The sequence below is a fragment of the Microtus oregoni genome, unplaced genomic scaffold, assembly GCF_018167655.1.
Source record: "Microtus oregoni isolate MIOR12 unplaced genomic scaffold, Mior012 000040F_ref0000088, whole genome shotgun sequence".
Taxonomy (NCBI): domain Eukaryota; kingdom Metazoa; phylum Chordata; class Mammalia; order Rodentia; family Cricetidae; genus Microtus; species Microtus oregoni.
Genome location: NW_024543207.1, coordinates 17,529,304 through 17,589,179, shown reverse-complemented (window position 1 = coordinate 17,589,179; position 59,876 = coordinate 17,529,304). Strand labels below are relative to the sequence as shown.

At 40.2% G+C, this 59,876-nt stretch overlaps 2 protein-coding genes across 3 annotated transcripts; both read right to left on the bottom strand.

Moving 5' to 3' along the window:
• Window positions 1-4,263: 4,263 nt before the first annotated feature.
• Window positions 4,264-18,816, bottom strand: LOC121433583 (zinc finger protein 58-like). The gene is made up of 4 exons (XM_041632060.1): window positions 18,692-18,816; window positions 13,419-13,545; window positions 11,989-12,084; window positions 4,264-6,265 (listed from the first exon to the last, which is right to left on the bottom strand). Exons 2-4 carry the CDS (start codon window positions 13,540-13,542, stop codon window positions 4,572-4,574), a joined length of 1,914 nt encoding a protein of 637 aa, XP_041487994.1. The 5' UTR covers window positions 13,543-13,545; window positions 18,692-18,816; the 3' UTR covers window positions 4,264-4,571.
• A 6,548-nt stretch (window positions 18,817-25,364) lies between these two features.
• Window positions 25,365-59,189, bottom strand: LOC121433598 (zinc finger protein 58-like). 2 transcript variants are annotated; one of them, XM_041632086.1, is made up of 5 exons: window positions 59,108-59,189; window positions 51,563-51,689; window positions 50,958-51,053; window positions 47,998-49,373; window positions 25,365-27,344 (listed from the first exon to the last, which is right to left on the bottom strand). In XM_041632086.1, exons 1-5 carry the CDS (start codon window positions 59,120-59,122, stop codon window positions 26,214-26,216), a joined length of 2,745 nt encoding a protein of 914 aa, XP_041488020.1. In that variant the 5' UTR covers window positions 59,123-59,189; the 3' UTR covers window positions 25,365-26,213. The 2 variants fall into 2 exon arrangements, with proteins under 2 accessions (XP_041488020.1, XP_041488019.1); XM_041632085.1 differs by lacking the exons at window positions 47,998-49,373; window positions 50,958-51,053; window positions 51,563-51,689; window positions 59,108-59,189 and adding exons at window positions 29,090-29,185; window positions 29,678-29,804; window positions 34,495-34,605 and having other exon boundaries at window positions 25,365-27,379.
• Window positions 59,190-59,876: the final 687 nt, after the last annotated feature.

The following is a 59,876-nucleotide window of genomic DNA, read 5'->3' as shown; positions in this document are numbered from 1 at the left end:
GTAGAAGCCCCCTTTTCAGCATCTAATGGGATGATCATGTGGCATTTTTTTTTCAGTTTATTTATATTGTAGGTTACATTGACAAATTCTCCTATGTTGAACCATCCCTGCATCTCTGGGATAAAGCCTGTTTGATCATGCTGGATGATATTTTTATGTCTGTTCTTAGATTCTGTTTGCCAGTGGTTAATTAAGTATTTCTGCATCAGTGTTCATGAGGGAAATTGGGCTGTAATTCTCTTTGTTAGTAGAGTCTTTGTGTGGCTCAGGTATTAGGGTAACTGTATACCCGTAAAAAGAATTTGGCAATGTTCCTTCTGATTCTATTATTTAGAATAATGTGTGTGATATAAGTATTAGCTTTTCTTTAAAATTTTCATAGAATTCTGTGGTTAAACTATCTGGCTCTGGGCTTGTTTTATAATTGGAAAACTTTTGATGAAAGTTTCTCTTTCCTTATGAGTTACAGATCTATTTAAATTGTTTATCTGGTATTGATTTAATTTTGGCATGTTGTACCTGTTTGGCTGGGGACTTCAGCCCGGGCCCCCTGGCATCCATTTTGAAATGTTAGGTGGAAAGTTCCTTTTCAAAGCTCCCTCCCCTGGGAGTTGCCTCAGTCCAAACTCCACCTCTGAGAAAGACCAACAACAGTGATCTCTTCCCAGGGAGAAACTAGACCACTCCCACAGGCTATTTAAATTGCCCCTCAGAGAATGAAAACGTGGCCATTCCCTCCCCAGTGGTCATTTTGGTTCTCTTTCCCCCTCTCTGTGTTTTCTCAGGGGCCACCTGGGAGTGCTAGCATCCATTAAACCTGGGTTTCTTTTAATTTGGTTTGATTTGGTCTGATTGGCTCATTGCATCGTCAACGAAGCTTTTCAGTCAGTCAAAGAAAAGACTTAACAGCACACACACACACACACACACACACACACACACATATATATATATATATATATATATATATATATATATATATTACTATTACGTATGAGGGTGTAACTTGACCTATATTCTTATAAGGTCATGTCATTGTCTGATTTGTTTAAAGACAAATTATTTCCTTAGTCATATATAAGAGACTAGTATATCAAAAATGGTCACATGACAATCATTCCTCTTCAATTTGTAATATAACTTATTATTTCTGAGGGAAGTCCATGTGTTTGTTAACTTGTTCTGACTGCCAGGTTCTCAGAGTGGCACTCGAGGACTCTCTCAGTTTTCCTGGTCACTGTTCTCTTTTTCTGTATGTACTTCTTTCCTGCTGTCTCCATGACTGCATGCTGCTCAGCTTCTGGTCCCTGCATGCCCCCCTCTTTCTCCCTTATCCTCTTCTTTTCTTCTACTCTAGCCTAAATTTCTCCTCCTATTTATTCTCTGTGCTTGTCAGCCCTGCCCATTCCTCTCCTGCCTAGCTATTGGCCATTCAGCTTTTATAAAACCAATCCCGTGCCTTAAACAGGCAGGTAAAACAAATGCAACACATCTTTACATTGTAAACAAAGGCAGCAGCCGCAAATGTAACACTTTATTTGTTTTACACAGTTAAAATAATCTTACACAGCATAAACAAATGTAACACACCTTTGCCTAGTTAAAACAATATTCAACAACACTGTACTTTTCAGGTATTGTAGTTTTCACATGTGAATGTTTTTGCCTTCAAAATAATAGGGTTTTAAATTAAAGAGAGACAAATAAGAAATGCCACCTGAGATTATGAACCTCTGCTATACTATTTACTCCTGAGTGTGTCTGTCTCTGGTATACAATCTACTCCTGAGCGTGTGAGTCTCTGCTATACTATCTACTCCTGAGAGTGTGTCTCTGTTATACTTCACACTTAAGTTGACTACTTGAGAAGCTTCCACTTAGACCACAGCTCTGAAATATCCATTCTCTTGCAGAACAAATGTATATCCATTAAGGCCATTTCCATTCATAAGGAAACCTCCCTCTGTGTTGTGAGGAAATCGATACATAGGTCTGCAGAGACTCCAAGCAGGAAGAAAACACTGTTTCACACACACACTGAGCAAACCTGATGTTTTTATAGGGGCATTGCTGACCACATCTTAGACATTTTTGTAAAAACTGAACCTTTTCACATAGCAGCCTTCTTCTGTTATTAACTGTGATGGAAGTTTAAGCTGGAAGCACATCCCTCTGTGTTTTCTCTAATGTGCAGAGGACATTTACATGTTAATAAACAGTTTTTAACAAAACTCAATGATAGAAAATATGTGATGTGTTGTAACTTTCTACCCACCAAGTTCATTTGACTGCTACACTCCTTTCCTTGTATAATAATGATGGATAGCCGGGCAGTGGTGGCGCACGCCTTTAATCCCAGCACTTGGGAGGCAGAGGCAGGCGGATCTCTGTGAGTTCGAGACCAGCCTGGTCTACAAGAGCTAGCTCCAGGACAGGCTCCAAAACCACAGAGAAACCCTGTCTCGAAAAACCAAAAAATAAAATAAAATAAAATAATGATGGATAACCAGGAGCTAAAGCAGCTGTGATCACTGTGGATGTAGGAGGGAGGGAAGGGTGGAGAAGCTGCTGTTCCGCTTTCCTCTGTTGTGCTCATGACAAAGCCTAGGGGAAGATACAAGGTGTGTCTGGCCGCATCTCATCTCTGCAAAGCCATCCCTGTCTCTTCCCTGAGGTTACACTGATGCAGGGCTCCTTAGTCCTCAGCACCTCAGTCCTTCTGGGAGTCCACTCACTTTCTCCCTCAGGATGCCTTCCCAGTAGGATGCTGACCCTCTGGAAATGACAGCCAGATTCAGGCACTGTAATCACTGCTAATACAGGTCAAGTTTGGACATGTCCCAAAACAGCAATCTTTAAAATGATATATATTTTGGGGAAATTTAACACATGGATATTACGTTTGACTCAAATCTCCACATTCCTTCACCAATTACTTCTTACCCTTGCAAACACTTTACGCTCACTACTCGGTGGGCTTTTTCTTTGTTATTTATTTATTTATTATTATTAGTGTTTCCTTAGTGTTTAGGGGTGTAGGAGAGTTGACTGGAACCTGGAAGGTAACTGGATTAACTGTCTTCCTCAACAGCCATCAATTGCCAGTAGGTCCTCGATACAGGTGAGACAGTGAGGGTCTTATGCACACATGCTTGTCGTATGCTGTGGTTCAGCTTATATTAGTGTTATCCACGTAGTCATAGTCATAGGGTGTTCATGCATTAATTGGTATTAACATTTCTATCAATGTTTCACTGTTCTAGAAATGTCTCAACATTTCTACTGCTTCAGGGCACACATCTTCTGTACCTGGCTCTGACATTCTTTCCAACGCTTCTCCATAACTTTTGGCTTTAGATGTGCAAGGGAACTCACTTACGATGTGTGATGCAGGTGTCATCTTTGGATTAGGCCCTCCACAGAGGAATATTCTTCACACTTTGATCATTTTGCATCTGTGTAGTCTTCTCCATCTACCACACAATTAATACATTCTGGTGAAGGCTGAGAGGTGCCTGACTGTGGGTATAAAGTTGAGAACTTGGGTTCATTTAGTTCCAATACACTTATTAAAACACCAATATTAAATTCTCCCTCGGGTTTATCACTGATCCAAGCACAAGTATATCACAAATTTAACATCCCCTCAGTTACCTCCTGTGCAAAGGGCTCTGAATCCAATCAGAAAATGATGGGTCACTCCACACCTTTCCTACATTATTGCTCTATGGGCACTAATTTTGGGTAAACAATGGACAAAGCTATGACATGGTAAAAGTTTCACTAATCTTTTATAGTTACAGAAGAGAGGGACTCATTAATAAAGACAAGTTTCAAATACACTGATTAAACAAACTGTTGGGGGTTACAGCAACGAGAAGTCTCTACTGTTCTCTGATGACATTAATAGCATTTGTGCTGTTGTAAGTCACATGTTGATATTGACATCCAAAATAACTACATTACTATTCTCCATTAGGTATTTATTTCAGGTGAATAATATCTGATTTCTTGGCAAAGATTTTGTGATGCTTCACCCACTCATGTGTAATTGGAGACTGTTCTTATGTTTCCTGGCTGTTGAGACCTGAATAATCACACAGAAACTACATTAATTACAACACTGTTTGGCTAATTAGCTCAGGCTTCTTATTAAGTAACTCTTACATCTTAAATTAACCCATTTCTATTCATCTGTAGATTGCCATGAGGCTGTGGCTTACCAGTAGGTTCTGGCATCTGTCTCCTTCAGCAGCTACATGACATCTCTCTGAACCTTCCTACTCTCTTTCTATATCTGTTTGAATTACCTGCATGGCTTTACTCTGCTAAGTCATTGGTTGACACAGCTTCTTTATTAACCAACGGTATTAAACATATTCACAAAATGCAGAGGGGAATCATACATCATTCATGATGTTTGCAGTCAGAATGAATCATCTGATTCATTTGAAGGTTTGAAGAAGTAAACTTTTAAAGACATTTGTTGGATTTCTCTCTTGCATTAACTATATCATGTGTTGAATAAGTATATTAAGATTCATAAAGTTTTTGCCACATTCCCCACAACTTTAGGAATTCTTTTCAGAATGAATTTTTGCTTTTTTATGTCGTCTAAAGGATGAAGATGAAGAAAAGCACCTGCCACAGTCTTCACACTTGTAGGGTTTCTCTCCAGTATGAACTCTCTCGTGTGTCCTAAAAGATGAGTAACAATTAAAAGCTTTGTGACATACTTCACAATTGAAGGGTTTCTCTCCAGTATGAACTCTCTTGTGTGTCTTAAGGGATGAGTGATAATGAAAGCCTTTGTGACACTCTTCACACTTGAAGGGTTTCTCTCCAGTGTGAACTCTCTTGTGTCTACTAAAGGATGAGTGACAACGAAAGGCTTTGTGACATTCTTCACACTTGTATGGTTTCTCTCCAGTATGAACTCTCTTGTGTCTACTAAGGGATGAAGGACAACGAAAGCCTTTGTGACATTCTTCACACTTGTAGGGTTTCTCTCCAGTGTGAACTCTCTTGTGTCTACTAAGGGATGAGAGACAACGAAAGCCTTTGTGACATTCTTCACACTTGTAGGGTTTCTCTCCAGTGTGAACTGTTTGATGACCCTGAAGAATAGAATAGGAAGACCATTTGCCACAATGCACATTGGTATAAGGACTCTTTGCTGAATGGCTTGTTTGATGTTGTTTAAGAGATAAAGAAGAGCTAAACCTTCTACCACAGTCCTCACACTTGTAAGGATTGTCTTCACGGTGAATTGTTTGATGTCGCCGAAGGGATGAAGATAAGTGGAAACATCTGCCACACTCTTCACACTTGTATGCTTTCTCTCCAGTATGAATTGTCTGATGATCTTGAAGGTATGTTAAATAGGAGAATGTTTTGCCACACTCTGCACACTTAAAGGGACTATCTTCAGAATGAATTGCTTTATGTCGCCGAAGGGATAAGGAGAAGTAAAAACATTTGCCACACTCTTCACACTTGTATGATTTCTTTCCAGAATGAATTGTCTGATGTTCTTGAAGGAATTTAAAACTGGAAAGAGTTTTGCCACACTCTGCACACTTGTAGGGATTATCTTCAGAATGAATTGCTTTATGTCGACGAAGGGATGATGGGAAGTAAAAACATTTGCCACACTTCTCACACTTGTATGATTTCTTTCCAGAATGAATTGTCTGATGTTCTTGAAGGAATGTAAAACGGGAAAGAGTTTTGCTACTCTTCGCACATTTATAGGGACTGTCTTCAGAATGAATTGCTTGATGTCGCCGAAAGGATGAAGGGAAGGAAAAGCATTTGCCACACGTCTCACACTTGTATGCTTTCTTTCCAGTATGTCTTGCTTGATGTTGTCTAAGGCATAAAAATGAGAAAAAACACTTGCCACATTCTTTGCACTTGTATGGGCTCTCTTTAACATGAATTATTTTATGTTGTTTCAGCATTGAAAGATAGTAAAATGATCTGCCACAGTCTTCACACTTGTAGGTTTTTTCATCAGTATGATCTTTCTGGTGTATAAAAAGTGATGAGCGAGTATTGAAGGCCTTGTGACATTCTTTACAGGTGAAGGGTTTTTCTCCAGTGTGAAGTCTCTGGTGTATGGAAAGTGCTTTAGAAGAACTAAGGCCCTTACCACATTCTTCACACTTGTAGGGTTTCTCCTTTGTATGAATTCTCTGACATTGAATCTGTAGTGAGTTATAATCAATGTCCTTGTAACTGCTGTGATTTTTGGATTTTGTTCCTGTTCAGCAAAGATTGAGATAGGAACAAAGGTTAGGAAATATTCTTCATACTTATGATACTTATCTTTTTAAAAGAAAAAATTTATTCATATATATTGAAGCATCAGTGAAAAAATACAGTCATTTCAAAACCTATAGAATAGAATGATAAATAAGAATAAATGGTAAAATATTGTAGGTAGAAATGATTGATATTTCTACTTGAATAAGGAAATATATAAATAGAACATAGACATTATGACATATAATTCAAAGTTAATTAGCTAAGTAAGTTGCAAAGACATTTTACTAACAGAAATAAACCCATTAAATGAGTAGAGATTTTATATTGCAGGATGCCCACGAAATAAGAAAGTAGCTGAGTCTGAGAAAGACAAAGTTAATTTTGACTTTGTGAATTTGAGACAGAGTCTAATATAAATGTTTTATCCTGCACATATAGTTTTACTTTGGGAGTACAAAGGATGGGCTGTACGAGTAGACAGTCTACAAAAAGATGAAATTTATAGTTCGAATTCAGGACATTATTTTACGTATTTGAATGACATGAAAATATATACCTGAAACATTGTGTCATGACAAAACAAAACAAAAGAAGAAGAAAATACTTCAGGTTCTCCTGTCTATCATGCAAATTTTGCTTAGAGAATATATGTCAATAAAGAGATGACAAAATTACTTATTTCCTTTTTTTGTTTGTTTGCTTTGAAGACAAGGTTTTTCTTTGTAGACTTTGCTTTCTGAGAACTCACGTTCAAGACCAGGCTGGCCTCAAACATAATATTGGATGGAGCAAAAACTTTCTACCCTCCATTATCCAGTCCTCTGTACCTGTCATCAGAGTGAAGCCTCAAATAAGAAACTGAAAGAAATTCAGTTTTAACTTTTTTTTCTTAAAATGGAATATTAAAACTATATGTACTCAAAGTAACTGGTTATGGGGCCAGGAGTGGTGACACACACCTTTAATCCCAGCACTCAGCAGGAGAGGCAGAAAGATCTTTTTGAGTTTGGTGCCAGCCTGGTCTACAAAGCCAGCTCCAGGACTGCTGGGGCTACAGAGAAACTCTGTCTTGAAAAGTAAAAAAAAAAAAAAAAAAAAAAAAAAAACATCAAAACAAAACAAAAACATAGAAATCTGGTTATTGAAATTGGATTCTTCAGTGCTTGAGGAGAAAGTAAAGCTAAATTCCACCTGCACGGCAGTACACACCCAGGGTAGATGAGGACACTTACACTAGAATGGGACACAGACTTAATGGATTAATGGTGTTCCAGTTTCAACAGATGATAAGGATACATAGAGAATAGGAGTGTTCATTGTTTGCTGCTCCTTTCTCCCCCAAGTCTGTAATCCAGACCAGTAAATCCCATTCCTTATCTGCTGGAAAGATGGGGATAGGGATGGATTCTCTCACACTGAGGAGGATCTTAGGTTCTAAACCACATTCTAAGAATTGTCAAGAAATGGAGACACTCTTTGCAATTTCTCTGTACTCCATGTCTCCCAATCTGATAGTTGAGGATACCAAGGGGAACCTTACATCTATTCCTACCACCCCCTGGTATGGGAATTCCATGCTAGTTCAAATGGCCACGCCCTGTCCTCTGGCTTTGCAATTCTTCCTCTTAACAAAGCTTGCCCCAGAGTTGTGATGTTAGTACATGATTCTGTAAGGAGTCCTCAGCAAAGTGGTAGACATATATGACAAAGAATCCGTCACAGGGTCAGTCAGCACAGCAGGCTGAACTCTGGGCACTCATTTAAACGAAGTTGTGTCTGCCACCTGTGGACCCACCACATCAGGTGATACAACACAGCCTGAGGAGAGGTGAGGTGGACTGTGAAAGCTCCCCCAGAGCAGCCGTCCTGAGTCACCTGCCAGAGACATCTGGACCAGCTCCTCTGCTGTGCACTACCTTTCTTACTCTCATTGTTAATAAAAGTTGATTGACTGATGGTTAGACAAGATTTTCTGGGCAGAGAAAATACTGGGAAGAAGAAGGGGAGAGTGAGAGGAGTCACCAGCTGTCAGAGACCAGCTTGGACAAGTATACCACTTACTAGGGTAGGGGCATAGGAATTTAGAAAATAAGTGAAGGGAATGAAGATATGAGTGAAAATAATAAAGCAGAAACAGGATCGTACTGGTAAGGAGTTCCAGTAAATACTGAAATCACCCTGCGCTTAATCTTCCATACACTTTTATTCCCCAATACCACAGGGGGAAGGAGACAAAAGACCGCTTTAACATGATACACAGGGCAAACAGAATAGTCATTTATTTCATTGCTTTGAGACATCAAGACTTTAGCATTCTTTTGTTTAGGCAGTAAAATCACCCAAGACCAAGAATCCTGAAGGTAGTCACTCACAGGTCAAACCTCTTATTTCAAAAAAAGAATGCTTCAATATCCTGAACATTGATTGGAGTATGTCTACCTATATGGACCACCTTAATGTCAAAAACACCGAGTAACCACACCCTAGGTCAGGATGTGTAGCCACACTTTTCTCAACAACTTTGAACAAGTTAAAACTCTCTGACCTTCAGACAAGGTAGAAATAGGCTCACATTTTTGGGCCTCCACAGCTAGCAGACACAGAGAGAGAAAAAAGATGAACATACTGTGTTGAAAGAAGAAACTGCCATGTGACAGAGGGACGATGAGAAATATGGGTTCATTTAAAAGAAACACCTACCTAAAAATGAATCTAAGCTATTGGCTGAGCATTTACAATTAACGAAAAGGCTTCATTTTGCTTATTTGGGAAAGGCTGTTGGGACAGAAAATTCTACAAATGCATTCAAACTTGGTGCACCATGACCGCAAAAGACACGAGGAAGCTCAAAAGTTTCTCAATTAACAAAAGTGGAGCCAAATGCATCTCCCTTGTCTTGTGTCTCTCTCATGTGGGCTGCAGTACAGAGACACATCTCCAGGTGGCTCTCTCTCATGGGGGCTGCAGTAGAGACACATCTCCTGGTGGCTCTCTCTCATGGGGGCTGCAGTAGAGACACATCTCCTGGTGGCTCTCTCTCATGTGGGCTGCAGTAGAGACACATCTGGTGGCTCTCTCTCATGGGGGCTGCAGTACAGAGACACATCTCCTGGTGGCTCTCTCTCATGTGGGCTGCAGTAGAGACACATCTCCTGGTGGCTCTCTCTCATGTGGGCTGCAGTAGAGACACATCTCCTGGTGGCTCTCTCTCATGTGGGCTGCAGTAGAGACACATCTCCTGGTGGCTCTCTCTCATGTGGGCTGCAGTAGAGACACATCTCCTGGTGGCTCTCTCTTATGGGGGCTGCAGTACAGAGACACATCTCCTGGTGGCTCTCTCTCATGTGGGCTGCAGTAGAGACACATCTCCAGGTGGCTCTCTCTCATGGGGGCTGCAGTAGAGACACATCTCCTGGTGGCTCTCTCTCATGGGGGCTGCAGTACAGAGACACATCTCCTGGTGGCTCTCTCTCATGGGGGCTGCAGTAGAGACACATCTCCTGGTGGCTCTCTCTCATGGGGGCTGCAGTAGAGACACATCTCCTGGTGGCTCTCTCTCATGGGGGCTGCAGTAGAGACACATCTCCTGGAGGCTGACTACAGAGTTGAACCACCAGCTTGGGCTCCACCACTGCAGTGGGTTGCAGGTTTGGGGTTTTGCTCATGTGAGCAGAAAAGGGTACAGATCCCCAGGAAAGACAGATCCAGATGGCAAAAAAAAAAAATCTGTAAATGGGTACAGTATGTTTAAAAATGTATAAAGCCTTATGAGAGAAAGGAAAATTGGTATAGACAGTCAGAAAAATATATACATACTTATAAAGTATAATGTAAAAGTTCTTTAAAAGGGAGTAAAGTAATATGAAAGAAAAAAGGCACATATAGAAGGGATACACACAGTGTGTCTGGATTCTATATGTTATTTGCTGTCTGTAGATTTTCTGACTGCTAATGAAGGAATGAGAGATGCTGAGACTTATTGGATTATGGAAACTACTGAATTAAACCAACCTATATATTTTTAGCATGTCTTGACTTTAAAAGGAAAAAAGAAGCATGTTACTTTGGGAGATAAATTATGCTTTTATTTACACAGGAAATTAGAGGCTGTTTTTATTACATATACTTTTACTATGTTAAAGTTAAAACCATCCTTTTTAACTAGATAGATAAAAAGGAGGAAATGCTGTGGAATGATCTTTCTGTACACTGTGAAGATGTGTTGCTTTTATTGTTAATAAAAAGCGGATTGCTTTATGGCTAGGTAGGATGTTCAGGGCAGTCCAAATTATGGCACAAGAAAGTCAGATTTAGACGAGTGGCCAGGATTCTAACATACCGTATGAAGAAAAGGTACTGCCATGTGGCGGAGTGTAAATAAGACATGTGGGTGTATCTAAAGTGTAAGACCTCATTCGTAATGAGCCTGAGCTGTTGGTCGAATATTTATAATTAATGTTGTCTCTGTGTGCTTATTTGGGAATGGCTGGCAGCACAGAGCTGATCACTTGCTGATGAAAAACACTGCCTAAACTCATAAGCCCTGATCCTATTAAAAACCTGGAAGTTAATGAAAATATACACTAAGGACATTAGAGAATCAACAGGAGACCTCCAGAAGAAGAGATCACAGATCTTTTCATCCAATCGGACTCATGATAACATTAGCCGTGATGCTTCCTATACTTCTAGCCACAGTGGATACCCTGACTGCGTCTGAAATAAAACATTTTACTAGTACTGATGTATGTGGAAACAAGAGATTGACATATATAAATTTGTAATTTCTTTAACAAGTTGTTACTACACACACACACACACACACACACACACATATATATATATATATATCCAAATACCACTCCATGTTCATGATAAATAGATTAACTTGAAAAAGAAAACCGAAAAACATATGGAGCCTTACAACTCACTAATAGGCCTAAATCTACTGTCATGAAAGAAAGCACACAAACACCGAATCCATAACTCATTTGATGGGCGTCCTTGAATAAACAGGGTAAGGCCTTACAGGTTATCCTGTCCTACTCTTTCTATGTCTAATGGTCAGGACCCGCTGAAGCAGCTGAGGGTAAAAGTGTTGAAAAAAACAAACAGCTTTTGTTAAACTAGTGTACTTAGTGGCCTAGTAAATCCCCTGTATACGATATGCTAATGCTTTGACTCTTCCCTAAGATCAATGGGGAATGCACTGCCCAAAGTGCATCTGGTTCGTCTGAGTTTTATCCAATGCTTCCAACCCCCAAATTCTCCTGACCAACAGAACTGACACCATTGAGCCTCTGTCCCTGCCTGCCTCTCTGTGATGGAATTGTGGGTTTGCCTTTATTAACCCACTGTGGTTGCTTTTGTGTAGAGATCTTTCTGTCATGAGTCTGCTCTCAGCATCTCTAAATAAATGACTCTCGGTCATAGCAGGACTAAGTTCTATTTCCATGAGTCTTACATTACAATGGAGACTCAACAAAAAGGAAAACCTTGGAGATCACTGTAAACAGAAGCACAGCTTGTTACTGGGAAATCCAAAGAGACTTAAACCCTCATAAACCTCTGAGACATGTGCTCTGACAACAAAGGCCTGAAGGAGAGACCTGAAGAATGATTCCCATGGTATCATGTTTCAAGGCACACGGGAAAGCCTCACTTTCTGTTAGATAGTTGGATCTCAACTCTGCCCCTGAACCCCTCATTCCTACACACCTGGGTGCACGGTGGCTGCTGCTTGTCTCTTCCCATCTGAAGGCTCTGGTCTTTGCTCCAGAAATGTCACCAAGTGTGGCTTAGGGACAGCAAGCCCTGTGTATAGAATAAGACAAGAAGTTTGTTTATGTGTTCTTTTACTAGGAATTGACATGTCCCTGTCTGTACATGGTTTGTAAGGACAGAGATGAGGTGACAAATGATTGCAGACAATCAGTTCCTTAAGTGTTTTCAGACACGATCACTACAACACATGAAGGAGCCGGATGATGGTGGCTCAAGCCTTTAATTCCAACACTCAAGAGATAGAGGCAGGCAAATCTCTATGAGTTCAAGGCCAGCCTGGTCTACAAGAGCTAGTTCCAGGACAGACTCCAAAACCACAGAGAAACCCTGTCTCAAAAAACCAAAACAAACAAACAAACAAACAAAAAAAAAAACAAAACCAGAGAGAAACTCTGTCTCTAAAAATTAAAAAAAAAAAAATACAAAAGAAAAGGAAAAAAAAAACCCAACTTCATAAAGGAATTTACATCAGATTCTGAGTTTCATTTCAATGGAAAAAAACAGTACAACTGAATTGTAAAACATTTCAAGTAAAAAGTGTGCTCTATGTCTCCTGCCACCAAATTTTTAAAAGTCCCTCTATAGTGAAAAAAATATACATCCAACAGATGCAAACACATTAGGAAGCAAACAGTAAAATGATTCATTTTTTAAATCATTATTTATTTTTAACTTTTCATATACATTGGTGTTTTTCCTTCATGTATGTCTGTGTGAGGTTGATTTGTTAATTTAATTAATCTTTATCAATAAAAAATCAGGAGTCAGATATCGGCTAAGGAAATGAAAGATCAGAGAAGCACCAGTGAGGTCTTACCTCTTCCATCCCACCATCCAAAAGGGCAGAGATCCTGTCTCAGCCCAGCTTTCCACATCCTGTTCCCCTCTCCATATCTTTATGGTCAGCTGGTGGCTAGTTCTACCCTCTGACTCCAACCAAGCTTTATTTGTCAGAACACAACACAGTCAAAACATCACACAGCAGGAGGTTGTCAGACCTTGGGTTTACAAACAATTGTGAGCTGCCATAGGAGTGCCAGTGATGTGGGATTTCTTGCCTGGGTTAACAGGCCAAACAGTGCTGTAATTAACATAGCTTCTTTCTGATTATTCACATCTGAGCGGCAGGAAGGAAAGTGTAGTTTCCTTTTACTTAATGATCTTTTAGAAGAGCAGTCAATGTTCTTAACAACTGAGCCATCGCTCCAGCCCAGAAATGACTTTTAATATAGTGATCTCCTCAATTTTTTTGAAAACAAAGGATATGAAACTGACTGTGGAAATGTTCCCATGAGAAACCACACAAAGTGAGGAAGCTACATGTTGATGGTGAACTAAGAAGTCACTATAGAGGAGATGCTCACCCAGGAACTCAAGGTGGCTGTAATTCTCCAACATCACATCCCTGTACAGATTCCACTGAGCAGGCTGCAAACATTCCCTCTCTTCCGGAGAAAACTCAATGGCCACATCTGAGAAGGACAGCATTTCCTGAAATAAAGATCAGCAAATGATACCACACATTAATTTATTTAAAACCATAAGAAATTTAAATACCAAGATGCATTGGACTTAATAGTTATCCTAACAACTTGAAACTAGCTAGGGCCAATTTGAAAAGAGAGAAATAATTGAAAAAATTCCTACCAAGACTGCCCTGTAGCCAAGTCTAGGGGCATTTTCTGAACTAGTGACTCCTATGAGACAACACTGCCCACCATGGTGATGCCTGCACTGGGCACGCAGTTCTACATGGTACAGGAAAGCAGTCTCGGGGAGTCAGTAAGCAGTGTTCTTCTGTGGCCTGTTCTCCACCTCACGCCTCAGGTTCCTGCCTTGAATTCTCTCAGAGATGGACTGTCACCTGGAGTTGGAGTCTAAAATAAACCCTTTCTGTTCCAAGCTGTCTTTTGTCATGGTCTTTGACCCATGACAACAATAGAAACCCTAACATAAGCATCATGTGCCTGTTAACACAAATCTAGATTGTCCAGGATGAAAGAGAGCGATAAATATTTCTTACATGGGTAAATAATATTCCTCCGGCCTGTCTGAAGTGGTCCCATGATCTCACACTGGATCCATTGAAAGACAAGGTAAGCAATCCTATAAGCCCAGTTGGACATGATCCACTTAAGACAGATTAAATGTAAAATGAATGCATCCACAGAACATGCATGTAATGCCATATGCTATTACACAACACGCACATAGCATTCTTTACAGGAGAAAGTCACAGTGATGGAGAAGGAATTTCTCACAATTGATGTGCGCAATCATGAAAGTGAAGTGTAATGAAAATACAGAGTCTGGTGCAGCAGCTCTGGCTGTCATCTGGGATTCAGTATTTCTTTGGAGTTCAGTAGGTTTTCACCTAGCCTTTCCAGACAAAGTGATGCCATCCTAAACAAAGGGTCAGGCTATGCTAATGTCGCTCTGCTCCTTCTTTGTAATTTGGGAGGTCGCCTGGGAAAGAGGTGTTGATTCAGTCTGTGTGAAAGAGCGGGCATACAGAGCAGGAAGATAGATAGGAAGATATGACAAAATAGACATAGAAAGTGTGAACATGACCACAGTCATTCTCCCGGTTACCTAGGAAACAGAATGCTAATGAATTGTCCCCTCATTTTACGTTTTGATACAAAAGCCATTTGGAGAATAATCACAGGTGATTTTTCTGGATGTGAACTCAGAATTTCCTGAGGGATCCCTGAAAACTCCCTCCGGATAAAGTCATGAGAGTTGTGTCTTTATTCTCACACCTCCCTCTGGTCTGAGAAATAATTTAGGTCCGGGTTACCAACTTTGAACAAGGGAAACCTCCTAAAATTTAACAGGTGTTGCCTAAAAACCAAAGGTTACCACTGGTACTCCAAGGACTTGGTCACTATCTCAAATTTATCAGGGACTCTAAAGTTACTTCATTTTCAGACAGCAGACAGAAGTTTGGAGAAACTGACATCCACATTCACAAGACTTCAGCGTGTTTAGTTATTTGGATGATCTTTGGTTATTTGGTAGGTTATGAATGCTTCTTATATTTAAGAAGATATAGAAATATAAGAAAAAAAGATGTTGTAGGAGGCTTCATGTTTGTTCCTTACTGCCCAGACTCTAAATAACCACACATACACTGTATTAACTAAATCACTGCTTGGCCTATTAGCTCTAGCTTCTTATTGGCTAGGTCTTACATCTTAATTTAACCCATTTCTATTAATCTGAGTATCATCACATGGCTGTGGCTTACCAGCAAGGTTCCAGATTGTCTGTTCCTGGTAGCAGCTACACGATGTCTCCCTGACTCTGTCTTCTTTCTCCCAGCATTCAGTTTAGTTCTCCCCTTCCCCAGCTAGCTCTTTTCTACCCTATCAGAGGCCAAGGCAGTTTCTTTACTCATTAACCAATAAAAGCAGCACATATACAGAAGCACTTCCCACACCAAAAAGACAACTAATTATCTTAGATATTTTGCATTGGTATGAATTTAGGTAGAGTGATACACATTTAAAGTCAATTGTGTTATACTGCATACATGTTTCTGTTCTTGTTTAAAGCATTTCTGTATAGTAATACTAATTTAAGGTCAATTTTTAGGATTATTAAATATTTCTACTCTTGTTTAATGTATTATACTCATGCAGTTCATTCAAATGCAATGTATCATTAAAATATACAAATTAATAGTCATCTTTAATAGTCAAACTTAGTTATGTTAATTAGGTTTTCTAGATATGCAGAGATCTATTTCAGATGGGCAGGTAAATCTCAAACACTTCAAAGACCAACAAAATATGGTATTAAAATCTTTTAAGAACTTAAGACTTTCCCTGACAGTGAGATCTGTCTGTTCCTGGCAGCACCAATCACTTCAAGAAAATGATGGGCACCAGAGAAGCTCCTTATGGAGTTTGCTTTCAAGTGGTAAGGCTGCCATTTGGAGAGAAACCACTCTTGTCTGCGTGCTGTATAAAGTGGACATGCAGGACCCACAGCTTAGTGACTTCCAAACCTGCTGAAACAATATGGGACAGTTCTTCTGGGTGTCTGCTTCACTGAGAAATCTGTCTGATAATCTACTCTCTAGGCAGAAGATAGCTGCCCCAATGTTACAGAAGAACTTTGGGTGACCATTCAGGCAGCCAGATGTCCCTGTCATTTCTAGAGTTTTGCAAGTTGCTTACAATGCGCTTCCTGTTTCTTCAGGTATTATTAAATCCTTCTGGGGCCTTTGATGGAGGACTAGATATTTATAATTATAGTTTTCCGTAGTCATGATAAAAGATAAATTATATATGAAAGTTTAGATTTAGGAAGATAGGATATTGATAGAATATTTTCTTTAATTTTGCATAATACAAATAGACTAGATATTTTAACTGTAATTCTTGCTATATGTAATTTTACTATATTAAATTAAAAACCTTCCTTTTAGATAAGAGAGAAAATGGAAAATATTGTGGAATGTCTTTTTGTATGCTGTGAATATGTTTTATTACCACTGGTTAATAAAGAATCTGATTTGGCCAGCAGCCAGGCAGAATAAAGCCAGGTGGAATTTCTAAGCAAAGATACAGGGAGAAGAAGGACAGAGTCAGGAAGACACCAGCAGCCACTGGGGAGGTGAGATGTGAGGTAACAAGTCACAAGCCTTGTGGTAATACATAGACTAATAGAAATGGGTTAATTTAAATATAAGAAATAGCCGATTTTAAGTCTGAGCCATTGATTTTGTAATTAACAGTAACCTTTGGGGTAGTTCCTTGGGAACTAGTGGGCAGGAGAAAAGTATCTGGTTACAGAAGTCCAAGTGTTGGATTACTGATGTCTTTGGTCACTGGACAAAACAATTGCATCTCCACCATCTCTCTCCCATGATTCTTAATGGTAAACACATATCTATCTTTTATGAGTTTTATTTCATAAATTTAACATGTTGATGAGATCATGTGTTATTTACCTTTGCCTGACATAACTTCCAGTTTCACCAATACTGTCACAATCGGCAAGAGTGCAATTTTTCCGTGAAAAGTTATTATTATAATGTCATTTTCCCATCTATCTCCTCATTGCAACTTCTCTCACGTCTCCCGATAATCTGTCTCAGATCCATGGTTTATTTGTATCTGATTATTAGGGTTACACATACAGCACATAAATGTATATGTGTGCACATAACGATATAAATATGAATGATCTACCCTGAAAAGGAATGAATATTTAATGCATACAGTGGGGAATGTTCAAAGAAGGCAAAGAGAATTCTTCCTCATAAAGTAAATGCAAGCAAACATGCGATCACCAAATGTAAAGTCTTCAACAAAAACATTTTAGGGACAAAGTTTAAGTTACATGTGGGATGAATCAACAGAAATCAAGCACACATAGTTTGTAAATCAACAAAGTGTTGACTGCAGCGATTTGCCATGGTGCTCACTGTTAGTACATGAAAGGAACCACAGGAAGTATTTATCACATTCATAAAGTATGTTTAAATGTTCTGTCACAGACTAGGTAGCCTAGGGTGGCGCTGAATTCGCTATGAAGCAGGGGAGGACCAGAGGGCCCTGCCTCCCCCTCACAAACGCAGAGATGACAGGGATGTGCCTCAGAGGAGACTGACGTTTCTTTTCTATCACAGGTCTGGTTACTAAAATCCCAGGAATACACACAGGTCTGGGAGTTCTCCTCACCCGCTGACCTGACACAAAAGCCTGGCACTGTAACACAAGGCCATGAGGGCTTTTCACCTGTTCCTAGGGACCCTGCTTCTGGACCAGCTCAACAAGCTCAAGGCCTCATCAAGACGTTGACAGAACCATTGTGGGCCAAGCAGACATCTTGTCGTTTTTACAGTTAGTCCGCCTTACATTAGGGATGGGGGACCTTTCAAGGCTTTAAGGAAACGCAGTTCTCAAGGTGAGGCCTGGAGTCAGCGTCTCCAGTTCCTTCTTCCTGCAGAGGGCCCTCTGTGTGTGGGCTGTACGTGTGTTCTCACCACCCTAGTCACAGCTTTCTATAGCAGCTGATCCTGGCAAGATCTGTCTGCTGTGTTCCAGAATTTCCTACGAGAAATGTTGAGCCTCAGATTTTTCCTTTCCTAATTATTTCACTGGAAGAGAAAAGGAACACAGTGTAAACCTCACGACCACTAAACTAGGCCGGCTACAACGCACAGGAAAAACCAGAAACGCTGTTTGGTCTAAAGATGCTGAGAAATCCCACAGCATCCACCTGAGAATGGGTCAGATGTGAAGCAGGCTTCCCCACCAAAGCTGCTCAGTGAGCTCCCAGTTCCCCCTCAGGAGCAGGCAGTCAGCTGACCATCCTTAGCTTGCAACTCTGGACCTTGCACTATCATCTATTCTGTGCTACCAGGCAGCTCTCCTGTCCCAGAAGCCCAATGCGGACTCTGGTAACAGGCGTCGCCCTAAGAAAATCATCACACAGGGCACAGTCCCTATCGCCCTCGTCCCAGCCCTGACCTGCAACCTCAGGCATCCTAACCAGTTGAGCACAGCACCTCCAAGGCAGCTTCTCCCCCCCCCCCCCCCTTTCTCTAAGCCAAGGTCCGCCCCCTCCAAGATGGACCTGCACCCCGCACAGAGCCTCAGGCTGCACAGCACCCTGGACCAACCTCCGTGTCAGAGACGCAACAGGAATACACAGCAGGCAGGCAGGACTCTCGCCCAATTCTGGGGAAGACACAATTTTACAGACCAAAAGCCGGATCGGGATTTCCTGGACTACATGGTGTCACAGCCGCGGCGACTACATATCCCAGCAGTCTGCGCGAAGGAAATGAGGGGAACATGTTCGGTGATTTCTTGGGTACCGCAGTAGATTATGGGAGGAAGCAGCCTAGCTTGCTGGATGTTAGGGTTCAGGATAATTCCCATAAAATACCACTAGAGATATATGCAATCAACAAGAGTGTTGAATTCAGTGTGCGGGGGTCAAAGCATCTGACAAATTGGCTAAGAGGCAACTGCTGTGCCTAAGTCCTGAGACCCCCAAAGAACACCATGGATCCACAGTATTCTGAATGCAAAAGCAGGGTTCTCCTGTCTCACAGTCTAACACAGCAGACGCAGGGAGGAGGACCCCGTCTAATATTAGTAGGGGTTTTATAGACAAAAACCACAAAGGAGTCCCAAGATTACAGTTTCAAAGTACAAAATTGCTTATCCTATATCACAATTGGCTAAAGGTTATGGAAAGCTTAGCTGTTATCTTCTGATAGGCTGTCATTGCCTGGGTGGGTTTGTTTTCCCATAGTAATTGATCCCTGGTCACATCCTCGGGACATCTGTTGACCCTTTGTTAACCACATGGGTTGTTTGGAAACTTCTCTGATTGGTCCGTTGTTACTCAATGATAGGGGAGCTTAGGTGGTCAACATCTGTGTAACCACAGGTGGGGATATGGGTAGCAGTCAGGAGTTTTTTGTATCTTGGATTTTTTCATTAACTAATACTTCCCCTAGAAGGAGCCTCAAGGCTCCTGGCTTTTCTCCGGGATTGGAGTGAAATTCGAAGTCCCAAAGGGTCCCAGCACTAAAATTGATTTTATTTCTTTCCAGTCTCAGTTTTTCTGGTCTTGCAGAAACGCGGAGAACCCTGAAGACCCCTTTAAAGCAATATTAGGACAATTTTATGGAGGGGAGGTTAGTCTGGGGGTAGATTGGTGGTTTTAAACAGAAAGGTTATGGGTTGTTGTAGGACTGATAGGCACCTCTCATGCTTAGGGACTTCCAGCCACCGTGGATAAAGCTGTTTTTAGGTAGCAGAAGCTGCGGGGAGCTTGCTGATTGGTTGCTCCTGAGTTGTAGTCTTTTCAAGAAATGCTTGTTCATTTTCAGTAAAGCCCACACTGGGGAGGCTTTCTGACAGGGCTAGTAAGGGCCTTGTATGATTTTTGTTTGGTTCTCTCACAGGACTTACATGAAGAGTCAGGATCGTTTTAACCTCCAGATCCAAAGCACAAGATGGGTGAGTGTGAGTGGAGCCTTTAACAGAAATATTGGGCTTATGGGTCGTTTCTGGTCCAGAGGGAGGAATGTGAGGGTTGTAAAGAGTAGGGGGCATCTTGAAGGTAAAGGTCACTATTACTTCATTTAAGTGGAATTTACGGCCACTTGAGGAATCCCGGCTATTTAGCAAGAAGCTAGTTTACAGAACTCAGAACAAGTCATCTCTCACCAGTTTTACACTCTGGGGAGGGGTAAGTCAGAATTGCCAAGCTTATTTTTTAGGAATTTAGAGTGGTTGCCTAGCACCAGGTGGAATTTTCCTTAGCCATCACAGAGGATGGAGCGCAAAAGCTGAGTCAGCTCATGGACTAGCAACAGGGTGTCAAGGTGCTTTTAAAATTCCACATTCACAGGTTGTGGTGGTGGTCCAGGGGATGCACGGATGCAGTAAGAACGTTCAAATTCCACAGCATCACATGCATGACATCTGAGGTCAATAAAATGTCTAGACTACAAAGAACTGGGCAGACTCAAATCCCCATCCGTACGGCATGAAGCAAAATAGCCCTTGTCTTAGGTTAGCTGCTCCCCTTTCAAACAGGGTTTGCTCTTTGGATTCTGACATGGGAGCATCGTTGGGTTCCAAGGCAGCTTACCTGTCTGTTACCTGCACTGTGACCACATAGGGACTGTGAGGACACTGAATATTTCACAAATGGCCTAGCAAAGCAGTTCTCTGTAACAGTGTTCCAAAGCTCCGTGAAGACGTGTTGTATCACAAAGGCCTACAAAACCGATACCATGTGGGCCCTGCTGTCAAGTTCTGCTTCCAACTTGGGATGGTGCCAGGCCCACGAGCATTTTTCTCTGAGGACTGGTCCTAGAAGAGTAGTTTTGAGCGTGGAACTCATTCAAACCAATTTTCAATTTTGTTTTCGCAAATGGATTTACACTTCCATAAAATAGAGACTTTCAAGCATGTGGTCTTGGCCCACAACACCTTTCCTGCTCTCAGCACAGAGCACCAGGATTCTCTGATTGGAACTGACCTTTCTACAGCTACAGCGGATTTCATATTTGTCTAGTCTTAAACCTTAAACCCAGGGCTGGAGAGATGGCTCAGTGATTAAGAGCACTGCCTGCTCTTCCAAAAGTTCCCGAGTTCAGTTCCCAGAAACTACATGGTGGCTCACAACCTTCTGTAATGAGATCTGGTGCCCTCTCCTGGCCTGCGGACACACACACAGGCAGAATACTGTATACACAATAAATAAATGAATAAACCTTTAAAGTCATTGTTGCATCAAATGAGAATGTCCCCAGTTGGTGAAAACTGTTTGGCAAGGGTTAGGAAGTGTGACCTTGTTGCCAGGGATGTCACTTAGGGGTGGGTTTTGAAGATATTCCAAGATCCCATTTTATTTCTAGCTACCTCTGTCTCCTACTTGTGGATCAATGTGTAAGCTCTCTGCTGTTATTCCAGTACCAGATATAGCTTAGCAGCTGACCTCAAACTTTACTGCAGAGCTGTAATGAAGACAATGAGATTCACAAATAAAACAAACGTATAGACTAATGCAATGTGAAATAAGATCCAGGATAAATGCTAATACACCATAAAGATTTGTCACTAGAACTGGTGTAATAAAAAATGATTGGCCAGTAGCTAGGCAGGAAATACAAGCAGGGTGATCAAATTAAGGATGATAGGAAGAAGGGTAGAGTCTGAGTGGTCACCAGCCAGATGCAGAGGTAGCAGGAGATGAAGGTGCTATGCTAATAAAGGTACTGTCACATGGCAGAGCATAAGTAAGTAATATGGGTTAACTTAAAATGTAAGAGCTGGTAAGTAATAAGCCTGAACTGTCAGCCAACCATTTGCAATTAATAGAAACCTCTGAGTGTTTATTTGAGAGCGGCTGCTGGACAAACAAACTTCTGCCAACATATGGCTTCCAAATGTTTGGCACCAACTGCCACATAAAACATGTGAAAATTAAAAAGAGGATTCTAAAGACACAAAAGAACAGTGTTAAGCACAGCTTCTTGATGATGGTCTTTCCGTGGGTGGGCCCTGTTTGGTGGCAGCAAGCAGAGGCATGGCTCCTTGAAGATGCAGCTTCCTAGTTTATGCTGGAGGCACAGTTAGCTCTCTTGTGAGTTCTGCTACCAAACACTTAAGTAGAGTTTATGAATAGCAGGTGACAGGCTACTCTGTGATGGCATGAACCCAGAAACTCCCCTGAGTTGGGGCAGTAAATGTGGCTCCCGCCGGTAACTCTACCATGAAGCTAAGCTCTCACGGGCCAAGGAACGGGTCAGAGCCAGCTGCCAAGGCTACTGCTTTCGTCTTAGCTACACCACTTGACAATTTAAACATTTGGGTGTTGAAAAAAGATAGACATAGGCAGTAAAGATGGATTCAGACAAAAAAAAACTAAATGGTTTACAGTGTGTTTAAAAATATACATAGGCTTGGGATTGAAAAGAGACGGTAGGGACAGTCATAAAAATACATATATAGTTTTACAACAATAAAATCCTAAAAAGGTAGTAAAGTAATATAAAAAACCACATAAAAATGGAAAATACACAGAGAATCTGGATACTGTATGTTATTGTGTTGTATTTGAATTGTTTGATGGCCGAGGATACAATAGCTGCAAAGAAATATTTGATCAAAAATGTTGCTGCATTAATCCAACCTATATATTTAAAATTTTATTGACTTCAAAATTTAACTCAAGCAGGGCAGTGGTGGTACACACCTTTAATCCCAGCACTTGGGAGGCAGAGGCAGGCGGACCTCTGTGAGTTCAAGGCCAGCCTGGTCTACAGAACTAGTTCCAGGACACAGCTGTAACAGCCTTAGTTGTTACACCGAGAAACCCCGTCTCAAAAAAGAAAAAATAAATAAACAAAAAGATATGTTTCTTTGGGAAAGAGGTTCTGCTTTTATTTCCACAACAAAATGGGAGGCTGTGGATTCATTTCAGGTTAAAGAAAACCAGGTTTGATCAAGGAAGACGCTTTGAAATCCTGACTGCAATCATAAAGAAATAAATCTGGAAGATCTACAAGGCATATGATGTACATTTTATCTGCTCAAACACATAACAGAAAATCCTCTTTGGCTGACTTGTGTACAATGCAGTCTATTCAGATGCAAATATGTATGTTACCTTTAAATTTTTATGTATTTTCAGAATAACCAGACTAAATACTAATAAAAATGGATGGTCCAGGTGATTCAGCATTTCAAAATGCCTCTGTTACAGTCTTCTCATAATTCTATATCCAGAGCAGCTTCAAGGTTGCTGGCTGAGATGATATAGCTTCACAGATTACACCAGTCAGGACTTGACTATAATTCTAAATTTTCTCATGTTGCCCAAATATGATTAGTGCCCCCAATCAACAGGAAGTAGGCTAGAGAATTGCATCCACATTCTTCCCCAAAAGAATTAGATGTTTGTCTTTGTTTAGGGTGTTGGTTACAAAATGTTATATTGCTCATATTAGAAAAAAAGCTAAAATTAAATTTTAAATTTAAATTCAAATATCTCTTTCTAAAAGAAGGGGGATATAAAAATGACTGGAAAAAGGATAGACTACTGAAACTACTTTAGTCCAAAAAACTATTAACCTTACATATTGGTATGGATTTTGGCTTACTGATACAAATTTAAAGTTAATTTTGAGCTAAAGGCCTAGCATTTATAATTAGAATAAGCCTCTGAAGGATTATTTTAGAGAGGTTGTGGGAGAGAAAACCCTGCTTACAATTATATCCATTTCTATGTATAAGTTATAAAAAAAGACATTGCTACACTATTGATATTAGAGTAGTTCTTTTGCTATTATGAGGTATGTATAATAAAAATGGAGGCTCCTAGGTGATGAAAGGAGACGGAGACAGAGACCCACATGGGAGCACCGGACAGAAATCTCAAGGTCCAAATCAGGAGCAGGAGAGGGAGCACGAGCAAGGAACTCAGGACCGTGAGGGGTGCACCCACACACTGAGACAATGGGGATGTTCTATCGGGAATCCACCAAGGCCAGCTGGCCTGGGTCTGAAAAAGCATGGGACAAATCCGGACTCGCTGAACATAGCGGACAATGAGGAATACTGAGAACTCAAGAACAATGGCAGTGGGTTTTTGATTCTACTGCACGTACTGGCTTTGGGGGAGCCTAGGCAGTTTGGATGCTCACCTTACGAGACCTGGATAGAGGTGGGCAGTCCTTGGGCTTCCCACAGGTCAGGGAACCCTGATTGCTCTTTGAGCAGATGAGGGAGGGGGACTTGATCGGGGGAGGGGGAGGGAAATGGGAAGCGGTGGCGGGGAGGAGGCAGAAATCCTTAATAAATAAATAAATTTAAAAAATAAAATAAAATTGAGACTATAAAAAAAATGGAGGCTCCTAGTGTCATTTTATGTAGAAGGCTTCTCTACAATATGAATTCACTCATGGGCCCTAAGGGTTTAAGGCTCTGTCACTACTTAATTTGTACGGTTTCCTATACAAAATATATTTTTTGATGTTAAGGTATGAAGAGTAGAATAAATTGCTTCTCTTATCAATTATGTTAGTTCCATTCACAATTAAATTTCTCATGTTGAGTTTTCAACAATTGTTCAACATGTAGTAGCTACTGTCTTTGTTCTTACAAAGTTCATCTACAGCATGACATTTTGGGTGTTAAATAAGGGGAACATAAAGTTCTTTGTCATATTCTTTGTATCAATAGGACTCTTCTGTAGTGTGAAAGCTCTGCTGTCCAGCAGGGGCAGAATACATCTAAAGGCTTTATGACACTGTATCTAATACAGAGAATTGTGGGAAGAGAGCTATGAAGAAGAGTGAAATGCCTCCTCGTGTCCTTTGCTATCAAACATTAACTTGTTGGAGTCATGAAAGGTAGGGCCAAAAACAACTTTGGGGAGCAAAATTTTTATTTCAACCTAAGGGTCTAGTGTTCCTCTTCCAGGGACAGGAAGGGAAATAGAAACCATGCTTCCTAATGTTTCTTAGCCTCCTGCCCACACACAATTCTTATGTGACCCATAACACTTCCCCAGAGTGGTGCTGCGTGTCCTGGGTAGATTCTCCTACACTACTTACCTGTAGGGCCCAGGTCTATCCTTGTTCCTGGAGTTCATCTTGAGGACAGTTTCTGGTCAGCCCGCTAAAGCATTTTGTTTGTTCCTGTGCTCCCCCTGCCCTGCTTGGTGATTAGCTGTAGGGCATGACTTCATCTTTGGTATGGTAATTTCCCACCTGCCTGGGCTGAAATCCTTGTGCAGCAGCTAGGTATATAAGGATTTCCCCAACGTTGAATAAACAGCATATGATCTCCTTTCGAATGACCCAGGTCTCTTGTGTGTTCTTTCAATCTCCAGGCCCTTGCCCAACTCGCGTACGGTACAGTGGCACGTGAACTGTACTGAAGGGGTAACACAGAATCGGGTGTTACACTTACCAATCAACAAAATGACCCCCAGACATGCCCATAAGGCACTCTGATCCAGAAAAGCACCCACTCAGATAATGCTGGGCTAGATGAAGTTGACAGCTGAAGCTAAGGAGGACATTTGTATTTGTAGGGATTCTCACTTATATCAATGCTTAGGTGTTGCTGAAGGTTGAAGTACTGTTCAAGCCTTAGGGACAGTGTTTGTACGTGTAGAGTGTCTCTGCAGTATGAAGTATCTGCAGATATTTAGAGTGTGAAGAACACGTAGAGAACTCGCCACACTTATTGCTTTTGTAGACTTTCTCATCAGAATGAAATCTCCAAACTTATATAGCCATGAAGAATAGCTAAGCCCTGGTCCTCTTCTGCACAAGGAGGGTTTTTCTCAGGTGAGAATTACTGAGGTTGAACCAGGACTGAAAGATAACTCAAACCTTCACCACATCCCTCACACTATAGCTTTGATGGAAATTCTTGTGCTACTTAAGATATAAAGAAACACTAAAGGCTTGGCACTCCCTTCAGAATTGGGCTTTCTCTCCCCGGAACGAACTTTGTTGTTGGTAGGAGGTACTGACTGAGTGGTGAAGCACTCAGCATTCTTCACCCGTGCCTGACTTCTCTACTCAACAGATTCATTTGTCTTGGCTAAGGTATAACATTTAGCGAGATTTGACCCCACTGCACACACTTGTCAAATTTCTATTAAGAATGCGTCCCTTGATGTCTTTTAAGCGAGGAAGATCGGAAAAAACTCTTGTCACACTTTCCACATTTATAGGGCTTCTCTCCAGTATGAACAATCTGGTGCTGATTGAGGCTATCAAGTCTAGAAAAGATTTTCCCACATTGTTCACATATGTGTGGTTTCTCTCCAGTATGAACTCTCTGGTGTTCAGTAAGGGCTGAGTAATTCGGAAAGGCATAGTGACATTCCCCACACTTATAAATATGAATTTTTTTGTGTTTTTTAAGGTCTAATGTAGAGTAAAACATTTTGCCACATATTTCACATTTGTAAGACTTCTCCCCTGAATGACGCAATTTGTGCCAGGGAAGGTATGAGAGAGTAGAAAATGTTTTCCCACACTCTTCACATTTGTATGGTTTCTCTCCAGAATGAAACCGTTGGTGATCCTGAAGGTGCGCAAAAGAGTAAAACCGTCGGCCACAATCTTCACACTTGTAGGAATTCTCTTCAGAGTGAATTCTTTGATGCCGCTTCAGGAATGCAGAAGAGTAAAATGCCTTGTCACAGTCTGTACACTTATAGGGCTTCTTCCCCGTGTGAATTCTCTGATGCCGCTTAAGCAACGAAGGATAGTGAAAGGCTTTGCCGCATTCTGTACACTTGTAGGGCTTTTCTGCAGAATGAATTATTTGATGCTTCTTAAGCAATGAAGGACAGTAAAATAATTTCCCACATTCTTCACACTTGTAGGATTTCTCTGCAGAATGAATTCTTTGGTGTACCTTAAGCAATGAAGGGTAGGAAAATACTTTGTCACATTCTTTACACTTGTAGGGTTTTTCTCCAGTATGATTTTTCCGGTGTCTATAACGTGTTGAGTGAGAACTAAAGGCCTTGCCACATTCTTCACACTTGTAAGGTTTTTCTCCAGTGTGAATTCTCTGGTGTACAGAGAGTTTTGTATGGGTATTAAAGGCCTTGCCACATTCTTCACATTTGTAGGGTTTTTCTCCAGTGTGAATTTTCTGGTGGACAGAAAGTCTTGAGCGAACACGAAACGCTTTACCACAGTCTTCACATTTGTAGGGGTTCTCCCCTGCATCAACTGTCTGGTGTCGAATAAGCAGTGAATTACAATAAAAGGCCTTGCTGTAATCTTTACATTTATTGACTGTTTTTCCTGTTGGTCAAAAGATGAGACATGAACAAAAGTTTTGTACATTCTTTATATTCATAATGTTTATCTTTAAAATGGAGACAATTACCCATTCTTACACTCTTATGGATAAATCAGAAATAACACTATATTTTTACATTTATGTTCACTGAGAATAACTCAGAATATATAGTAGGTGGGAAAAATCTAAACTTCTACTCATGTAAAGCCTGATCAGATTGAATATAGAAATAATGGCATGCCACGCAGTGGTAGAGCACACCTTTAATTCCAGCACTGGGGAGGCAGAGACAGGTGGGAAGCTATGAGATTAAAGTCAGCCCAGTCTGTATAATGAGATCCAGGACAGCCAGAATTTCACAGAGAAACCCTGTCTCAAAAAACGAGAAAGAGGAGGAAGAGGAGGAGGAAGAGGAAGAAGAGGAGGAGGAGGAGGACAAGGAGGAAGAGGAGAATGGCACATTATTCAAAGTTAAGTAGTTAATTAAGTAGTAATAATCTATGATAAAGGAATCTCTTAAAGGCATTACACAAGGAAAAATAAATACCTTAAACATAGGTATTTTTTTATATGTAGACATACAAGACATTATCTACTGGGAAAGCGGGAGATTAATGGTAACTCTCTGAGATTGGAGACTTATAGAAATACCATCTTTATCCTAAATATGAAGTTAAAAATTTTTATGCATGAATGGAAGTGTGCATAACAAGTATTTCTACAAAATCTTAAGTAATACACCTCACAAATTTCAGACAGCAGCAGTTTATGTTCTATTTGAATGACAAAATTATGAAAAAATAGGTTCACCTATGAATAACAACTTCTGTCAAAGACAATATTTTGTCAATGAAAAGGTGTTAAAATTATCCAAGTTTCTAAGATTATTAATTTACAAGATAACTTAGCACTGAAAAGAGACAATGTAATGTTCAATTTGTGAAAACATGAGACTTGTGTTTACAGATGAAGCGGAAATACACAGTTCTCATGGTCACAAAACTAGAGCCCAAAGATACTGTTATCTTACACTGTTCTGAAGTGTTTATAATTGGACAATCCACCCACAAATTATATAGATTACATATAGACAGTTGACTATAGGTTATCCATTGCCAAGAAACAGCACACAATCAAACTGCAAAGTTATGAAAAAGAAATCTTGAATTCTCAATAATTTGAAAACTGATTAGCTATTAAAATTCTTCTAATTTTAGACAGTTTTTAATCTATGACTATATGTCCACAAAGAGTATGCATTCTAAATCCTTAATGAGCATGTGATAAAAATTAGAATACCTTTTGGTCATTCACAAAGAACTCTGATGAGGTGATTTTGATCAGTATGATTATAAGTGATATGAGATATATTTATGTCTGAAGTTACTGTCCTACAATGGCTTCACACATAGGTCTTAGAAATGTTTGCGAATTTTCAGAGCTTAGAAAATAGTGCAAAGTTATAATGTAAACTAAAAAAAAAAATGAGCTTTGGAAGTTAAAATAAATAAACAAAGACAGCTCACCATTAGGGAATTACCAAGTTTAAGAGACATCATAAACATCTGGGAGATGTCCTTTGACAACAAAACCAATGAGAGACCTAAAGAATTATGTCTATAATATCATGATTTAAGGCTGTTGGGAAAGCCCGCCTTTCTGTTGACTATTTGAACCTCACCTCTGTTCTTGAACCCCTCATTCCTACACACCTGTATGCACTGTAGCTTCCTCTTGTTTCTTCACACCTGTAGGCCCTTGTCTTTGCTCCAGAAATGTCACCAGGTGTGGCTTAGAGAGAACAAGACCTGTTTGTAGGAAAGGGAACAAGATTAAGTGTCCTTCTACTGGGAATTGATATGTCTCTTCCAGTACAAGACTTATAAGGAAAGAAATGATATAACAAATTATTGTAGACAATGGTTCCTTAAGTGACTTCTCACAGGACCACTACAATACATAAAGGAATTTACAATGTCCAGATTAGAGTCTCATTTAAGGGAAAAATATTAAAACTGAATTGTGAAACATTTTCATTAAGATATAAGGTACATGCCTATTGCAACTGAAGTTTCTAACATTCCCACTAGTATGAAAGACGTATTCTTCCAACACAAACAGGTTAAACGCACAGAAAAGAAAGCAATGTTTCTTAGCTAAACATATTCCCTAATTTTTATTTAAAAGCAAGACTATGGAACTCTTTGTTGGAAAGCACAAGCTCCCATGAGATAAGGTGTAGAGTGAGGACATTGCGTACTGACACTGAACTAAGAAGTCACTATAGAGGAGATGCTCACCCAGGAAATCCAGGTGGCTGTAATTCTCCAGCATCACATCCCTGTACAGATTCCACTGAGCAGGCTCCAGACATTCCCTCTCTTCTGGAGAGAAATCAATGGCCACATCCCAGAAGGACAGCATTTCCTGAAATAAAGATCAATGAATGATACCTCACTTTTAATTAATTAAAGTCATTAATAATAGGCATTGTGGGGCTAGTTCTCTGTCCATGTGACACAAGCTAGGGTTATTAACTGACAATGTGTATTCCATAAGAATGTCCTGTATGTGACCCTATAGGAGGCTGTTCTTAATTATTCACTGATATATGACAACCTAGATCACTGTGGGTCATGCAACCCATGGTCAGATGTTCTTCATATAAGAAAACAGGATGACACTTCTGATATGATCACATGATTTCACACTGGACCCATCAAGGAACGAGAAGGCAGAAGAACCTAGAAGTCCCATGTGGAAACCCTTAAGGCAGATGAAATGTAAAGTGAATGTTTCCATAGAAAAACATGCATTTAGTGCCACATGCTTGTTTTATATACCACACATATATACATTTCCCACAGGAGAAAGTAATGGTCAGAGAGAAGGAACTTCTCAACCCTTACTATGCACAATCGTGAATATCAAATGCCACGAAAATGTAGTTACTGATGTAGCAGCTCTGGGCTGAGATGTGGATTTCTTAATTTTTAGAGTTCAGTCGTGATGCTAATGACAATGCATTGAGAGGCGTGAGATGGAGCACCCAAGGGGCAGAATGAAAAAGAAAGAACTCACAGAAACGTATGTTAGATATCAGAACCAATAAGAACCAGCAGGTATGGGAATAACAATACCTTTCTAAGTATCTCAAATACACTAGACATCACTCTGACCTTGTTATTTCTTTTCTGGGAAGAGGAAGGCAGAGATGCAGTCACCCGCCAGATGAAGAGGAAGCAAGATGAGAATGCCTCACTGATAAAAGTTACCTAGTCACAGAGCTAACCATAAACAAAAATTAAAGAATTATGAATTATTTTAAGTTGTAAGAGCTGGTTAATAATAAGCCTGAGCTAATAGATCAAAAAATTTAAAATTAATATGAAAGCCTTTGTGTGTTTCTTTGGGACTGAACGGCTGCAGGACCGAGTGGGACAGAAACTTCCATTTACAGTTCTGTGAGCTTCATCCTCCTATGGCACTGTTTCAGAGCATCCAAGTTCAGAATGTCCTCAAGCCTCAGCTTTCTGATGTCACTGGCCAATGAGAAAAATCATCATATTTCCAACTTCAGTGAGTTACAAATATGTAATTTTAACGTATGGATGAGATCATGTGATACACGTCCTTCTGTGCCTTAAATAACTTCCAGTTTCATTCATACTGTCACAACTTCCATGACTTTACCCTTTCCTCTGAAACACTAGTTAAAATAAATAAAACATTCCCCATTCTCTCCTAACACCAGTCATGTTCTCTTCTAAGTTCCACGACCTTATGCTCCAGACACATGTTCTCTTCTCAGATCCATGAACTGACTAGCCATAGATATTTGCCTAGGTCCAATTAGACAGCTGCTGTTTATGGGAAGATGTGCATGGCGCTGAAGCATCTTTTGGAAGACCTGGTCATACTGGGCATTGTTGTGCTTCATAGGCTTAAGCGCCAAATAAAACTGGTTCTTCCTTCTCTCCCTTGAGGCTCACAAAGCAATTTCCCAGAGTAGTGGACTTTCAGCTCAGATCCAGATCAAATCGAGTCCTGGGTCTGAAGTTCCTGGTGCTTTCAGCAATGGGAGAAAGGATTAGCTACAGTCAAAAGACTTTGGTACAAAAGAAAGAATTAGCTACAGTCAAAAGACTTTGGTACAGGAGAAAGATACTTTGTAGATAAAAATTATACTGTGAAAAATGTCTTTACTCATAAAGGTGGAGTGAGATAGGGAAGAGGAGGCCAAGATACTCCCAAGTTATAAATAGACTGAAAGAAGCTGATGAATAGAAAACCCTGTCATTTCTCAAGAAAAAAGCACTTAGACTCTGTTGAAAGCTTCCTTGTAGCTAGTACATTTTCCCACTTTGACAAGGAAATGAAAAACACAGATTGACAAGGAAATAAAACTACAGATTCCACTCTTCCATACTGATCAAAAGGGAACATGGTCAGCTTGGAGAACTGCAGGAGCTCAGGGCAAAGTGAAGAGGGAAAAATTGTTCTTTCAGAGAGGAAGAGGTCCCCAATGGTGAACTGACTGCAAGGACCACTCCCTAATGTTGCCCAGCACCCGTTACCACTGTTCTGGATGAACAAGTGTCTGTTATTCTCTGGCCCCTCTCCTCACTGTGGGCTTCCTGGGGCTAGGAGGCAGAAGAAAGCCTGCAACGATGGTCTCATTTAATTGGAACTTTAACTAACATAATTAAAGCAAACATTTCAGGGAAAGTTGAGACTGGCAACGCTCACTTCCTATGGAGAGGGAATACAAATAAATTTTAGCCTGAGGGGGACAAACTGGGTTCATTAAAAACTGCTGCAAATTCATTGTAGCCCCTGAATCAGGAGGTGGAGTCCAACTGTCCTCCCCTTGAATGGGGGCTGGTCATAGAAGCAAGCCTACAACAACACAGTAGACAGAGTCCAACTCATAAGAACTCTCGAATCCATGTCAATGTCCCTCAGAGATTTTTTTTTTTTAAAGAGGCCAGAGAAACTTGAGTCCTAAGAGATCATGTGGAAGTCAAAACTAGATGCCAAGTGAGGGCTGAATTCAAACTCTCCATTTAGTTCAGGCTTATCCCTTGATTAAAGAACATGGCGCTTTAAAAATACACTCAGCACATCATGAAGTGAGAATGCACTGACCTGTCCCGACCTCTGACACACATAAGTGTGGCAGATAGCAATCGTTAGCTTTTAAGTTAACAAATTTTTGCAATGTGATGATTCAGATAGTATAATTGGAACCCTAAAAAGAACATGATAGATTATATACAATGTACTTATTGAGAAAATGGAATAAATAATTAGAATTTTAGCTTACACTTAAGTATCACGTGCTTTGCACTGTAGGACAGAAGGTCTAGATGTATCCAGATTTATAGAATTAGTATATTCTTACTAAATCTAAATGCGATAGTGAAATGGTGTGCATCCAACGAACAGTTGGGACTCACGTTCTTATCCACTGTTTTATTTTATGTAGCTACCACAAAGAAAAGGAAAATGGACTGCAGAATTTAAACAGTTGGCTAGCCAATTTGACACAACTTTTCAACTCAAAATATGTCACTGCCTTTGAAAATAATTTTGGATGGGCTCAATGACAGACTTTTATAACCACAAATGACAAAGTAATGCAAATCTGTTTCTCAAGTTTGTTCCACGCATATGTGTTTGGTTTCTACTTAATCCTGTCCAAATGACTTCTGTAATGTCTCTCAGTGGTCTCTGACATAATCACGCGGATGACCAAGAACTCAACGGCGTTATCCAATACACCGTCCCGTCGGGGTTTTCCAGGAATGACCCGTCTAGCATAGCAAGATTAGTTCACAAGTCTGTAAAAACCAGTAACTCCTTCCCTCATAGCATCACTTACACAAACATTAGCATATAATAAAAAGATCCCGGAACAGGCAGGACTGGACAATGCAGGGTCCATGCGGGTCCCCATGGAAGAGTAATAAATAGAACATTGCTTTGCTGGGTGGAGGACACAAAACCCCATGTGAGTGACAGTGGAGGAGGTAGCTGTCATTACCCACATGCAGAGTAGGCTTCTGTTTTGGATAACTGTAGAGAAGCATTGCGCACGCACTGAACCTCTGGTGTAAGGAAGGAGAAGGCATCGGAGGGGGCAGAGAGGCAGGGAAGAATGAATACCACTGTGGGCTGGCTGCACCAGTCACGGAGAGGTCCAGAGACGGAATGAGGTCTGCTTACTTTCAAGTACATGAATATATAGAGGTCTATGAGTTCTTCCTCACCCTCCTAGCCTGGCACCCTAAAACAAGGTGAGCTTTTTCACCTTCTCCTAGGGCCCCTGCTGACGGACTGGCCCGTCAAGTTCAAGGCCAGATCAACGCATATCTACACAGCAGTCGTCGGCAAGCAGACATCCTGCCTTTTTTGAAAGTAATGAACTATAACTTAGGGATGGAAGACCCTCCAAAGGCTTAAACACCCCAGCCCTCAGAGCAAAGCTGGGCATCAGCTTCCGCAGTCCCTGCTCTTATTGCAGTGGGTCTTTCCGTATGTCCGTAGCATGTCTGTTCCCTCACCCCTACTCAAGGCTTTTGTTTACGAGCTGATTTTGGCAGATTTTTCTGCAGCATTCCAGAATTCCTCAGCTGCGAACTGTTATGTCTCAGATTTTCTTTTTCCTTTTTAGTTCAGCAACTGGTCAAAAAAAAAAATCTGAAGACCATCAATACCCTAAGACTGTAACTAGGCTTGCTATGGAGCACAGGAAAGAGAAAATCCACCCGAGAATGGGTCAGCTCGTAAGAGAATGGATCCCCATCCCATCTCCAGCACCACCTGAGACGCGGTTTGTCAGTTGACCCACCATCCTCCACTCCAGCGCTACCATCCTGCTGTCCTGTCCCAGAAGCCCATGGTAGACTCGGGTTGTGGGCAGTTTTCTAACAAAACCATCAATTGGCACCATCAGACACGCCCTCACCCCAGCCCTGACCTGCAACCTCAGGCGTCCCAGCCAGTTGAGCACACACCTCCAAGGCAGCTTCTCCCGCCCTCCCACCCAGCCCGGGTCCGCTCCCTCCAAGACGGCCCCGCACCCCGCACAGGCAGCGCTGCACCCTGGACCAACCTCCATGTCAGAGACGCAACGGGAATGGACAGCAGGCGGGACTCTCGCACAACTTTGGGGAAATACCACACTTTCAGACAGAATGAACAAGTACTGTTTCCGGAGCGGGCCCCTGTGTCGTCACAAAGGACCAGACTGCATTTCCCACAAGTCTGCGCGAAGGAATTCCGGAAACTCAAGTGTGGCTATTTCTTTGGTCACCGGTTTTGGCAACCCGCAGTAGAGAAAGGGAGGAAGAAGCCGGGTTTGCAAGGGTGACTCGGGAGTGAGGCTGGCGTTTACTTCCAGACCCACAACACGAGCTGTGTGAATGTGAGTGGAGCCTTTGACAGAAATATTAGGTTTATAGGTCATTTCTGTTCCATGTGTTCTGATTTAATCTTCATACATCCTGGAAAAAAAATCACACCGACTCAGTTTTACTTTTAAACAATGAAACGAGACATTAATGCTGAAATGCGAATTTCTTCTTCCTTCTCTTTTGATTTTGGTTATTTTTTCTAGACAAGGTTTCTCTGTGTAGTCCTTGCTGTCCTGGAATTCGCTCTGTAAACCAGACTGGTCTCCAGTTCTATATCTAAACGAAAAGGAGAAAAACAGATGAGCTATCTTGGGGTAAAGCCCTTGTGTATAATGGAGGCTTCCTTGAATGTAAAGCTATCAGAAATATCTTCATAAGAATATTATTTCTTAGCATGGCGAGCCTCCCAGTTGTGTGTGTGTGTGTGTGTGTGTGTGTGTGTGTGTGTGTTTAGAACCATCACCGAGAAGGTACTCACTCATATGGGAAGTGGTGGTTGGTGAAACTGCAGCATTCAATCAGAACTCCTCTGTTGTCTCCATTTCTCGATAGTGGGGGTTCATTTTTTAGGAAGAGAAGATAATATCCTGCAGGTCTGGTCATGTAGAGTACTACCTGGGTCCCCGCTCATCTCAATATTAGGGGCCTAAGCATGCCTGTGGAGAATTCTACCTGAAGCTGAATTCTCAGGCATTATTTATGCTTATTTAGACCACACTCGCAATTTTATCTTTGACACCTCTAAAATATTTTTTTTTCTGATTTCTAGCTCGTTAGTTTCCTCCATTGCAGCTTTCTGAAAAACATGATTTTGGGCAAGAATCAGTTTAATCTCTGAGATTTGGGGCTGGAGAGATGGCTCAGTGGAGTAGTTAAGAGCAGCAACTGTTCTTGTAGATTAGGGTTCCTTTGTCAACAGACAGACCTGTCAGCTCACTTCCAGAAGATCTAACTCCCTCTCCTGGCATCGCTGTAGGCAGATGTTTGTTTGTTTGTTTTTGCCTACAATTGGACTCATGTGCATATGCGAAATACATACACACATACACATAAAACACAACGTAGTTTTGTAATGTCAAGTTTGGCTAACAGAAAAGGAATCAGTGCTCAAGTATACGGTGTGAACACTCCAGTATATCAAGCATTTACCTGTTCATTGCTATATAAAAAGCTATTTCCAGTTATCAGGACTCTGCACAATCCAGGGAGATAGACTCCATATTAGTGCAGTTCTCAAGGCCTCCGATGCCCACCACACGGAACCTGAACCATGTCCCTAGGTAGATTTCAGGAAGCTTTGTTACTGCATCCCTCACGGGGAGGCACACGACCTAACTGTGTAAGTAGATTCGTGCCTTCTTTAAGACATACTGAACAAGCTTGGGATAAGGCAAATGGTGGCTCCTCTCTAAGGCTGATTCGTGGACTGCATTCTGTCATGTAATACCATCCAAATATTTCTCCAGTTCTGTTTGAAAAAACACGAGTTTACTATCCATTTCTGCACATGCAGAAGGCCTCAGGAACACGTGCCTTTGGCTGTCCACCTTCTGGCCTATTTCTGTGGTTATACTTTTCTTGGTTCCAGACCATCTGTCTACGCTTCCCATGCTGATAATGCTGGGCCTCTGTCTCAGATTGGATTACGTGGGTTTTGTATTAGCATGTGCAGTGTGTGAGCGTTCTAATTCAAAGAAGGCTTCATATTCAGAAGAGCCACCTCACTCTGCTGTTCTGCAGAGGACATTAGCTGGTAATTAGCCAATATATGTAGTCACTCACCATTTGTTGTTACCTTTTTATCCTGGAAATTATCAGAGCGTGAATATACTGGCTCAGATACATCCATGCAAAGGAAGGCATGTTCCTTCCTGTTCATTTCCTTAGTCTTTGGATTTGTTTCCCTCTTTATTGCTTTCGAAAGAAAACACCCTGGCAAAAAGTACCTTGGTGGCAGAAAACAATTATTTTGACTTAGAGGTTATGGACCACATCCAGCTTGGGTTTTGTAGTTGATGCACGTAATTATTTGGAAAGAGGTAACTTAAATGAGAAACTGACTCCATCTGGATCTCCTTAGGGCATTCCCTTTATTAATGATCGATGTGGGCGGGCCCCTCTCTTGGTGTGTTTAAGGGGCGTGGAACTTCACTCCTGTGCTGGTGGACCTGAGCAACTTAAGAGCGCAGGCTGGATAAGCGGGAGAGCAACACTCCCCCCATGGCTTCTGCCTCCCGTTTCCTGCGCTAATGTTCCTGAGTGACAGGCTGCCCTCTGGAAGTGTAAGCTTAAGTAAGCCTTTTCCTCCCCAACGCAAGGCTTTTGTTATCATGTTTTATAACAGCAATACAAGCCCAATAAATACGCACCATCACTGATGAAAGTCAGGGCAGGAGGTCATGGGAGAAGCCTGGAATCAAGGACAGAAAGCGAAACCATGGAAATACACTGTTTACAGGCTTGCCCCATTAACTTGCCCAGTTTGCTTTTACTATACAACCCAGGACCAGCTGCCTAGGGGTGGCACCACCCACAGTGGTCTGAGTCTGCACACATCAAATATCCATCAAAAAATTATTCCACAAACTATAAGTCAGTCTGACAAAATCTACCCATCAGACTATTTGGAAATTCATGTTACTCATTTTAAATAGCTCTTAGGAGTTTTTTAGATGCTGGAGAAGGGAGGATATACCTGTACAGGGGAAGAACCTTTGCCAAGCATGCACGGACAAAGTTACAAATCAGTTACACATGCTAGTGGTGAGGCTCTATTACTTTATCCCCCAAGCAACCATGCAACCATGACATGAAAGATTTATTACCACTTTACTTTGGCAAGTTGCAAAATGCCATATAGTGTTCGATACAGTAATAAAAATATGTGCCTGTTAATTTTATAACTGTTAATCCAGTACAGGGAATGTGATGGACAGAAGATGCTTCTAGACTCTTACGGGTGTAACTATTCAATGAGATAGGTTCTGGACTAAGACAAAGAAGGGGCGTGTGGTAGTTTGAATGAGAGTGTCTCCCATGTGAATTCTTGGTCCTCAGTTGACAGAAGGATCAGGAGATAAAGCCTTGTTAAAGTCATTAAGGGTCTGAAACTGATCTCTCCTAATTTGTGCCTTTTGGGTTCTAAGATTTTGTAGACCGATTTTATATCCTAAATAATTAATAGATTTTTTTCAGGTGCAATTGGTAATCCCCAACAAGGTAAAATTTTCTTTACTTCTTCAAACATTCTAAAGTATATACAATTGAATCAGCTAGGAAAATGTCATCCATGTAATAGTAAACTATAGATTTAGGAAATTGCTTATGTTTCATTTCCAATGGCTGACTTACATTACCTGTGGTAGAAGCTTCAATTGGTATCTCTTAATAGGCTGAGAATTAGTATAAGTAGGCTTGTGAAGGCAAGTTTTTCTGTCTTTTTCTTGTGAAGGTATAGTAAAGAAACAATCTTTTAAATTAATAACTATAAGAGACCATCCTTTATGCAATAGAGAAGGCAAAGGAATTCCAAACTGTAGAGAGCCCATTGGTTGAATCACCTTATTAACAGCTCTTAGATCTGTAACCATTCCCCATTTTCCAGATTTCTTTTTAACAACAAATAAATGATAATTCCAAGAGCTGGTTGATTCTTCAATATGTTGAGCATTTAACTGCTCCTGTACCAGGTGTTCTAAAGCCTGTAGTTTCTCTATTGTTAAAGACATTGCACAGCCCACATAGATTTGTCTGAAACCATTTATAGGTAGGGATGCTGGTACCTTTGAAAGATCAGCAGCTGTTGTGCCCTATTCTTGTAAAACCTGAATGGTCAGTGACTATTTTTTATAACACCTTCTAATATTTTCCCCCAGAAACATAATTTACGATTTGTTTCTAAGATTGGGGAAATGTTAATCTGAGTATTCCATTGCTGTAATAAATCACATCCCCACAAATTCGTTACTATTTTATCACATATGGCTTTAGTTTTCTTCTCTGTCCCTCTGTCCCTATACATTTGACCCATTTCATGTTGTTTTACCTGAGATAACGTTCCAGTCTTTAAAAGGTGAACACTTACCTCTTGAAGAGGCTAATTTGGATGCTAAGGTTCTGGTGCAATTATTGTTACATCCACACCTGTGTCTACCAGATCCTCAATGACATTGTCATTTATTTGTATTTTTAATTTTGGTCTTTGTTCATTTACAGAAGTTTGCCATAATATATTCTTCGCAGTTTCTCCTGAATTTTTTGTTCTCTCTTCTCTAGCTGTTCTACTATGCAGAGCAGTATTTTTTTTTTTTTTAACAAAAGGCATTAGGTTCTTTAATTGCTCTGGAAAAAAGTTTCCTCCAGGATGACAGGAAATTACTGAACCAAATTTGGCATGGTGACTTGCAGAATCCCCTTAAGGCGTTTCCTGATGGCAAAGGGTCACCATGACTGTCCCTTGTTGATCTACATACATTAGTCCAATGCCTGCCCTTGGCATGTCTTCTGTGTAATCCAGAAGGGAGGGGCATTCTGTTCTAATTATGCTTGGAAAAAACATTGCTTCTAAGAATGCACTGTTTACAATCCCTTTTTAGGTGGCCATGTTTACCCAATTGAAACAATTGACATTTTGATTTTTCTTCAAACCTCTGAAAATCACCCTTTTTATCTAAGCATCATCATGGTCATGAGATTCAATATTGATTGTATCTCTGATCCATTCCTCCAAGAGTGCTGATCTTGCCTTTAATGGCCTAACTACCCTTTTGCATTGTGCATTAGCATTTTCAAAAGCCAGAGTTGCAATTATTATTTCTCTAGCTTCTGAATAGTACTATTCTATTTTTTGTTGAAGTCAATCTTTTTAAGAAATCCATGAAGGTTTCCTTTGGGCCCTCTATAACTTTAGTAAACAGTTCAATTTTCTTTTCTACTTCTCCAATTCTTTCCCAAGCATTCAAAGCTGCTGCATAGCATAAACTCAGGTCATAAATCAGTACATCAGCATAATCTCCCTCTCCAATAAGTTGACGTTGGGAGGTTTCCAAACCTTTAGCCCTACTTCATTGTTCAATGGTTTTAGCCTCAGTTTTCCACCATGCCCTCTACTATAATTGAGGCGCAGTCTCTAAAACTGCTGTAACCAATTCTCTCCATTCTTGGGGGATAATTCTATTGCAAATTGGCCATGAGTTTGCTATTTGTTTCACAGAAGGTGAATACATGCCATATGAGACTATAGCTTCCTTGAATCTCCTTAAAGCTAATATTTCCAAAGGAGCCCATTTAAGTCTTGCACACCCTTGGGGATATCTATCACTTTCCAGTTTTTCTCTAAGGTGACTGGATAAATTAAAATTGTTTATTTGAAAATCCTAGGCTGTTCCTCTTTCAACTTATAATGCAATACTGAAATTGGTTCTCCATTAAATTCCTCTGTATGGATCTTAATATCTCTATAATCTGTTTTAATACGTTTTTCTAAGGACTCTACCTTGGCACTTATATCAACAAACATTTTTAGAGAGGAAGCAAGAATTATCAAACCAACAATAAACATTAACAAAATGATAATTAATAATATGTCAATCACAGTGAAATTGATTATTCCTTCATTTAATTATCCCAATTTTAAAGCATCCATAATAATACAGAGACCTAATGCCCTCCAAGGCAATAGTGTTTCCCATTTTCTAACGTGGGAAAAAAAACTCTATTAACTAATTCTTCCCTTTAAAAATTCCCAATTGTCTCACCAAATCTGTCAACAATGACAGTGAACTGTGAGCTGTAACACACCTGAGTGGAGAACAGAGGTACTGAACAGTCTGGCTGAGGACAGCTGCAGCTGACAGTGGTAGCCATGTGCTGAGAGTGGCAGCCCAAAGAGAGGATTCAGGGGAAACCCACGACTCATGGGGAAGAGGGAGCTGTCTGTCTGAAGTAAGAACACAGAATTGTGCAGAAGATGCACGTGTGGTGTGAGCTCCCTGAATGCATAGCCAGCCAGTCTAGAGTGGGTAAGTCCTATGGCATTTGGAGCCCAGGTGCTTCTGGAGTTGGGGTGGCAGCTGGAGAATGTTGTAAAGGGGCAACAGGAAAATCCCAAACTCGCTCAGAGGCTTGGAAATAAAAGAAAACCTAGCTGGGAAGGTGTAGTAATAGGAGCGGCGGGGCTGCGTCCCCAGCACCCCGGCTGCCTGGCTAGCTTATGCCCGAAATAACAACACACAAACTGTATTCATTTAATCACTGCTTGGCCCATTTCTATCTAGCCTCTTCTAGGCTAATTCTCACATATTAATTTAGCCCATTTCTAATCATCTGTGTAGTGCCCCTAGGTGCGCTTACCGGGAAGATTCTAGAAATAAGTGTTTATGCACAGAAGAGAGATGCTGGTTTCTAAGCAGAGATAGAAAGACGGCACTCAGCTTTGTCGGCAGAAGCCACTCACATCCTCAGTCTTTTTAAAAACTTCAATAACTGATCATTATATGAGTTAGTATTAGGTGACAAGAATGAAGTCTTTATATTGTAACAGACACGGGGAAATTTTGAATAATACAGACTGTTGAAGTGGAAGCAGTAATAACAGGAGTGCAAGTTTGAATAATGCAAGTATAAGGCTTGTTAGTATTTTACCAAGAACTTAGTGAAAATACAGACATAGGAAATGTCAGTCTAACTTCATAGTATTTTAATGGGTTCCATCTTTTCAAAAGGCAGATTAGCCTGTCACCCTTTTCACCATCACAGGATACGCTTCCTACTATAATCAACATCATTAGGACCACACATTGGGAACTACACAATCTCTTACGTTAATGCTCAGGCTGTTGGCTTTTTAAAAATACTGTTCTTAGTCCTTTAGAATTTCATACAATATACTTTCCCATTTTTTATTTTTTGCAGTTAAAAATTAAAAATGTCACTACATCATTTCCATCATTCTTCCAAGCTTTCAATATTCCTCCTCCCTCTCAAATTCATTGTCTCTTTATTATTGTCACACACACATATATATGTACACAAATATGTAAATACAACATGCTGAATTCATTGTTATTAGCATATTCATGATTTCATAACTGACCACTTGGTATTGGAGAACCAATTAGAAGGCAGCTCCCTGAGGAAGATTAATTCTTCCTCTCTTAGCAGTCATTAGTTGCTCCTAGTTCTTTGTCAGTGAGATTTCCCCTTCCATTTTAGCACGTCTTTTGGTATTGACATTATTTATGTTTTTTTAGCCAGCCATATTGTTACGGTACCATGGATATTGCTTCCTGTCATTTCTAAGAGACACAAACTATCAGCATACTTCCTGGTTTTCCAATCCTTACAGTTCCCCACTCACCCATATTCACTAAGTCTCAAGCAAGAAGGTTGTGTTGTAGATGTGTGCTTCTGCGTTTGTGTATGTGTGTGTTTGTACATGTGTGCACCTGTTGCATCTCTCCAGGAAATGTCTGTCACACACATAATTGGTGTCCAAAAAAAGACACAACAGATACAATAATTTGGGGAGAAAACAGTGCACAGTGCTGGCTATCGGAGCAAGGCATGAAATTGAGGATGATCAGGTTGAGGGGGAGCATCCAAGAACAGAATTAAAATACAGCCACCCCATCTCATGTTGACAACAGCTGCATAGTTCTTCTACGGGTAGTGAGACATGCAACTAGGGTTGAGCAATCAGGATTAGATGTGCCTACGGGAAGAATCCTGGAATGGCAATCATTGCCTATGTGATATGGGGTGGTATGCCTGCTTGATGAATGGGGTCCACCACTTGAATATGGAGTTGTGGTGAAAACAGTTAAAAGGTTTAGAGGCAATGTTGCAGCTGCTGACTGTAAAACATAAGAGTTGAGATTGTTGGCAGGCAGCTGCAGAGGTTGCCTGGCCCACGTCGTGTGTAATAAGAAATATATCTAAGGCTGCAATGGGAGCCAAGCAAGAAGTTCTCTGCTTAAAGGAGGAATTACAAGAAAGAATTTGGAACAGCATCCTTTGCATTGGCCTCTGATCTGGCAAGTAAATTAGACAAAAGAAAGGATGAGAGAAGCCTCTTGGCTTGCCCTTTCTTATAGCTTAGAGGCCAAAAGGAGAAGATGGTAAAAGTAACAGTCAATATCCCTCAGGTTCCACCTTTGGTTTTAAACAAAGGTGAGAGCTGTGATCCAATATGTACATGGAGGTGAAGTCATGGCCAATAATTAAAGCAATACAATCAGGAAATACTCAGCACTTGAACTGGAATCAGGAAAGACTTTTAAGAGAGAAATGAAAGAACCTGTGAAGACCTGGCTAGTGAGGCTGTGGGGCATCTGAGTAGACAGGATCAGCCTGGCTGCTGTGGAAACAGACAACCACAGCAATACAACTACTCATCTTTCCTTAGGCAAAGGCGTCATAAGCTCATACAATAGAGGGAAATCATCCCTCATGGACTGGCTTAGTAGAGCCATTAGAATCACCTGGTCACTTAATCTGAGGCGCTCATAAATACCAGGGCTTGAGGACTGAAGAGACTGACAGGCACTACCGAGGAACCCAGAAACAACAAAAGCTGTGTTTGAACCCTAATTTATTTGGAACATAAATAGAACTATGTTGATTCTTCACAGGCCTGGAGACTCTATGCAGCTCTAGTGATTTTGCTGAGTCCTTTGTTTGGGCAAGATCATAATAAGGTACAAAGGCTTAGACACAGTTAATTGACTTAGGCCGACATGTAAATGTTCATAAAGTGAGACAGCCACCGAAGACTAAGTGTGTCTAGTTATTCAAACACAGATGTAACAAGCTTTGTTTTGAGTCAAATTTCTGGACCTTCACATCCACGTTGTGTAAGAAACTCCAAAGATTAATGCCCAAAATGTCAGCTGGTCTTAAAAAACGAAAAGGAATAATCCTTCATATCCTGTCAGAAAACATGTACTAAAAGTAAAATAGAAAGATTAGCCTCAGAAAGTGGACAACTAATTGGTGACTAAATATATATTTTTCCATAAATAGTGATCAGTGAATAAATCCCAGAGGAAGGCAGTCCTGAGAAGAAAGGTTACACCAAGATTCTTAATTGAATATGAGAGAAGTCTCAAATAAATAACTTAATGATGCACCTCAAAGCTAGAGAAAAAAGCCAAACTAAAATACAGATGTTAACATGAAGTATAAACAATATATACTACAAATAATAAAAATGAAGCCCAAAATTCATGAACTGGAGATGTGAAGAACAGTATATTAAACAAATAGCAGAAAACATCTCATAAGATAGACAAGATTTTCCAATTCCTAGTAAAGCAACCAGAGAAAGGCAGGGGATGATAGTGGAGGAGGGGGAAGAATGGAGGGAAAAAGAAAGGAAGGAAAGATAGAAGGAAAAAGGAAAACTGAGACCTAAATTAATGGAAGAAAAAAGGGGAGTTGTTACAACATATTTCAATAGAATACAGAAAACCATCATAGAAGCCTTTGTAAACTTATTTTCCAAAAACTTTAGAAATGTTAGAAGAAATAAATACATTTCTAAATATATACAACTGAATGAACATAAAGCCAGAAGATATAAACATCCCAACTAGTCCTATAACAGTAAGGAATCTGAAACAGAAACTAAAAGTCTGACCACAAAGTAAAATCCAGGGTTGGATAGATGTACTACAAAATTCTACCAAGCTTTAAAAATCAAATGACACTATTTAAAGTCTTTCATAAAATAGAAACAGAAAAAACTAACAAGAAGAACAGAAAGGAAATTACCAAGAAACAGAAGGAACTACCAAGCTAATTCTAAGGAACTGGTACAACCCATAATAACAAAATCAGAAACACACACACACACACACACACACACACAATGTAGGCAGAGTTTTCCTGTCTGGACCTCCTGCTCCCAAATAGCTGACACAGAGGCTTAATATTACTTCTCCCTTGACTCTGCCTTTAATCTCCCCATCGTTCTCAGTTTGGCTTTCCCATCTAACTTTATCCTGTTCAGCTATTGGTCAGTCAGCTTGTTTACTAAACCAAAAACAGCAACATATATTCATACAGTATAAAAGAATATTCCACAGTGCGTGCACACTCACACTCAAATACCATAGCACACCACTACCCATAATGAATATTTGAACACTCCTCCACAAAAAAACAAAAACAAAAAAACAAAACCCAAAACACTAAAAACTTCTCAAAGAATTTCACACTTAGATTAGAAATTACAACTAATAGGGTTTTATCTCCTAAGGTGGGTTTTGTCATATGTAAATCACCATATAATAGACAGAAAGACAGAAATCACATGAGCATTTCAAAAGATGCAGAAAACGTACCTGATGAACTGCAAAGCACACTGAGGAAGAAACAAGGAAAAGACGGAACATCTTTCAACAAAATAAAGGCAACGGATGATATTTGGATGACCAACCTTTAGTAAGTAGAGGAAAAGTGATGAAAACAGTCCCTGGAAAATGTGATAGGAGACAAGGGTTACCTATCTGGATTCTTACTGAATACTGTGCTCTAACTGTTAACTAGAGAATTAAGACAATATAGAGAGGACAAAAGGACAAAAATTTGGTCTGAAGTTAAACTATCCCTATATTTAGATGACATTATTTTTTATTTTAAAAACCACATATACACCACCAAAAACATATGAATCTGATACTTTCAGTAAAACAGGAGCTTACAAAGTCAACATATAAAAATCATTAGCCTTTATATACACCAATAGCAGAATTTCTGAGGAAGAAACCAGGGGAAAAAATGCCCATTTATAATGGGAGATGAAGAAAGAAGGAAGAAGAGTAAGAGGAGGAAAAGGAGACTGAGGAAATGAGGAGGAAGCAGAAAGTTCTTACAGGAGTAACATCAACCAAGGTAATGCAAGATTTCTTTCTGTTTTTGTTTTAGAGTCATGCTTTCACTATGTAGCCTTGGCAGGCCTGGAACTACTATTAGCAAAAATTTAAAATACTGAGAACAGTTACTAGAGGAAGACATTAGATGATAGAAAGATACCACATGTTTATGGACTGGCAGAGCTCACACTCTAAGACTGGCAATACTGATAAAAGCTATCTACGTACTCGGTGAAATTCAGGTAAAATTCCGATGACATTCATCATAGAACTAGAGAAAAAAATAAACTAATTTGGAAACACAACAGACCACAGACAACACAATTTATACAGAAATAATAGTCAGAGGTCATTATCTGATCTCAAAATATATAACAAAGACATAGTGAAAAAAGCTGCAAGATACTCATACAGAAAGAAAAAAACAACAATAACAACAAAAACAAAACAAAAACCCACCTATATAAACAAATGTAATGTACAGTGAGATACAGACTTGAACCAATATGGCAACGAGCTCTTAAAATTTTTTTACATAAATGTCAAAACCATATAGTGTAACAGAGAGCCTTTTCAAAAATTAGAGGTGGCAAAATTAGATATGCAGAGTTAAAAAGATGAAATTAGATCTGTGTATTTCATCCTATAAAAATCAATTGGACGGTGGTGGCACATGCCTGTAATCCCAGAACTTGGGAATCAGAGGAAGGTGGATCTCAGTGAGTTCAAGGTCACCCTGGTCCACATAGAAATTTCTGGGACAGCCAAGACTGTTACACAGAGAAACCCTGTCTCAAAACAATAACAACAAAAAGAAAAAAAAGAAAAAAAGTAATTTGAATCTGATGATAAAATAACTAAATATTAAGAATCCAAATAAGTGCTGGGCAGTGGTGGTGCACGTCTTTAATCCCAGTACTTGAGAGGCAGAGGCAGGCGGATCTCTGTGAGTCATAGGCCAGTCTGGTCTAGACAGTGAGTTCTAGGACAGCACTGGCTACACAGAGAGACCCTGCCTCAAAAAACAAAAATTAAAACAAAAAGTGCAGAAGTTTTATAAACATTAATACCACATTTGCACCAACATGAACACTACATGTGGGCACCAAAAGTCTGCAGACAAAGAAAAATATCTTAGTAAGTACCTTTTTATTGTTACTACATCTGGGTTAGGGGGTGTAAGTAAAGAATTGGTTTTCGGAAAAGAATGAAGTCATCAGACAGGGACTAAAAGGATGACAGGGAAATGGGAGCAAAAGATTATGGTGATTAGCATTAAATAATGAACTGCAACTTCTCTTCGGCTTGCAGCCTTATTTCTTCTTTTGCTGTGGTAAAGCACCCTTACTTGAGTAATGTCAGGAGACACTGGTAACTACTGCTCATGGTACATGGGCAATGATTTTATTAGTGACTTTCTGTTTTGATTAAACATCATGACCAAGGCAACTCAGAGGAATGATATCACTTTACGGTACAGAAGGGATCAAAGTTCATGACGGAGGGAGGGCATGAGAGCAAGCTGCGTGGTGGCTGACACGGGAAGCTGAACGCTCACATCCTCAATGTCACGCAGGATGCAGAGATAGCAAACTGGATGTAGAGGGAGCTTTTAATTTCAAAGTTCACCTTTAGTGATCTACTGCTCCTAAGCCTCCCCAGGGCCACCAACTTGGGGAACACATTTCTCATTCAAACCAAGACACTGTGAATCATGGTGAGAGAGTTAGGGCAGCGGTCGCTGCAGCAGCAGCTGCTCAGGTCATCGCAACAGTCAGGAAGCAGAGGAAGAGAGGTGAACAGTTGTTCTCAGTTCACTTTCTCTTTTTATACAATCCAGGATCCTAGTCCAAAAAAGATGGTTCCTCCCATGATCAACAGGTCTGACCACAACCTAAAACACAAACGCACAACCTGAACTTTGAAAAGACTGATCAGAATCAGGGATGGATGAGTTAAAAATGAATTTCCAAATTCTCCACATTCGTAAAGTTTCTCTGCAGAATAAATACTCTCCTAGACAATACCTTGTCACATTTTCATTCACACTCGAAGGGAATCTCTGGAGCCTTTGACGGTCCTTCAAGTCTGAAGTACAGTACAACATCTGTCACATTCTTCACATCTGTACGGTTTCTCTACAGTAGGAAGTGGTTTGTGTTTAATAGACTTAAAGGTTAATAAAGGTCAGATTTCTCCTCAGAATGACTTTATTTATTTTTTTTTTAAAGACTGAAGTAAAGTTTTGACACATTATTTACATCTGTGGGGTTTCTCTCCAGTGTGAATTTACTGGTGTTTGCTAAGTCTTCAGCAAGTATAAAATACTTCTCCACATTCTTCCCATTTGTAAGGTTTCTCTTCAGTATGGAGTAATTTGTGCAGAGTAAGGTATGAATGAGTGGAGAAGCCTTTGCCACACTCTTCACACTTGTAGGGCTTCTCTCCGGTATGAATTCTCTGGTGCTTAGAACGTCCTGAGCGAGTACAAAAGACCTTCCCACACACTTCACACTTGTAGGGATTCTGAGAATGAATTCTTTGATGTTCCTTAAGGAGCGAGGGGTAGCTATATGATTTCCCACACTCTTCACACTTGTAGGGTTTCTCTCCAGAGTGACCAAGTCTGTGCCGCATGAGGTACGAGTGAGTAGAAAAGGCCTTCCCACACTCCTCACAACTGTAGAGTTTCACCTCGGCATGGATTCTCTGGTGTTTAGAAAGTTCCGAGCGAGTTCTAAACATGCTGCCACATACTTCACAGCTGTAGGGCTTCACTCCAGAGTGAATTCTTTGGTGCTCCTTAAGGATAGAAGGATAACAAAATGTTTTACCACATTCTTCACACTTGTACGGCTTTTCTCTCGAATGGCCTAATTTGTGCCGAATGAGATACGAGTGAGTAGAAAAGGCTTTTCCACATTCCTCACAACTGTAGAGTTTCACCTCTGCGTGGATCCTCTGGTGCTTAGAAAGGTCTGAGCTCGTTCTGAACATGCTGCCACAGGCTTCACACTTGAAGGGCTTCACTCCGGAATGAATAATTTGGTGTCCCTTCAGGTTTGAACGGTAGTAAAACGTCTTCCCACACTCTTCACACTGATAGGGTTTCTCTCCGGTGTGAATTCTTTGGTGTTGGTGAAAATATGTGGACCTACGAAAGGCTTTGCCACATTCATTGCAACGGTATGGTTTCTCTCCAGAGTGAATTCTTTGATGCTGCTTTAGGGTTGAGGGGTAGGAAAAGGCTTTGCCGCATTCTTCACACCTGTAAGGATTTTCTGCAGAGTGAATTCTCTGATGTTGTTTAAGGAATGAAGGTAAATAAAAGGCTTTGCCACATTCCTCGCACTTGCAGAGATTCTCTGCAGAATGAGTTCTTTGATGTTGCTTTAGCAGTGAAGGGAAATAAAATGCTTTTGCACACTCCTCACACTTGTAGGGCTTTTCTCCAGAGTGGATTTTCTTGTGGATATAAAGTGCTGAGCGGGTACTAAAGGCCTTGCCACACTCCTCACATTTATAGGGTCTCTCTCCTGTGTGAATTCTCTGGTGGATAGAAAGTGCTGAGTGAGCGCTAAAGACCTTACCACATTCCTCACACTTGTAGGGCTTCTCCACAGGATGAATTCTCTGGTGTTGAATGAGGACTGAGTTCCAATCAAAGGCCTTGTCAAATTCTTGACATTTATAGGGCGTTCCCCCTAGTGAGTAAAAGTTGAGAAATGAATAAAATCTGAGCAACATTCTTTATATTTATAATGCTTATCTTTAATATGGAGACTTACTTAAATTTTATAGACAAATGAGAAGCTACATTTGAAAACCTATATTTGGTGTAATGAAATTCAGAAAGCACTGTAGATGGAAATAATAAACTTCTACTGAAAGATGAAGACAAGAAAGAATATAAAAATGAAATATTGAACACATTATCCACAGTTAAATGGCTAAGGAAGTTGTACCATCAATAATAATAAAAACTGCCTAAGGACATATGCTAAGAGAAATAATTCCACCAGACATGAAAGTACAGTATATCTATGTTGTGTAGTCTCTGTTGTTCTGATAAAGGATCATGACCAAGGCCACTTACTTGAAGACTTGACTTAGACTTACGGTTCCAGACAGTATGAGTCCATCATGGAGGACCATCTGGAAGCCAAAGCTCCCGCTCATCCTGTGCCCAGACCACGAAGCAGAACAAACTAGCAGTAGAAGGGGTTTTAACTCCGAAAGGACTTCAGCAGAGCTCCTAGTTATGCACTGCATCCAGCAAGGCTGCGCCATCAACTGGGGACCAAGGGTTCAAATGCAGGAATCCCATTTGACTATAGTGGCCAAAACTGTCTATCTGGATGTTGATTTTGATGGTCTTAAATTAAATGGATGTAGAATCACACAGTGTTAATCTTAAGAACAGAGTTTTAGTTTTGGAAGTTTGAAAAGATTCATTTCCTAAGACGTTTACCATCTATAACACTGTGAAATAATGGATTTCAAGAGACGAAGACAGTATGTTATGTTACATTTTCATAACAAGCAAACAAATTCCTAATATAGACTTGTGGAAAACTTTGAAATTTGTGTATAAATGACAGACTTTTGCTAAAGGCAATAGTATTGTCAATGAGTATGTCATAAAGCTAGCCTATTTGGTGTCATTCATGAGATAAAACAATTGAATAACAAAATATATAAGACATGAAAACGTGAGATTCATATTTGCCCATGAAGTGAACATATACAGTACTGATGTTCACAGAGCTAATGCTATATATAAATTTTATAGCTAATATATAAATTTTAATTTATATATATATATATGCATTGTACTTAGCATTGGACATTCAACTTACAGAAATATATAGGCTGCACGTAAAGAAATAATTTAAGGAAACAATACAGTAACACAGAAAATAGAACTTTGTAATTAACAAGTATGGACATGACATGGAAGAAATTCATGTTTACAGTCCGAAGTGTGTGCGAATTTTCAGACGGGTGGAAAACAGTAAAACGTCAGTTACAATAGAAACCCAGCAAAATTAAGAACTCTGACTACTGTAAATATAAGCAGAGCCACTGGAGAGGAAGACCAAAGCTGAGAGATGTAAACCACCATAGACATCTGGCAGATGCCCTTCTGTGACAACAGAAGACACAGACAGGGATTCTTAAAAGATGATGGCACTAGAACACCTGTCTCAGAGCTCAAGATGAAGCCTGGCTTTCAGTTGGATCTCTGGCCTCCCACTCTGTCCTCTGTCCCCCTCATCCCTACACACCTGGGTGCAAGGTCGCAGCTGCTTGTCTTTTCACATCTGAAGGCCCTGGTCCTTGCTCTAGAAATGTGACCAGGTATGGCTTACAGGAAGCAAGACCTATTTTGGGGAAAAAGGTAAACATCAATGTTAGTGTTTTCTAATCAAAATTAGCAACCTCTTCCACTTTAAGCTTATAAGAAAAGATTAAAGAATTGTAGAAAATTAGTTCATTGTTTTATGAGAAAAACATATAGAATATGTAGAAGTAATTTATAATCCAAAGATCTGTAGTTCCATTTACAAAGTAAATATGAAAGCTAAAGGGTGAAACATTTTCTTTAACATGTATGCTCCGTACTGCATAATACTGAGTTCATAGGATTACAACAAGAATAAAGAAAGCATATTAAAAAACAAATAAAACTATCATAAAGCCACATCAAAAACACAAAAAGAAATACAATAAAATATTTCTTGAAATATCAGCAATCTTCCTCATTTTTTCATAAAAGCAGGTATATAAAAGTTACTGCTGGAAAGAATAAATGCCCATAGGATGTTCTACAAAGGGAGGAAATTACATGTTGGTTGTACAATTAGAGTTCACTTATAGATGCAATCCTCACCCAGGAACACCAGGTTGCTGTAATTTTCCAACATCACATCCCTGTACAGATTCCACTGAGCAAGGTCCAGGCATTCCCACTCCTCTGCAGAGAAATCAATGGCCACATCCCTGAATGACAGCATTTCCTGAAATAAAAATAATTGATTACTATACATCTGAAAACCATAATAATAACATAAAACACCAGCATCGTGTGGTTGTGTAAACAACTCTAAATTTTGCTGAGGATAAGGCAAAAGTTGGAAGTGCTTCAGGCATAGGTATGTAACTGTTATGGAATAATCTTTTAGTACACTGTGAAGGTTTGTCATTTGGATTGGTTTAATAAAGCAATGAAGGGAAGAAGGATGCTGGATGGGTGGAGTCTTGGGATTCTGGAGATTGAGTTGGAAGAAAATCCATGGAAGTTCATAGATGAGGTAAACAAGCCCTGGGAAGCACATAGGTTAAAAGAAATGGGTGAATTTAAGTTGTAGGAGCTGGCTGAAGTCAAGGCTAAGCTATTGGCTGAACATTTATAATTAATAATAAGTCTCTGTCTCGTTATTTGGGAGTGGCTGCTGGGACACAGAGAAACTCTGCCTACAAGTAACATTCCTAAACTTCTGATATGATCATATGAATTCATCTTTGGTCTCACAAGGGTCACCCCTGACCCAACTTCAAGCAAAGAGAATGAAGAGATCCTATTATTTCATATGGATATTGGACTTTTAGAAATGTAAAAAGGAAATGAATTCATGCACAGGGGTGTATTACATTTGTCTTATGCTTGTTCTATATACCACAGAGATACATTTCTCAGAGGAGATTACATTTGTGTTATGCTTGTTTAATACACCAGACACAGATGCACAGGAGAAAGTCACAGTGGGGGAGAAGGTACTTATCAACTCTTAATATGCACAATCATGAATGTGAGATGCAGTGAAAATGAAGATTCCAACATAGCAGCTCTGGTACAGGTCTGGATGACTGCATTTGTACAGAGTTCAATAGCGATGCTATTACCAGAACACCAAGAAACTTGGGATGGGGCAGTCTTGAGATATAACAGTAATGGCGGAACTCAGCCAAAATGAAATAAAAAGTATTTCAACAGATTACAAATTAGTAAGTGTAGTAATAACATTTAAAGATTTAAAATACACTAGAGAGCACTCTAACTTGTCCCACTTCCTTTTTCCTGTCTTTTGATGTTTTTCTTTTACAGAGAGCTAATTGTCCATTTGCTAGAATCCTAAAGCAGGCTTTGGGCTATGCCTATGACAGCTATGCCTTGGTAACTGGAGGTCAAGGATTAGAATTTGGGATAATTGCTATTAATTTCTCCTTAAAAATTTAGCACAGGGGCTGGAGAGATGGCTCAGTGGTTAAGAGCATTGCCTGTTCTTCTAAAGGTCCTGAGTTCAATTCCCAGCAACCACATGGTGGCTCACAACCATCTGAAATGAGATCTGATGCCCTCTTCTGGCATCACAAACAGAATATTGTATACATAATAAATAAATATTAAAAAAATTTAGCACAAGCTCTTTGCCATGGCTCATTGTCTTCCCATAATTTTTTAATTTCATCAGCAGTAAAATGCACTATAATCTTTGCTGGGTCTATTCCTGCTAGTTGATGAAATCTCAATTTTCCTTTTATAATTAATTCAGAGACTTTTTCCACATAAGTTTTTAGTTTTTCACTTGGTTTATGTAGTAAGAAGATCCATTCTAAGATAATATCATCTCTCTGCATTAAAATTCCTGTAGGGGAAATTCTAGAGGGCAATATGACTAGGATGCAATTAAGATTTAGATTCACTCTATCTACATGTGCCTCCTGTAATTTCTCTTCAAAAACCATCAATTCTTTTTCTGCTTCAGCTGTTAATTCCCTGAGACTACTTGGATTCTTCCCTGAACTGTACATGACACACCAATAACCGGAGACCTTACATTTTATACTGATGCAAATAAATCAGGAAAGGCAGGGTACAAATCAGAAGAATTAAGTAAGGTGGAACAAAACCCTTATAATTCTGTCCAAAAGGCAGAATTATACGTTATTCTCATTTTACTAAAGGATTTTTAAAGAACCTCTCAAAACAGTTACAGATTTGCAATATGCAGAAAAAAATTGTCTTACATATTGAAACCACTGAATTTATACCAGATGATACAGCATTGACTTCATTATTTATATAGGTTCAAGATATAATCAGAAATAGGCTTTGTTCCATAAACATAAGACACATCCAATCCCATACAGGTCTGCCAGGTCCTCTGGCACAAGGTAATACAGAAACTGATTGATTATTGATTGGAAGTGGGCTGAAGGCCTCAGAATTTATAAGAAACATCATGTTAATAGCAAAGGTTTAAAGAGTTTTCTATTACATGGCAACAAGCTAAGGAGATTATAAAGAGATGTCCAACTTGTTCTTTCTATAACCAAACACCACCTTCAGGAAGTAACCCAAAGGATACCCAAAGGAATGAAATTTGGCAAATAGATGTGTTCCACTTTACAGAATTTGGAAAATTAAAATATGTATACCACACCACTGACACTTATTTAGGTTTTCAATGGGCAACTTCCTTGAGCCCAGAAAAGGCTGATTCAGTAATCATATATTTATTAGAAATTATAGCCATCATGGGTATACCTCCACAAATAAAGACAGACAATGGTCCAGCATATGTTACTAAGAATATGAAACAGTTTTTTGCTTATTATAATATAAAGCATATTACAGGTATACTCACACAATCCTACAGGTCAGGCAGTTATAGAAAGATCAAACTGAACTATAAAGGATATGTTACACAAACAGAAAGGGAATGGAAAATATCCCCAAAAATAGATTACATAATTCTTTATTAATCTTGAATTTTCTTAACACTAATGAGAAACAACAGCAGCAGAAAGACATTAGAAAAAAACTTCTAAATTAAAGCTGGTATATTGTGTTGACCTCACGATTGAAACCAGGAGATGTGTTATGTTGTGGAGGGTTTTCACTCTTGTTTTCACAGGATAAGAAAAGGTATAGATACCATCAAAATTAATAAAGATTCACTTTGAAAAAGAGAAACCTCTTGAGAAAGAGAAATGACAGCTCATCCACAGAGATGACAATCATGCAGGTGGTAAGAAAACCTCATAAGGATTGGGGCAGGGTTCTGTTCTTGTCTTTGCAAGAAAATACTCATCTTCAAAAAGTTGAGAGACCTTGGACATCTAGATGCCTAAAGATGAAAACATAATTATCCAGAAAGAATCAACAAACAAAGAAAAAACTGACTTATGATGCTGTATAATCTGTATGGTATAATTTGATTATTTGCACATGTATATATCTCTAATTAAAAATCAGAGCTGGCTTTGGAGTTGAATGGTGGCTCTATCCTTCTCTAAATCCAAGCATGTTGTTAACAAAAAAAATTCAGAATTCCTGTCTCGTGTCAGGAGCCATCTGTTAAGGGACAGAAAGAAGATAGATTTTAAGAAGAGATTTACTTTTCTCCGTGCCCATTTTGTCTATATCATATCTTTTGTTGAATATGTCTATATGAATGATGTTTAAGGTTTTAACAATGAACAGTAGATTTTCCTGTAGTAATCTTCGAAGCTTCCAGGAGGAAGATGGGGCCCCACCACAACGACTCCACCTGGTTGATATGACATCATGGTGCTGATAGCACTACTATGAGACTGATTTTTGGATAACAGCTGTGGAAATGGTACCTCTTCTTACAACGTTCTGGCCAGAACTCCAAATAAGAATTTCAATCAAACAAACAAGTAAACAAACAAAAATACCCTATGGACTACTCAGAGACCATTTGTGATTATGCAAAAACAGCAATCTTGAAACTTAACTATCATTTTACTTTTACAAGATCCCAGAGAAAGAACGTTGCCCCTATGATAGCTGGAAGCAACTCTAGAAGACAATGTCCCCTCTCCCAACAAAGTTTGTCCTGAGGGTTAGGGATACCATTTTGGGGTTGATTATTACTCACATAGGGTTGGGGTGGAAATTATATAGGCCCAGAGACAAAAAAAAAAGAGAGAGAGAGAGAGAGAAAATTGAATGGGATAATAGGTAATTTAGTGTGAACTTATTCACACTAATAATAATAATAGTGAGTAATAGAGTGAATACTTGTGAGCTACCATTTATGGACAATTTATATTGGTATAAATTTTTGTATTGATACAAGTTCATATTATATTTGTTATATTGAATATGCTATTTCTGCTTGCAATATTTGTACACCTATACAAATTATTTTGTCAGATTGTATGCATGCATGTTTCTACCTCTATTGAAGACATTTTGTATATTGATACAATTTTAGGATATATTTATTATATTGTATTATATATTTCTACCTCTGATCAAGATATTTACACACTGTTTACATTTTGAGGTCATTGTCCTCCTTTACTGCACAATTTGGAATCTGCCTGATTGGACTTCCTGCCTATTCAAGTAATATTATCTCCCTTCTCAGGTCTTCGATGCAGTTGAAAAATAGATAGTCATAGTTACCATCCTCTTATGATCTAGCCAAGCCATTTCCAGTACAAGACTTAAACTCCTTAGGATAGAATGTTTATTAAAACATTTAGCATATGTTCCTTGCTTAATATTGTTTATACTGGTTTTTTTTTGTTTGTTTTTCGAGACAGGGTTTCTCTGTGGTTTTGGAGCCTGTCCTGGAACTAGCTCTTGTAGACCAGGCTGGTCTCGAACTCACAGAGATCCGCCTGCCTCTGCCTCCCGAGTGCTGGGATTAAAGGCGTGCGCCACCACCGCCCGGCTGTTTATACTGGTTTTAATTCTAATCTTATAGTTGATATCTGTTCCTAGTATATATAGTTTTGTATTGGGTTTGGAACTCTCTTATTTAAACAAAAAGGGGAGGTGCTGTGGGAGCTCCTTCTGCTCCTTCAGCCAATAGCCTTTAAGATACCAGCCCACTTGGGCATGGCCTCTTATACTATAAATGCAGCTGTAAAGCCTGTGCTCGCTCTCTTGCTTCCGGTTCTCGCTTCTGGCTGCTAGACTCTATTCCTTCCTGTTCCCCGTTTGTGTAGAGGACTGTGATATATGACAGTGATCTGTGAGTCTCCCCTAAATAAATAACCCTTTATTATACATAATTCTGAACTAGTGTGGGATTGTTTTATATTCCACCATCAGGGGAAGGCATCCAAGTTACAGAGAAAGCAGAATGTAAACCATGGAGGGCTGTGTAGTGTTTTAACACACAGGGCTTGCCTGAAGGTCTGAGAGTAGTACTAAGCCACTAGAGACCAGGCAGTCATGCCCTGCACCTTTAATCTCAGAACTCGGTACACATAGACAGACAGATCTGTTAATTCAAGGCCATCTTGTGCTACACAAAACTGATCCAGTCAAAAAGAGAAACAGAGTCACGGGGTGGTGGCTCACTAGAGAGGTGGAGACAGGAGTGATATGGTTGGGCGGAGAGAAGACTATAAGGCAGTGGAGACAGGAGCTCAGTGCAGTCTGAGGTGCAGTCTAGGCAGTCAGTCTGAGGAGGCAGTCTAAGGACAGGATCACCCCTTTGATCTGAGCACTAGCAGAAGAAAGAACTCCAGTGGCTACCCACTCTGCTTCTCTTATGTGTCAGCTTTCATTCTGAGTTTCTGTTATTAAGAACGATTAGAATTTTTAATGCAGGGCTGCAATAGTCAAGAAGTGAGGATGGAAAGGGTCAATGATTGACATCTCAGATTAGATATTTAAGGAGCACAAATATGAACAGATCAGAGGAAACCAGAAGAGAACACCATGAGGTCCTGACAGAAACTAATACAAATCAATAATCAAAGATAATGAACATCTTCTGCAAATATTAAATATTCCTGGAGGAATATTTAAGCAAGGCAAAGAGTAGAATCCTCCCTCATACAGCAAATGCAAACAATAATCTAATCACCAAAATTTAATGTCTTTAACTAAAGCATTTTTTTGAGATTTTTAAATTACATCTCAAATACAGCCAATTGACCTTCTCAAGTATATATTTTGAATGCCACTGTCAATTAGATTTCTGTCTGTCACTGTTAAGCCAAGTCATAGGAGCCATACACTGTATGTTCATAAACTACATCTTAAACTTTTTTTGACACAGAATCTCATTTAGCATAAGTTGGTCTTGGGTAATCTATGATATAGAAGATGACTTTAAGTCCTAATTCCCTGGCTTCACAATGCAGAGATGACAAAGACGCACGAAGAGCAGGCTTCAAGTTTTTTGTTTGTTTCCTGCTTGTTTGGTTGTTTTCAATCACAAGTGTATTTAAATTACATATACCTAAAGGGTCTTAAGCCATACAAGAACATACTGCTGCATCATCCCTCCTTTGTAGGATACCAGTTTTGATGCTCCAGGCAGTGTACTCTTCCCACTTTACATAATGTGAAACACAAAGCAATTCTTGTCCTGTCGGCAAGTAGCACTAACTAGGAAGTGTCTATACTTCACTTACAGTCAGCAGAAATAGTAGTACTGAAGATACGATATGCTAAAGTGCATGCTTCTTTTTAGTGGACTTTAATGCCACACAAACACTTGGTTTGACTTAAAGTGCTGTGAACTATGAAACCACATAGAAGATGAGCTGGGCATCTGCATGTACAGACCAAAGAACCTGAGTGAGCAACAGGTCTTCAAATTCACCTTTCAGTCTTTCTGATACTGAATGAATACTTCCGACATCACAGTCTCTGACATAACTGGATGAGGCACTATTCTCTAGGTTTTCACTCTGCAATACGGAATCGATAATGGCTTGGACGATGCAAAGCTCAAACCTTCTCCTCGAGGACATTATGCTGTCCCCATATGGGAATGTTCAGTGTGAGGATTCTGGTCACAGAGGTGACCAAGAAGGATTCTCGTTCAAAACAACAGTCTAGAAATCTAATAATTTATTCCAAAGAAAATGGGGCTAACACCCTGTACACCAATCTCCTTAACAGAACTCTGTCCCTGGAAACTTCCATCAACTCACACCAAGAGTATTAGGACAACCATAAAATACAGGAGGGGCCTGATCTCCACTTGTTCCAGAAGTCCCGAGGAATCTGAGCACAGTCAAGTGAGAGTGGGTTAGCTAGGGTGAGCACGTTTTCCCAGACAAGCTGGACGTGGGCTCCTATAACACCTTGGGTGCAGGCGGTGCGCTGGGCAACCCTGCCGGGGGGGGGGGGGGCAACCGTACACCTTCCACCATTTCACACTCTGAGCTACAGAGCCAGCTTTCCCACCCCAGAAGCGCACACTGGGCTCTGGCAGCCGCGTCCTAACAAAGCTTTGACTCACAGCTCCACCCCCATATCGTCTTCCCACCCTAGACCTGCATCCAGGCTCACTGGCCCAGCCCAGGTCAGCACAGCATCTCCGAGTCCGCTTCTCTCTCCGCCTCTGGCCAGCCCCAGCTCCGCACCCTCCAAGCCGAGCCACCCACCCGCACACTCAGTCCCTCCGGCTGCGCTGCTCCCTGCACCAACCTCCATGTCCGACATCCGACCGAGAGCGGGGAGCACGACCCAACACCAGCGAACTTAGGAGGAGGACAAACGTCTGCAGACGGGATGCGGAAGTGCGGCTCGCGGGGCGGCTGCTGTGACGTCGCAGCGAACCCGACTACATTTCCCAGGATTCTGTGGTCACCCCACAGTCCACAGGAGAGGATGAATGGAAACGAGCCCTGTTCCCACTAAGTGCAGGCTGGCAGGCTGCTGTTAAAGTCCAATTGGAAACAGGGCGTGTTGGAACGTCAGTTAGACTTCCTCAGGAAGGTTTACATCTGATCAAACCGTCGTTCAAAAAGTCATCTACTCATTATGAAGTCTTACTACCCTTACAGAGAGGTGGCTTTCACTGAATTGTACTTTAACGAAGCAAGAGGCTAAAGTGGGAGGGCTGTCACTTGAAGATGACTTTCGAAATCAGCCTTGGTCTCCTCTTCTTTCATCTGGCTTAAGAGGAAAGGTTTACAAATCCAAGGCGGCCTGGGCAATTAATAGAGGCTTTGTTTCAAAATACAAAGAAAAAAACAAAAAGGAAAGGAAAGCAGAGTATCTTGGGAGTGAAGTGCTTAGAATGAAGGAATTAATACTCTGTGTTCCCCTATGTTGACAAACCTTGTGAGCTTTACATATATCGACTCCCCAGCTAGAAAAACAGTTGTCCTGAGAACACTGGAATCCATACCGTGAAGGAGGTAAGTGGTTAAACGTAGACGTTTAAGGAAAAAAAAATCACTGAACCGAGTTA

Bases quoted from the DNA above. Each gene is read 5' to 3' on its own strand.
- LOC121433583 (XM_041632060.1), bottom strand. From the start codon at position 13,542: ATGCTGTCCTTCTCAGATGTGGCCATTGAGTTTTCTCCGGAAGAGAGG. The intron at 12,085-13,418 runs GTGAGCATCTCC...TTCTATACACAG, and splicing joins CAGCCACCTTGAGTTCCTGG to GGCTTGCTGTCCCTAAGCCA. The intron at 6,266-11,988 runs GTGTGTAGGAAT...TTTGCTGAACAG, and splicing joins AGCAGCCACCGTGCACCCAG to GAACAAAATCCAAAAATCAC.
- LOC121433598 (XM_041632086.1), bottom strand. The intron at 51,054-51,562 runs GTGAGGATTGCA...TCCCCAAAATAG, and splicing joins CAGCAACCTGGTGTTCCTGG to GTCTTGCTTCCTGTAAGCCA. The intron at 27,345-47,997 runs GTATTTTATACT...GATTACAGCAAG, and splicing joins AATGGGAAGAATGTGGAGAA to GCCTTTTATTGTAATTCACT.